We start from the raw sequence: 72,089 nt of genomic DNA on the forward strand, positions 1-72,089 counted from the left end.
TTCCCAGGGTTCTCTAAGATAAGGAAATGATGTTTAAATAAACCAGCATACGTCTATAATGTATGCCATTTATTGAAACCAAACTCACAAGCGCCTGTTTAGAAACTTGCCCTGACCACATTTACTCAGTGTCATTAGAATCTGGAAGTCATTCTGACTATCTGATTTCTCTTCGTTCAGTTACTTGTCTTAACTATATAAAGGGAACAGTGTGCTTCGGGTATCGAATTTGGGTAAAATACCCAAATCGGGCCCGATTCAGAAAGCTTCGGTAAATCCCAAATCAAAGCTTCCTGAAGCATTCGTAATGCTTTGGGAAGCTTCAGGGCCCCAGGGGTTAAGTTTAAAGAGCCCTTTTGCAAGTGGCAGGTCCCTTTAAACTCCCCCCCCTGCTTCCCAGCTGAAATTTAAAGGGCCCTGCCACTTGCAGGCAGCAGGAAAGGACCCTTTAAACTTTCCCATTCCCTACCCTTAACGCCCACCCCCACTTACCTGGCACTGTGCTGGAGGAGGCAGCCCTCTCGCCTCCCCACTGGCATCTGGTGGTGGTGGCAGCAGCGGCCCTCTCTGCCGGCCAGCTGGCCTCACTGGCCACAGCTGTGTGGCGGTGATGGGGGGAAGGCCCTCTCTGTCGGCCAGCTGGGGAAGGTCCACCTGGCCTTCCACCTGGCCAGGTAAGTGGGGTGGGGGTGGGGGTGGGGTTTAAGGGTGGGGGTGGGAGTTTAAGGATGAGGGTGGGCCTCCCCCTCCCCCGTCACTTCAGTATGCTCCAAATCTTTACGGAGCATATCGAAGTGACTTATAAACCCAAATCCAAAGTGTCATGCCACTTCAGATTTCAGGTTTTTCCAAAGCTTTTTCGGGTGCACATATTTCTGTACAACTGGATAGCATGGCAATGTGGTTTTCTAGTTCAACTCTTTGTGTATTTCTTGCTATTGTTTCACTCCTACTTGCTTCCATGTTGGGCTTCCCTTTATTTTCATTCCCACCATGATTTCTGCTTCAGCTAGTTTACCTGATTTCCAATTATGGTGCCTATTTTTATTTCTCATATTAACTTCCTGACATAGCACAATTTCACTGGGTCTTAATTGTTTCAGGAAGTTATACCAAGATGGTGTAGCTAGCTATGATTTCTTTGGAGAAGTGTTCTAACTGGATAGCTAAGAAGGTCATTAGGTTTGGGTAATTCACAGTTCTGGTAGTACTAAATTAATAATCATGAAGTACTGATCCACCTTCATGATTTTAATGTTTTTTCTTGACTTCTGACTTATTTTGTTTTGGACTGAACTATCTCCTTTCTATTGTGGCTCTGTTATTAGGTTCTGCTAGTTATTTAATGCATCTGGAATACAGGTAGGCTTTTTTTGGTAGATTTCAGGAGCTCATCTGTATGACAAGAATGTGACATTACTATGTGCAAGCAGGTTCATTTTTTTGTTTTGCTAATATTATTGTACTATCTAGCTTTTTTTTAAACTGCAGAGAGCTATTTAGATGTCATTTTATTATCTGACGGTATTTATATTTATATTTATATTTATGTTTATAATGCACTCTCCTCACAAATGGGCTCAGAGCGGAATACAACATATATAAAATACATAAACATATCACTTTAAAAACATCAATAAATATATAATACTAAAGCATATTGGCACAGTTAATTCCTTATATCAACACCTAGGCAGTTTCAGCATGAGAATGTTGCCTTTATTAGAAAAGGCCAAAAATGAAGACAAATACAAAATATTACTTCTAAACAAAGCGAGTATTTCTGTTAAGGCAAGATGTGTGAACTTCTTCAAGGACAGACTATAGAACTGCAATCTGAAAAGAACAAAATAGCTCGGTCTGTTCCTGTACTTGTAACAGCAATTATTAGGCAGAAGTCAGCAGGTAAAGCTCTTAGCCGGGTGACAATAGAGACTCTCTCTTTTTGGCTGACATTTTTTGGGTGAATGGATGTCTGAGGGGGGAAATGAGATTAAAATGGCCAGCTCCTCCTCAGACTTGTACACATTTGTTGGAAGGTTTGTACATAGAATGCACATAGGTTGGGAATTGATCTTGCATCCATTATATTGCTTCCTAATCTGCCCCTGCAGCATACATTCATTCTCATCCTTAAAAAGTCATCTGACGTGCATTATTCACATAGTAATATCTGGAGAACAGGGCAAAGAGGCCGATAATAATTAGCAAACCCAACAGAGACTCACATTAGAAGTCTGAAATCTTACTGGTTTTATTGTCCATGAATGAGAATCTGAATAACATCACTGGCACATCTACCATTCTCTCCATACTGTACCCCTATGGAGACACACACAAATGGATTCCAAATCTTTATTCCATATCTAAACTGTATCATAGCACAGCTGGTTTCTTTAGAGTTCTGAATCAAAAGGGGGATTTCCTGGACAAGACTGGCTACTGTGAACATCACTGCACTGTCCTTCAGAATTATTGCATTATATCCTCTGTCCATGTGTATGAAGAGTGTTCTCCTTTCTCTCATCTTCCTCCTGTTGTCCCTTTCTTGGTGATTAATAGGGTCATTTCTGCATGGTTGATCTTCCAGTTTTTGTCAGTTACATATCTCCACAATCCTTGCTTCATTGCCAGAATAATCTCTGCATCTCATGCCTGACCTTTTTCTTTGTTGCACTTAGGAAAAAGGGGGAGAAGGAATCAAAGGGTGACAAAAGGATATATATTTTTACTCTTATCTGACATTGAGTGCCTTCCTTTCTATTCATGCATCCTTTCTGCATTTGAAAATGCTTTATTGTTGCAACATGTAATGAAAAGATCCATTTTCTGACACTGTGATGTGGCCCTATTTCAATCCTTCTCAACTTTCAGCTGACACACTCCATCCCTTTTGCTATTCTTGCAACAAAAAGAGCCTTCTTGTATTATATCAAAGCAGAGTCTTCCTATGGTGCGATTCATTTGGCTTCTGTTAAACCTGTCACTGTGAATGTCACACATACAGGTTCATCCAAAATACACAGAAGCTCTGATCTTTCAAAGTGTTTCCCATTTACTTCTGCCAATGCTGATGTCTGCCAGTTAAACCCACCTACAAAAAGGATGCTAATTGCTTTCCCTGTTCTTATTACATGTGATATATCTACTATATAGATATGAAGGAATCAGTATAGTGTAATGGCTAGATTATTTGCATTCAGTACAAGAACCACAGGGTTCCAACTGCATCTTTAATAGGAGCAAGACAGACTAGGGACCTTACACCCACAGATATTGCCTGATAGAGCAAATAATAGCTCCCTGGAATATGGGAGGAGGTAGACTAGAAGCTCATCAGGAATATGGCATGGCAGTAGACTAAAAGCTCACCTTCCCATTTCACCACAATCCTGATCTGAGGTGAGCTCCCTGAAAATTAAATTGGTTGGAGATCTGAACACCCAGCTCCCAGTTTATGTTTGGTAAGGCCCTCATAATTAGAAAAGCAAACTTTTTACAGTTGGAAGACACAGTGATACGGAAAGCTTCAATTGGTGAGCTTTGCCATGCACTGTTAAACGCCAAACCCCTGCTGTTACTTTTTTCTTGCCAAGAACAAGATTATCACATCCAGAGGACAGTATCATTTTCCAAACTGAAATATAATCTAATGGGAATCCCACTAGATGTCCCAAAAGCTTCATCATGAGGACAAAGCTCTAAAATATCAATTTCTTCAAAACAGAAAATAAAATCCAATCCATCATATTTAACTCAACATTCCACCAGAAACTGTTTTGTTTTGTGTTTTGCATGCACAACCCAAAAATACCATCAAATATCCAACTGCTGAATAGGTCGGTTTCTGCTTTGCTTCTATCAAGAACAAGTGCTTAGTTGCTTAAGCCCCCTCAGTAAGTAACAGGAAGGTCTTCTATTTTTAAAGCAGATTAGTTCTGCTTTAATGAGCAACCAAATCTTCTGATATTTTATTTAATGCTCTGAAGTCTTTATTACTTTCCACTGTATTACTCTAACCAACTGGAGGTTTCAGGAAAATGAAGAGAAATAGCTGTTTATTCTAATAAATGCTTGACTTGGCAATCCAATAAACACTCTTAATAAGCTCAGCTTTAAGTCATCATTGGACTAAAACCAACAATATAATTAGCCAGTTGTACACCTCAGCTTTTAATCACAGCACCATCACTCAATGAAGTGCAAATGAATTCAGGCAATCATTAGAGTGCAATGACTTCAGAGGAAGGGTGGGTTTTTTTTAACAATTTGAGATTCAAACTAGTCTCCCATGTTGATGTCCATGCATTCAACTACTATCACAGTAACTAATCATTTGAATTTCAGGAAGAACTCCACTTTTATAGTATTTGATTATTATTTAAAGCTAGCAGCTACAGTTACTAACTGGAATGAGTATTTGTAACTTTTTTAGCAGAGCTCCTGTCTTTCATAATTTGGCAACTTGACAGCTATTTAGCAGGAAGTAACAGACACGCCACAACAGATAACATGTGAAGCAATTAAAATGGAGTTAGACATGAGTATTGGTGTCCTGGAGTCTATGGAGTCATTGGATTTGTGTTCTTCCTTAAACCTGCTGACAAGCATATGGCCCTGATTCTATTGTTGGCCAGGGCCATCAGCCGGTGCAGCAATGTTACCAGTTTCCCCATGAACTTGAAAAAGGCTGAGCTGGTCCCATGTCTTACAACAGGGTTTAGTTGTATGGTTGCCAATTCTGATTTGGGAAGTTCCTTTGGGGGTGAAGCTTTGGGGGGGCAGGCAGGAAGGGTCTTCAGTGGGGCATAATACCATTGAGTCCACCCTCTAAAGCACTTGTTTTCTCCAGGGGCACAGATCTCTGTATTCTGGAGGTTGGCAGCCCTAGTTTAATGGATGTTGCTGCTTCCACATTTAGTCAATAAAGATATAAGAATCTTTTGGGTTCAGTAACAGACCTCAACTTTCTTAAATTCATCAATGATCTGCGTTATTAACTTGCCACAAGTCCACAGTGCAAGCATGAGCTAACTTGGATCAAAGAAGATAAGATATCTCTCTTCCTTGTCTCATGTTTAGGTGAGCTCATGTTGCATCTCTTGCACTCTGTCTCTCTCTCTCTCTCTCTCTCTCTCTCTCTCTCTCTCTCTCTCTCTCTCTCTCACGTGCACTTGCACACACGCACACACACTAGTTCCCCGTAAGTGTGGCAATCAGGCACCGAAATCTTGCCTGTCCAAGCTCTTGCCACACTCAGTAGTCTCGCTCTAAAAGTGATGCTGCTTTGTTACCTCACATTTTACCCACACTGTCCTTGCCTGTTGTGCTTGTTTGAATTCATGATTTACTCTGGCTCAGTCTTTTAAACTGGTGAAAGGTAAAACAAATGGACACAACAACATTTGTTTAAAATATATGTGGGATATTAAGCACTCGTGAGCTCCTTGGATGAAAGGGAGGACAAAACTTTACTAGACAGATACATAGTTATCTCTGACCTACCCCATGTGGGTGTCGATATGGACTCTATTTCCCAATAGCATAAGTTATATTCTAACCTCCTAAGAGCCAGTATGATGCAAAGGTTAGTGTGCTCAACTAGGACAAGGAACAGCCAAGTTTAAATCTGTGTAGCCATAAAGCTTACTATGTTATATACGGACAATCACAATCTCACTGCCTAAACGACCTCACAAATTGGTGTTCTAATGATAAAATGGTGGAGGGGAGAACAATTTATACCACCATGAGCTCTATGGGTGAAGGAGAGGATAAAAATGTGCGAGGTGATTCCTAAGTCCTTACAAAGTACTCTGCTAGGCAGTCTCTCCCTTTGTGGGATGTGGAGTATCTTGTGTGAATCTTCTCTAGGGTTGATGTGTGTGCAGCATGACAGCATTCATTCCTCCATATTTGTAATTTAAAAGGGCAATATGGAATCATTTATATGGTAGTTTTAACTGACTAGTGGCCTGTAACTCAACCAACTCACAAAATGAACAGCTTGATGGTGTCCTTTTCTTTTATTTGAATATTACCTTTAAAGCAATAACCTCAATGTCCTTGATGAGCAAATAAATTCAATTCATGATGACAAGGATGCCTCGGGTAAAAGAAGCCAGTTTAGGTTAACCAATGTACAGTTTCAAAGACAAAAAGTCTATAAATCCTACTACAGGCTCACCAGCCTAGCAGCATCTGGGATCATGTATCTAGAATAGTTACAGAAGAACAGCTACAGTTCCAATTTCAGGTTTGGAAAATCCTGGAGTGAAGCCTGAGGAAAGCAAAGTTTGGGGAGGAGAGGAACCTCAGGAAAGTTTATAATGCCATGGAGTCCACCCTCCAAAGCTGCCAGTTTGTCCAGGGGATCTGATCTCTCTAGTATGGTGATTAGTTGTGCTTCTACGAGATCTTCAGGCCCCACTTGAAGGCTGGCAACCATGGGAAATAGCCATGTTAGTCTGTTGAAGCAAAAATAAACAGGAGTCTAGTGGCACCTTGCCCTAACCTGGGTAGCCCAGACAGAGCTAATATTGCCAGATGCTGGAAGTTACTCCAAAACAAATTACAAACCTCGAAGGTTGTATGTTAAATATATTAAATGAGGACTTGTTACAGGAAAGTGAGAATATGGAAACATTGAGAAGAGAGACTAAGTTTTTTATACAATACAACGTGAATAAAGAAGTACCAACCAATAAAGTTTGGGATGCGTACAAGGCGGTTGTAAGGGGCATACTAATGGACTTAAATGGCAGAGCAAGAAAAAAGAAAGAGGAGAAAAGACAAGAGATTGAGGAGAAAATAAAAGCCAAAGAAGTACAGTTAAAAAAGAGACCAGGGAAAAAGAAAATATACCAGGAAATCAAAATTCTTCAAGAACAGCTAACAGCAATGAGTAATAAAGAATTGGAGTGGAATCTTAAAAGACTGAATCAAAAAGCGTTTGAGGGTGCTAATAAACCTGGGAAATATTTGGCATGGCAATTGAAGAAGAAAAGGGAAAAGAAAATAATAAATAAAATCTGTGAAGAAGATAAAACGTACTTGGAGCAGACTACCATTAGTAGAGCCTTCTATAAATTCTATGCTAAGCTGTATAATAAAAAAGAAGTAAACAAAGAATCAATAGCATCATATCTGGAGAAGACCAAACTTCCAGAAATCTCGGAAGCTTGGAGAAGTAAGTTGAACAGTGAAGTAACTGACGAGGAAATAAGCAAGGCAATACAATCTGCAAATCTAGGAAAGGCGCCAGGGCCAGATGGACTTACGGCTAAATTTTATAAGACAATGGCCAATGAACTGGCACCATTCCTAAAAGAGGTGATGAATGGAGTTTTTAGGGATCAAAGGATTCCAGATACTTGGAGTGAAGCGAATATATCATTGATCCCAAAGGAGGGCCAAGACCTGACCAACGTGAAAAATTACAGACCTATATCACTACTTAATAATGACTATAAAATTTTTGCGAAGATATTGGCGGAGAGATTGAAGGGGTGGCTCTCGGAAGTCATAGAGGAGGAACAAGCAGGCTTTTTGCCAGACAGACAAATAAGAGACAACCTAAGGACAGTGATCAATGCTATTGAATACTACGACAAGCGTTGTGACAAAGAGGTTGGTTTCTTCTTTGTAGACGCTGAAAAAGCGTTTGACAATTTAAACTGGGACTTTATGTTTGCCACTATGGAAAAGCTACAACTGGGAGAAAGATTCGTCAGAGCAATCAAGGAAATCTATAGAGACCAGACTGCAGCAATTGTAGTGAATGATGAACTGACCAAGAAATTGACGATTAGTAAAGGAACAAGACAAGGTTGCCCGTTATCTCCATTGTTGTTCATTTTAGTATTGGAGATTCTGATGATACAAATCCGACAAGATGAGGAAATACGAGGAATAAAAATAAAGGACTATTCATATAAGGTCAGAGCATTTGCAGACGACATAATGTTAATTGTAGAAGACCCACTGGAGAACATGCCAAAAGTGATAGACAAGATCAAGGAGTTTGGAGACTTGGCAGGTTTCTTCATTAACAAAAAGAAGTCAAAGATATTATGCAAAAACATGACTAAGCAGAAACAACAATTGTTAATGGAAACAACGGATTGTGAAGTAACTAGTAAGGTGAAATACCTGGGAGTTGAGCTGACTGCAAAAAATATAGATTTGTTCAAGAATAATTATGAAAAATTATGGACTCAGATAGAGAGAGACTTGATCAAATGGAATAGATTGAACCTGTCATGGTTGGGCAGGATTGCAGCAGTTAAGATGAATGTGTTACCAAGAGTAATGTTTTTGTTACAGACAATACCAATCATCAGAGACTCTAAACAATTTGAAAAATGGCAGAGGAAAATATCAGATTTTGTTTGGGCAGGCAAGAAGCCTCGAGTGAAAGTAAAAGTTTTACAAGATGCAAAGGAGAGAGGCGGAATGCAACTGCCCAATCTGAGACTTTACCATGATGCAATCTGCCTAGTTTGGCTAAAAGAGTGGATGACATTAAAGAATAAGAAACTATTAGCCCTAGAGGGATATAAAAAATTTTTTGGATGGCACGCATACCTATGGCATGACAAAGTAAAGGTCAACTCGATGTTCCTGCATCATTTTGTAAGGAGAAGTCTATTTACAATCTGGAAGAAGTATAGAACCTACCTACAAGAAGGAACCCCCTTGTGGGTGGTTCCATATGAGGTGATAGATCCGAGAGCTGTGGATAATGAACAACAATGTTTAACGTACAAAGAAATAACTAAGATTGAAGTATCTAAACTTAGAATAAAGACGCAAGAGGAACTATCACCTAACTATGATTGGTTCCAGTATAGACAGATTAGAGACTTATACAACTCAGACTTTGCAAAAGGGGGCATACGAACAGAGAACTCGGAACTAGAGCAGACCCTTCTTAAAGAAGACAAGAAAAGAATATCCAAGGTATACCAAGTATTGCTGAAATGGTATACTGAGGATGAGATAGTTAAAACACAGATGGTGAAATGGGCTATAAATTTCAATAAAGAAATAACAATGGAGGCATGGGAATACTTGTGGAAAACTACAATGAAGACAACGACATGTATCAATATTAAAGAGAACATTTTCAAAATGATCTATCGTTGGTACATGACACCAAAGAAGATTGCGCTAGGGAACTTGAATACTTCTAATAAATGCTGGAAATGTAAGAAACATGAGGGCTCCCTCTATCATATGTGGTGGTCGTGTGAGGTAGCTAGGCAGTTCTGGGGGGAAATAATAAGAGAAATGAGTGAAATTTTACAGTTTCAAATAAATAAGAACCCAGAACTCCTGCTGCTAAACTTGGGAATGGAGGGAATTCCAGCCCATCATAGGACGTTGATTTTTTATATGACTGCAGCAGCTAGACTTTTGTATGCGCAGAAATGGAAAGTACAAGAAGTACCAACTATTGAAGATTGGATCTACAAATTGCTGTATATGGCTGAAATGGACAAGATGACAAGAAAACTGAGAGATCTGGACTCAGGGCAGTTCAACACAGACTGGGAGAAGCTGAAACAATACCTGGAGAAGAAATGGGAGGTGGGAGGAAAACTGTGGCAGTTTGAGAACTACTGAAATATAATAAAAGTATAAAAGAGAGGGGTGACTTTACCGGGGGAGGAAGAGAAATGTGAATTTATAAGCAGTTAGATTAATTGATTGAGATATATATAGATATGTATAGGTCAACTGATAGAGAATAATTAATGATAAGGTTTAAACATGAGGATTGACTAACTAACAATATTTTCTTTCTTTGACAAGATTTATATGCACCAAACTGAATGTATAGAAGAGTTAAATTGATTGAGTATCTGAGGAGTTATATAGAATTACCATAAAAAGTTGAAATGAGTAATATATAGAGAACAAATCAAATTGTTTGATTTAAATGTGGGAAATTTTTATGGTTTATGATATATAGGTTTATATAGAATTACTCAAAACTGGAAAATGGGATAAATTGTTTGTCTAAAGACGTATAGTTTGGGTGTATAATAAGTAAAGGAGTTAAAGATGTACTGCTTAATATATTGGAGAATGTATATCTGTTTTAGACAGAGGAACTTAATAGAAGTAAGGGAAAAGGGACAGAGGGTGGGAAAGCTGTTGGAAGTCAACAAAAGGGGGGGAAAGGGAGGGGGTTAGAAAAGAAAAATTAGGGGAAAATTGACTGTAATGTAAAAATAAAAATGTTCTAACCCAATAAAAATTTTTCAAAAAAAAAAAAATATATATTTTTGTAAATTTTTATATTTTTAATTCTTACAAAAGTGCAAGTGCTCAAATGTGATAAATATTCTACAATAAATATACTACAATAAAATATACAGCTAATAAATAATCATAAATATTCATCAAGCATCCAATCCTTCAAGTCCACTTTGAATTCCAAATGCCAGAGTTGTAAACTGTATATTCTTAGTTCTTGTTCTATTTCAAAGCTGTTAATATCTGTGTGGGGCTTGAAAACTATAAATATCTGTGTGGAGTATCCTCAGATGACAGCATAGCCTAGTGGTTACAGCTGAAAACCTCCAAGATTGGGCTATGAAAACCTATATGATCTTGTTCTTTGTTCTGTTTCAAAGCTGTTGATATTTGTTAGAAGTTTCAGAACTGTTCATATCCGTATGGAATATCTTCACACAACAACATTTCCCAGTGGTTAAAGCTGAGACCATCCAAAAATGGGCTGTAAGAGTCCGACGGGTGTCGCCAGCCTGCTATCCTGTTTCGACAATGTCTTTTTTAAAGGCTCAAATTAACATACACTGTAATCAAACCATATGATGCTGGTATTACAAACTCCCTTAATCAAACCATATGTATGCCTGTCACTTACAATCGCTCCAACACCACCACACTCATTTCCTGGAAGATGAAAGAGCCAACGGACCATTGCCATAGGGTTCTAATGCTCATGATGTCATACAAATACATTTCTGCAGCCATAAATTACAGATTTAAAGGTACAGTGTTGTATTAAACAGATGCATAATTATATCACAAATAGCAAGAGAGTTCCATCTCATTATTTAGCCCATATGGAAACAGTGTTTTTAATTTGAATATCTATTCTGACTCCCTTTGCAATAACTTTTGGTGGACGTCATAATTCAAGGAGGGCTTCATTACTGTTAAAACTGAAACCTTAACGTCTTTCTCCCCATAGTTGTTTTCAATGAAATGGGACACTAAAGGGGCATCTGTGACTTTATTCTTTATTCTGGATATGTGTTCTTGAATCCTCTCAAGGGTCGAGTGGTACTCCCAATGTATAATTTTTTACAGACACATTGTAACACATAAACTACATAAGGTGTTTTGCAGTTAGAAAAGTCTCTATTACTGAGTTGTTTCATACCTACAGGATTCTCTAGGTTTATTAGCTGTATACTTATTGAAGTATATTTATTGTAGAATATTTATCACATTTGAGCACTTGCACTTTTGTAAGAATTAAAAATATAAAAATTTACAAAATATATTTAACATATAACCTTTGAGGTTTGTAATTTGTTTTGGGATGTTCTACACTTGGAGGACCCCTCTTATCTGGCTAGATGCTGGAAGTTAAGCAGGCCCAGCCTGCCTACTTGGCTAGTAATTGGATGGAGACCTCCAAAGAAGACCAGGGTTGCTATACAGAGACTAACCACATATTAGTCTCTTGCCTGAAAACTCCAGGAGGGGTCACCATAAGTCTGCTATGACTTGACAGCACTTTTCATTACAGTGGCACCTTAAAGATTTACAAACTTTTATTCTGGTATAAACATGCATGGATTTCAGCCCACTTTTTCCGACGCAGTAAGTGGCCCCTCACTGGGCAGATCTTTTGTGTAGAAGGTAAGGTGAAAATAAACAGTGCAGTTGATGTGGCCATAGATTGAAAGGAAATAATCTTGTGCTGATCTGTGCTCTTCCTCCACTGTAATATATGCCATGATGTATCAATAATTCCCCTCTGCTCTCCACATCAGACAAACAAGTCAATCTCTACCAAAAAAGGAATGACATGGTAACATTGAGACTTAACTACTGTAATGCAGTGTACATAAATTAACTTGGAAACTCCAGTGCAGCTCAATGCAGTGCATTGGTTCATTGGTGCAGAATGCTGCAGCTCAGCTGTTATCAGGAGCTAGGAGAAGCATGCATATCATTCCCATTCTGCAGTCATTTCATTGGCTATTGATCAGTTACTAGGTACAGCAAGTTCTCTGTGGTGGCCCCCACTTTATGGAATGTCCTACCTGAAGAGGTCAGGAAAGCTCACACTCTCCTGGCTTTCTATAAGTGATGCAAAACTGAATTATTCAAGAGGGCTTTTTTACTCAGATAGAAGGGATGCAAAATAAGGAAGCAGTCTCAAAGAGGTGCATCACGAAAGGAGCAGGGAGTGCTGTATGATAGAGTGTAAACATTGCTATGTATGATCCTACAAGGTAGTTCCTATGTTGTTTAATGTGTTAGTCTGGAAATTGCTTATGCTCTGTTCTAGTATTTCTTGAATTCTGTATTGGATTTCTACTGGTTTAAATCTTTGGAAATTTGTGAGTATATACTCTATTACATTTTTATTGAAGTGTCTTTGAAATTGACTGCACTGACTCACACTGTGTAATCACCCTTGGGTCTCAGTAAGAAAGATGAACTATAAATAATGTAAATAAATAAAATAAATGTATAAATTTGGCAATATTTGTAGGGACCCTACTAGCAATGATTACACTGGAGACTGAATCCAAAAAAAGTTTACTGGAAGGAATTAGATACTGGCCAGAGGAAGACTTGTCTCGAAACAAGCCGAAATAGACTGGGTCAGCAAAGCTCATAGCCTATTGTCAACTTCTTTGAAGTGCCGCCTCCGTTTCACCCTTTCGGAGAAAAAGAAAAGGCCGCTTCAGACTTCATGCCGAAGAACTCTGTTTGTTCTGCAAAGGTCCTACAAAATAAGAAAGGATAAATATATATAAATAAGTATTGGGACTGTAACTGTATTTACATGTAAACCATAATGATATGTTGGTTGTGATGCATGACTAATGTTATAAGTCATATACACGGCATAGGATGTTTGATTATAACCTCATTTTCTGCCTCCTCGAGCTTAGGCTCTTTGTTTCCTGGTTTCAATATTTGTAATGATACAGACTTTTGAAAAATTGTATCTTTCAAAACTCAATTTTCAATACAGCTGTTAAGTTTTTGAACCCTAATGTTAGAAATTTGGCCATACCTGTTTTAGTGATTTAGTAGTGTCTCTGTCTTCACATATTTTAATTGGTTGTGAAAATAACCACTATTCCTACTGATGATGGGAAAGATGGTGACTCAAAGGAACTGTCATATATTTCTTATGTTAAATAACCTATACTTATCAATAATTATTTTTAATAAATTAGCTCTAGAGTCTACTTATAGGCAGCCTTGCAGCTACAAGGTATGTTTCTGGAGAGGCTGGCTGGATTGGGAGTCGGGGGCACCACACTTTGGAGGTTCCACTCAGACTTGACTGCTGGATTCCAAAAGGTCGAGGGGGCATTGCTGCTTGACCCCATGGCATTATGCTATGAGCTCTTGCAGGGATCCATCTTGTCTCATATGCTATTTAAGACCTATATGAAGAGAGATCATCAGGGGATTTGGAGTAAAGTGCCACCAATATGTGGAAGATATCCAGGTCTACTTTTCAAAAGCTGAGTCAGGTGGGCCTTGGAAGTCCTGAGCAGGTGTCTGAAGAAGGTAATGGGATGGGTGAGGAAATTAAATGGAAGCTCAGATCACAGAAGACTGAGTGCTGTTGTTCATGACAAACTGTGGGTAAGGTCACTGTGAAAACCAAGGCATAAAAAAATGAATGAATAGGTTCTGGATAAATTGCCTGTGATTCTCCTTTTGGAAGAGCCTGTTAACAAAATCCTGTTTTCTGTCACCACATATGTCTCCACTGAAAATATTTTGGAAATTAGTAGTAGTAGCCTGATGGGAAGGTTTGCAAAAGAAATCTCAGGTATCATAGGAAGGTTTGCAAAAGAAATCTGAAAAGCTGAGATCTTGTGGTGCTATCTCACTTCTCACAATATCTCAGCAATATTTTGAGGAATGAAGAGATGATGGGAAAAGCCAAGAGATGCTAGGCAGCATTAGGGAGATGGGCAAGAAAGCAAGTGGGACCTGCAAGCAGGCAGTACAAATGAGTGAACAAGTAGGGAACCACAGCCAGGGACGTGAGCAATGGGGCAGGATGGCAGCAGTGTGAGTGAGGAAGGTAGGGAAGCTGAGAGACTTGCTGTTCATATAAGCCAAGCCAAGCCAAGCAGGCAGAAAAGGGGGAGGGATAGCACAGAAAACAAGCAGAGCCACAGTGGGGAGAACAAGAGGTATCTCTGCCAGGAGAGAACGACAAGCAGAGGCAGTGAATAGGGTGGGACTTTCCCTCTCGGAAGTTCCTTGCAGGGCCCTGCTTTTTAAGTTCTAAATATGTGTTTATCTGAAAAGAAACAAAGACATAACTGCTTTTCATTACTGCTTGCTCCCAGATCTTTTTCAATTGAGATTTCATCTCATGGACCTTACCAACTGTATCCTTGCTGTTGCCAATCAATTGGCTAAATTCTTTAGCCCTGTTCACCTATTATAGTGAATTCACATATATCCTGCATGTATGGGTCTGGTTCTATCTGCATTAAACTCATGTGTGATTGGGGGGAAACCCAACTCAACTCAGGTTTAACTTGTGATCACACTCATCTTCAAAACGATTTGGGGAAAGATAAAAAGGCTCTCGTGTGTGCGCAAGGAGGCAGGAGAGCTTTGTCTACCCCTGCTTTCCACCCAGTGTGCTTTTGCAGATACAAAAGAGGTGTGGGGGTGGGCTTTTTCTCTTATTGCCTGTTCCGCCCATCTCCTGGGCAAACATGAGTAAAAGAGAGAGAAAACCTGCCCCTCATTGCTCTTTTCTATCTATAAAAGCATGCTGGGTAGAAAGCAAGAACAAAGCTGCTACTGCTTTCACACACACACACGTACAAACACACACAGAGGACCTCTTTTCTCATCCCCCAAACCATTTTTAAGGTGAATGAAGTCACACATGTCAAACTCAAGTTGAATTGAGTTTCCCCAATCAGACATAAGTTTAATATACATGTAACCGGACCCTGAGTGTGTACATCAGTTTGTAAGAAAGAGCCAACATATGTTCATTTTGCAAATGAAACCAGGGATCAGGAGTCCAGGATAAATGTGGGGGTTGTATCACCATTCAGCTGTGCATGTGTTGAATGTAATTTGAGAATTATTCAATGTGTGTATATTTTTAAAAAATCAAATATACATTTGCTGTGCCATCCCAAAGGGGCAGGGATTCTTAAGGCAGGAAAAAACCATGCTGAAGCTTGTTTTGGATAAATATTGGCCACAACTTTATTGGTTACAGGATCAAAGAGCTATGGCTGCGTAAGGGCACGGATCCCAGCATTGGCAGGCCTGCCTGCCAACCAATGACTCCTCACCCCTGCAGCACACGTGCTGCAGGGGGAAACCGCGGGATGACAGTTAAGGGAGTCACACTGGGCGGTTGCCTCTGCGTGGCTCCCCCGTCACCTGGACACAGGCCTGTTCTGTCAGCCCCCAGAGCTGGGCTTCCCACTGCAAAGCCTGGTCCAAGATCCCTTATGGGGATCCCCCTCTATGGGGAAACAGTGCCAGCAGGCCCTGTTTTTACCCCACGGGATCGGTGCCCTACGCACAAACCACCCACCTAAAGTTGTGACAAAGTAACACTGATAATTTCACACAACGCAACCGTTACCGAAACCAAAGTTAACAAATGAATTTGCTCAATTGAACATACTTTAACATCATTGTAACCGACTTAACTAGCATGAACGCATAGTCCCCAAACCGTGAATGAAGCGGAGGGTGGGTGGGGATTGCTATTCTGAACCGACTGCTTGCCAAGAGGGCCGGCCCAGCAACGTCTTCCCAGGGAGGACCTGAGTGAAGCCCTCCCATCTCTGTTTGGGCCTCACCAGCCTCTCTGATTGGTCCACAGCCGACCAGCCGGCCACCCCGATTAGCCAGCAGGGCTGCTGGACTACATTGCCCAGCCTGCATCAGGGCAGGGTGTCCAATGCTGGACCAGCACAAAATGCCGTCCTGCCTTCCTTCCAGCCCCGGGAGGCCCAGCAAACAACGGCATGGGTAAGTCCCCACCGTGTGCTTGCTGTGCCATCCCAAAGGGGCAGGGATTCTTAAGGCAGGAAAAAACCACGCTGAAGCTTGTTTTGGATAAATATTGGCCACAACTTTATTGGTTACAGGATCAAAGAGCTATGGCTGCGTAAGGGCACGGATCCCAGCATCGGCAGGCCTGCCTGCCCACCGATGACTCCTCACCCCTGCAGCACACGTGCTGCAGGGGGAAACCGCGGGATGACAGTTAAGGGAGTCACACTGGGCGGTTGCCTCTGCGTGGCTCCCCCGTCACCTGGACACAGGCCTGTTCTATCAGCCCCCCGAGCTGGGCTTCCCACTGCAAAGCCTGGTCCAAGATCCCTTAAGGGGATCCCCCTCTATGGGGAAACAGTGCCAGCAGGCCCTGTTTTTACCCCACAGGATCGGTGCCCTACGCACAAACTGCCACTGGAGGCATGAAATGCCTCCCCGCCAAAGCTCCTAACTCCGCAACCAACAAAGCAGGGCATCTCGGATGTCGTGTAACCATATGTCCTGGCCCCAGCTGGACAGATGCACTCCATCTGGTCGATACAAAGCCTCCCTCCTAAACGATATTTCTGGGTGATCAATCACTACTCCACCCACTGCCACAACAAATCGCCCTACCGTCTTGGATAGCCGCCGTCTCGCTAAATCCACCCGCTCATTAACCCGGGCCCCCCTCCATACTATCCGCTGTAGTAAAGCTGACCAGAACACAAACATATTGGGATAACTCTCATGCAACACCTCCAAGTCTGTCAAGATGTCCAATTGTAGTTCCAATTTCATCCGCCTCGGAAGGTCATTTTCCCCCAGCTGCAAAACTACCGCATTTGTTGGTCCCACTCGGCGAACAAGCTGCAAGAAGAGAGGCAGCAGCTCCTTCCAGGTCATTCCCCGTGAGCCAAACCACGACACTGCAACTGATTCCCCGAGGCCCAGGTCACGTCCCCAACCAGACATCTTCGCATAAGCCACCTCCCAGTGTACAATACTGTGACCCACGATCCAAACTTGCGTCCTGCGATCTGAAAAAACTATAAAGAAGAAGGATTAATGACCCGTTCCGGATGTACATATACTCTAAAGCTGCTCGATCTCCAGCGGCCAATCGCTTTTACACGATCATGTGAAAGGCCCAGTTGCGAAGCTGTTGTGGCTGCCCCAATCCGGAAAGAATGAGCCCCGAAATCCTGCGCTGGGAGCCCTCCATTTACTAATGCGGTCCTAAGTACCCCAACAAATTGATACCGGGAAAGGGGGGTCCCATCCCAGTGGATAAATAACAAACCCTCCGAAGCTGGCCGAGCCAACAAATAAAGAGACAAGGCTTGAACAGGGCATGGTCTGGAATCCGAAGCCCCCAAAGAAATCTGGGGCCCCTGCCCACGCTGATCGGTTTTAGACCGCCGAAGGCGGATAACCACACTGGAGCTGCCCAGGGTAATGTCTCCCACCCCCAACGCTGTGCTGTTGATCTCTCATTTAGAATTGGCCACCAACTCTCCAACCCGAAAGGCCCCAAAAAAGGCCAAGGTGAATGCCGCTTTAAATAACAGTGCTTCATAATTTGAGTAACACACTGTGCCCAGTTGCTCAAGAAGCACTACTAAAATTTGATGAGTTATCGGACGTCGCCAATCTGGAGACGGCGGCGACAATCGTTTCCACCCCTCTATGGCCCTTCTGGCTGCAAACAAGGCGCAGGGATCGGGAAAACCCCGTGCCTTGCTGAAGAAGAAAATGGCCGCCAAGTGGCACTTCATGGTCCTGGGAGCCAGACCCAAGTCTCGGAGGTGTGCTAAATAATGGAGAACCATTCCTCCAGAGGTAGGCAGGCAACCAGAACCACCCCAGCGCCTGGAAACCAACAGGAAATTACCCAAAGCTCTGTGATATGCCTGCAAGGAAGAAGGAGCAACTGAAGACAATACTCCCTGAACTATGGAGCATTCCCAAGGCTCCAGAGATCTTCCGGAAAAGGGTCAGGATCCCGGCGTGCATCCGGTGCCAAGGCCAAGAACCGCTCTGTCTGGAAGCGAGATAATGCGTCGGCGATACTGTTATCTGTGCCTGCTACATGCCTCACAGAAAAGGAAATGTTATTGACTAGACATTCCAAATCAAACCGGCGAACCAAACGCATTACCCGCTCAGAGCGCGATGACTACCTGTTCAGGACCTTGACGACCGCCATGTTGTCGCACCAGAAAACCACCCTTCTGTTCCTAAATTGGTCCACCCATATGATGACTGCTACCAGTATCGGGAACAGTTCCAGAAAAGTGAGATCCCTCACTAAACCGGAATTGCTCCAGCTGCTGGGCCAAGGTTGAGCGCACCACCGGCCTCGAAGATAAACTCCGAAGCCAGCACTGCCCGCTGAATCCAAATGCACCTGTAGTTCAGAGGAGACATCCCAGCTGTCTTGCCAAAATGATACCCCATTATAGCGGGTCAGGAAGGTCAGCCAAACCCTGAGATCTTCCATTATTCCCTTGCTGAGCCTAATGTGATGACGTGGTGAAGAAACCCCAGACATGGCTCGGGCCACCCGAGCACAGAAAGGGCGACTGGGAGAGACGACCCTGCAAGCAAAATTAAGCATGGTCTGGATCAGTGCTTGCAAGGCTTGGAGCTTACTCCGAGGAAGCCTGGAACACCCTTCAATGGAATCAAGTTCTATCCCTAAATAGGTAAGGTGAGATGTGGGACCCTCTGTTTTTTCAACCGCCAGGGGGACTCCCAGCTCGCATGCTACCTGAAAACCGGACAATCTCTGAGCACAAGTGGCCCCCCCAGGTGGCCCAATGAGAAGGAAGTCGTCCAGGTAGAGCGTGACCTGGGGGCATCCCAATCGTCTCTTGGCCGCCCATTCCAGAAATGTGCTGAATGCTTCGAACGCTGCGCATGCCACAGAACACCCCATCGGCATAGCCTTGTCCACGTACCAGGTGCCCCTAAACTTGAAACCCAGTAGGCAGAAGTCATTGGGGCGCACCGGTAGCAGCCTGAATGCTGCCTGTACATCGCACTTAGCCATGAGGGCCCCTGTGCCGCAAGAACACACCAAGCGGACGGCGTGGTCAAAGGAGGCATACCTGACTGAGCAAAATTCCGGCGGGATGAAATCATTTACAGAGGAACCATTCGGGTAAGACAGATGGTGAATAAGGCGGTATTCACCAGCTGTCTTCTTAGGGACCACCCCCAGAGGAGAAACACGGAGGTTGGGGAGTGGAGGAGAAGCAAAAGGCCCCGCCACCCACCCGGCCACAATCTCCTTGTCCAACTTCTTTGCCACCACCTCAGGCATGTCCATAGTGGACTTAAGATTGCCCGAAGTTGTAGGGATCCTGGGGCCAGTGAAAGGGATCCTAAAACCCGAAGTGAACCCCGCCCACAAGTATTCCGCAGCAGCCTTATCGGGATACTCATCCAAAAGTTACCGGAGAGCTCCCGTACAAATGGGGGAGGGGGCAAGAGCAAGGACTCGTGTCCCATCACTGCTTTCCTCTGGAAGCAGGCTGGCCTGAGCCGACGGTGCCTCCATCCTTGCGGACGCCTGCATTGGTGGGCCGGCCCCTACGAAAGGGCTGCTGTGATGAGCCCTGCCAAAGGCAAGATACCCGGGGGTGCGGGCCAAAACAATATTCACAAAAAATGCTCGAACTTACAGCGAGTCCGCTGGCACCTGCCTTGGTTATATTCCCAGCACACCATTTTCCTGTCCTTCCTGGCCCCCCATCTCCCCTGTCGTGTGGCATCACTCTTTCCCCGCATATAAGGACCGACTAGCCACAGCCATAGTTTTTGGCTTATCAGGTCCTACCTCCTCCTGGCACTATGTGAAGCCCTCTTCCGAAAAGCCTCGTCATAGTCAATGGCTGCTGTGTCCCCCGCCAGGGATCGAGCCTTTATAACATTGGCCAAATGATTAGAAAGGTGCCAACCTCTATCAGGGTATGCTAGCTGAACCACCCCCATAAAAACCGTATAACCTTCCAGCCAGTTAGCAAAGGTCCTTTCAGCCTCGACTTTTCTGTCTTTCTCCTTCCGCCTGCAAGACGGCGGACAAGAAAGACCATCCTCAGCTTCGGGACGGAGCAGTGCAAAGACATCAACATAGACTTCCTGTTTGGGATCCATGGAGGTCTAACACAGCTCTGGGAGCAGAGCTGACCGGGCTGCCGTTTTTAGTGACCGGCGGGGGCAAACAAGCTCGCGGTCCCCTGTTCTCAGGCGGAGAACAGGCTTTGAATGCTCAAGTACCTCAGGGCGCGTTGATCTCGGGCGAGGAGGGGTTCTGCACAACGGACTCTCCCCCGTCCCTTGAGGTCCCACCCTAAGACAGGTCGGCCTATATCTCTGCGGCAGTTCTGGGGCCAGTGACGGCTGGCATAAGATCTACATGCCCAAGCATCAACAGGAGGAAAGAAGGTGAAAGAGAACCTGAGTTTGAAGCAGTGATTACAACCCAGAAAGACGTTTGAAAAGGTAAAGATCACTATCTCTTGAAACGGGACGAATTACTTAAAGTAAAGAAGCATTAAAGGGGACTTTTAAACTGCAACAGTTTGATTAAAAGTAGAGGAAGACTCGGCAAGAAACAGATTAGTAAAAGGACTAAGCTAAAAGAAGTAATTAGAGAAATTGGAGGATTGTTGTTCATACCTGTGGTTGTGAGGAGATAATAGACTGTGAGAAAGTTTCTACCGTCGCGAGAGCTGCTGTGAGGAGACGGGAAACAGGAAGTACGTAATTGTGATAGAGCTGCTGGAGAGAGACGGCCCTAAGGCAGACAGGAAGAGGGCAATCGCCATCTTTGAAGAGGGAAGGGCACGGGCTTCAGCAGAAGAGGAAGTATGCCATATTGGATTACAAAAATATAGAAAAACCATAGAGAAAAGACGCCCGGCATTTTGGATTTTGTAAGTGCTTTTTTTTTCCTTTTGAAACCGGGACATTTGAATTAAATTAAATTAAAGGGACACTTAGCCAAGCGCCACGGAGTTAAGGAAACGAGCAGATTCGTGGGAGCAAGGCAAGCCAAGCCCCACGATGTCGAAAAAAGAGTGGCAGACGGCTATGGAAAATTTAGACAAAAGATTTTCGGAAATGTTAAAGGTCCAGCAGGAGCTGGTGAAAGAGATCAAAGAAGTTAAAGAGACAGTTAAAAGTGAATTGGCAGAAATGAAAAAGGGAATGGAAGCAACACAGCAAAAAGTTAACGTGGTGGAGAAGGCAATGGAGAATCTCTCAGACACGCAACAGACAGATATGAGGACGATGAGGGGCAGAATGGCTATTGCGGAGAGCAAGTATATGGAAAAGCAGCTAAGGTTTCGCGGTTTGCCGGAAATGGAGGGAAAGACAGCTCAAGAGCAAGTTGCTGAAGTGTTAGCTGGATACCTGGGTAAGGAAGAAGAAGAAATCGTGGCTATCCTAGATGTGGTGTATCGTATAAACTCAAGATTTGCGACCCAGAGGAAGTTACCAAGAGACGTGATTGTGCAATTTACAACCAGAAATATGAAAGAAATGATTGTGAGCAAGCAATTCCAAGACCCATTGGAGGTTGATGGCAAGACGGTGATTATTATGAAGGAGTTACCTAGATCGGTGTTGCTTGATCGGAAAAAATATAAAGCCTTAGTCCAAATTTTGAAGGACATGAAAATAAGGTATACATGGGAATTACCGGAAGGACTGGCATTTGAGTTTGGAGGAGTGAAAAAGCGCATCAGATCTGAATTTGAAATGGAAAAGTTTATGAGGGACAATGAAAAGGACTTACCAGCAACAAGGCTATGAATATGGAATGTAAGGTTATATCTTGGAATGTAAATGGACTTAATTCACCCAATAAGAGAAAAAGTACTTTTCACTGGCTATTAAAACAGAAATGTGATATTGTTTGTTTACAAGAGACTCATATTAGAAAACAGGATGTAAAATATCTAAAACTGAGCAAATTGGGCACTCATTTTGCAGCGGCCACAAAAAAGAAAAAAAGGGGAGTGGTCTTGTATATTAGAGAGGAGCTGCAGCCAAAGTTAGTGTTTAAGGATCCAGAAGCCAGATTTTTAGTGGTGGAATGTACATGGAATTTAAAGAAAGTGCTGGTGATTGGAATCTATGCACCTAATGGAGCAAAAGAAAGCTTCTTTGAGGATTTGAGGAAGCAATTAGATGAACTTTCTTACGACCAGATAATTCTTGCAGGAGACTTCAATGGAGTTACAAATTTGGAGCAGGACAAGAAATCAGCAACTGCACAAAAGAAAAGAGGACTATTACCAAAAACTTTTTTTGCATTAATGCAGCAGGAAACTTTGGAAGATGTGTGGAGAATACAGAATCCCAAGGGCAGACAATTCACATTTTTCTCCGCAAGACACTCTACTTTATCACGAATCGACATGATCTGGGCCTCAAAGGACTTAGTGTTATGGACTAAAGAGGTGGAAATAATGCCTATGGTAGGCTCAGATCACAATCCAATTATGTGGAAGTTTGGGAAAAGAACTAAGAGGAAAGGATGGAGAATAAATGAGGACTTGTTGCAAGAGGGAGAAAATTTGGAGATGTTGAGAAGGGAAACTAAGTTCTTCATACAATACAACATGAATCGAGAAGTACCAACCAACAAGGTATGGGATACCTATAAGGCAGTAATTAGAGGCATACTAATGGACTTAAATGGAAGAGCCAGGAAAAAACAAGAGGAGAAGAGACAGGAGATTACAGAGAAAATAAAAGCCAAAGAAATACTACTAAAGAAAAGACCAGGGAAGAAGAAAGTTTACCAAGACATTAAAATTTTACAAGAACAGTTGACAGCAATGAATAATAAAGAACTGGAATGGAATCTGAAGAGAATGAATCAAAAGTCGTTTGAAGGAGCAAATAAACCTGGGAAATATTTGGCATGGCAATTGAAGAAGAGAAAGGAGAAGAAGACAATAAATAAAATATGTGAGGATAATAAAGTATATCTGGAACAGACTGCTATTAGTAGAGCCTTCTACAAATTTTACGCTAAATTGTATAATAAAAAAGAGGTGAATAAAGATTCAATAGCGACATATCTGGGGAAAATGAGGCTCCCAGTGATCTCGGAAGATTGGAGAAATAAATTGAATAGTGAAGTGACAGAGGAAGAGATAAGGAAGGCAATACAGTCAACAAATCTGGGTAAGGCGCCAGGGCCTGATGGACTCACAGCTAAATTTTATAAGGTAATGGTCAATGAACTGGTGTCATTCCTAAAAGAAGTGATCAATGGTGTTATGAGAGACCAAAGAATTCCAGATACTTGGAGTGAAGCTAATATATCATTGATCCCTAAAGAAGAACAGGACTTGACTAACGTCAAAAATTACAGACCTATTTCCTTACTTAACAATGACTATAAGATCTTTGCGAAGATCTTAGCGGAAAGAGTAAAGGGATGGCTATCCGAAGTTATTGGGGAAGAACAAGCTGGTTTTTTACCGAATAGACAAATCAGAGACAATTTAAGGACAGTTATAAATGCTATTGAATATTATGATAGGCGTTGTGATAAGGAGGTTGGGTTCTTCTTTGTGGACGCTGAAAAAGCATTTGACAATTTGAACTGGGATTTTATGTTCGCCACTATGGAACAGCTACAGTTGGGAGAAAGATTTATCAGAGCAGTAAAAGAAATCTACAGAGACCAGAGTGCAGCAATTGTGGTGAATGACGAGGTGACTAAGAAATTGACTATAGGCAAAGGTACAAGACAAGGTTGCCCGTTGTCTCCAGTGTTGTTTATAATGGTTTTGGAAATTTTGATGATACAGATCCGAGAAGATAATGCAATCCGTGGAATAAAGATAAAAGACTTTTCCTATAAGGTCAGAGCATTTGCAGATGATATAATGTTAATTGTGGAAGATCCAATTGAAAACATGCCAAGGGTAATAGAAAAAATCACAGAATTTGGAGATTTGGCAGGTTTTTTTGTAAACAAAAAGAAGTCAAAGATACTGTGTAAAAATATGACTAAACCAAAACAACAGCAACTTATGGAAATAACAGACTGTGAAGTAACAAATAAGGTGAAATATTTGGGAATTGAACTGACTGCAAAGAATATAGATCTAGGGATGTGCGTTTCGGCTTTCCGAATGCCGAAAGAAAGCCGAAACAAAAGTGTTTCGGCTTTTTTCGGATAAGCCGAAACGTTTCGGAGGAAGCCGAAACGTTTCGGCTTAGCCGAAAGAAAAAAAGCCGAAACGTTTCGGCTTCTTTCAGCTTTCTTTCGGCATTCGAGAATCGCCATTTTGTTTTTGCTAGCCGTTTGCCTTAGCAAGCGGCTAGCAAAATCCTGCTGGGAGCAAAGGCTTCCTGCAGGCTCTTAGAAGAGGGGAGGGGGGGAGAAGGAGTGAATCACTCACTCCTTCTGTCACCCCCCCACCCCTCTTGCAAAGGAGGATAGGGAATCCTGCTTTGCCTTGCAAATGCAAGGTGCAAGCATTGCATTGCACTTTGCATTTGCAAAGCAGCAGAGATTCCCGCCAAAACTAACAGGTAGGGGAGGGGGAGCAGGAGGAGGGTGACTCTTGGAGTGTGGGTGGGGAAAGGCAGGGAAGGGGGGACTTTAGGAGTCACCAATCCCTCTGCTGTATTTTCATGCCAGCCAATAGATTTAAATCTTTGGCTGAGGCTGAAGCAGGGGGTTTAAATTTGGAGCTAGACTGTCTGGAGCACCTCTGTTGCTGCTGCTGCTGACCGAGAGAGAAGAAGAAGAGAGACTGCACTGCACCTGGAGCCTGGAGGACATCTGCCTGGAGGATCAACTGTGCTGCTGGACATCCTGAGAGGACACCTGGTAGGCCTTTTTAAAATTTTTGAAAATTTTTTTGATGCTGGGCAATGTGCTGCTGTGGCCTGCCTCTGCAAAAAGGTGTTGCAGTTTATTCTTGGCATGGCCTGGGGGACAGGTTGGGCAGACAATGTTTGATGGTGGGGGGGGTTCAGCATTGGTTGTTGAGCTTGCCTTCTTTAAGCTTGATCTACTGTTTTAAGATTAAAACAAGAGTGTGCCAGCTTTGGGCCTACACAGGCCAGAAGCTCTGCTGGGTGTATTTGGTGCCTTTCTTCTGGCTGGCTCTCACAGTTATGCTTCACAATCTGGAATGGTGTGGCTTGTTTTTCTGTGTCTGGTCCCCTGCTTGCAAGGCTTCCCAACAGGCTCTGTCCTGATCAACTGTGCCAGCCTGTGGCCCACACACAGGTATGCTGCTTTGGCTAAGGTAACCCTTTTTGGTTGCTGGCCTGGCACTCACAGTTTTGCTTCACAAACTGGAATGGGGTGGGCTTTTTTCCTGTGTCTGGCCCCCTGCTTGCAAGGATTCCCAACAGGCTCCGTCCTGAACAACTGTGCCAGCCTGCGGCCCACACACAGGTCTGTTGCTCTGGCTTTGGTAACCCTTTTTGGTTGCTGGCCTGGCACTCACAGTTTTGCTTCACAAACTGGAATGGTGTGGGCTTTTTTCCTGTGTCTGGTCCCCTGCTTCCAAGACTTCCCAACAGGCTCCGTCCTGATCAACTGTGCCAGCCTGCGGCCCACACACAGGTATGCTGCTTTGGCTAAGGTAACCCTTTTTGGTTGCTGGCCTGGCACTCACAGTTTTGCTTCACAAACTGGAATGGTGCGGGCTTTTTTCCTGTGTCTGGCCCCGTGCTTGCAAGGATTCCCAACAGGCTCCGTCCTGAACAACTGTGCCAGCCTGCGGCCCACACACAGGTCTGTTGCTCTGGCTTTGGTAACCCTTCCCGTTTGCTGGCCTGGCACTCACAGTTTTACTTCACAAACTGGAATGGGGTGGGCTTTTTTCCTGTGTCTGGTCCCCTGCTTGCAAGGATTCCCAACAGGCTCCGTCCTGAACAACTGTGCCAGCCTGCGGCCCACACACAGGTCTGTTGCTCTGGCTTTGGTAACCCTTTTTGGTTGCTGGCCTGGCACTCACAGTTTTGCTTCACAAACTGGAATGGTGTGGGCTTTTTTCCTGTGTCTGGTCCCCTGCTTGCAAGGATTCCCAACAGGCTCCGTCCTGATCAACTGTGCCAGCCTGAGGCCCACACACAGGTCTGTTGCTCTGGCTTTGGTAACCCTTCCCGTTTGCTGGCCTGGCACTCACAGTTTTGCTTCACAAACTGGAATGGGGTGGGCTTTTTTCCTGTGTCTGGCCCCCTGCTTGCAAGGATTCCCAACAGGCTCCGTCCTGAACAACTGTGCCAGCCTGTGGCCCACACACAGGTCTGTTGCTCTGGCTTTGGTAACCCTTTTTGGTTGCTGGCCTGGCACTCACAGTTTTGCTTCACAAACTGGAATGGTGTGGGCTTTTTTCCTGTGTCTGGTCCCCTGCTTCCAAGGCTTCCCAACAGGCTCCGTCCTGATCAACTGTGCCAGCCTGCGGCCCACACACAGGTCTGTTGCTCTGGCTTTGGTAACCCTTCCCGTTTGCTGGCCTGGCACTCACAGTTTTGCTTCACAAACTGGAATGGTGTGGGCTTTTTTCCTGTGTCTGGTCCCCTGCTTGCAAGGCTTTCCAACAGGCTCCGTCCTGAACAACTGTGCCAGCCTGCGGCCCACTTACAGGCCTGCTGCTCCGGCTTTGGTAACCCTTCCCGTTTGCTGGCCTGGCACTCACTGTTTTGCTTCACAATCAGGTTGTTTATCGTTGGTGGACCTCTTCTGGACTGGACTGCACTTGGTGGACATCGGCCTGCAGATCTCTGCGTGGAGGATCAACATTGCTGGACATCTGTAGTGGTGGACTGGTAGGGTTGTTGTAAAATTTGTTTTTTGAGCTTATGTCTGCTGCTGTGCCTACCTGCGAGCATATGCTTTGGCTCGGTCTTTATGGCTTGGGCTAGGGGGGGCATTTTCTGGTTGGGCAAGAGGACATTGTTTGGGGGTTAGGGGGGGCAGCATTGATTGCAGTGCCTGCTTTCTTTCATGTTTCATTTGTCAAGTTTGAGTGTGGGGTGGGCTTGAACTACTGTTTCACAGGACTTAAAAATGAGTGTGCCAGCTTTTGGCCTGCACAGGCCAGAAGCTCTGCTGGGTGGATGTGTTTTGTTTTGCTGCTGGTTGGCCCTAGCCTTTCAGGGGGGGGGGCTGACTTGGCTTGTGCAACGGGGCCTTGAATTTTGGGGGTTGCGTGTGCGGCGTGTGGTGTTGACTCTGTTAACATTTCCAATTTTCTTGACAGCATCGCGGAGGAGAGGAGGACCAGCTGCAAGACCGCCTGAACATCGCTGGACTGCAGGACTGGTGTTAGTGAGCGAGTCCGGGTTCATATTTGGGTGGGCTTGGGGGTGGGTTCTTGCTAGCTTGGGAGGGGGGAGGCTCATCTTCAAAACACCACATCCACACCCCACACCGACATACCACAGATACATTGGTCCCGCTAAATAGTGTCTCTTAGGTAGGTAGGCCAGTTGGTATGTGATCAGTGGATAATTGCCCTCAACATAATTATTAGGGAAACCAAGCCTAGTTTTTTAAAAAAAACTAAATAGGGACTCAGCAGGGAAAGCATTAGTGAGTGAGTGTTAGGTTTGAATTCTATATATATATATATAAAAATTTGTAATAGCTGTCAATAGGCTTCCCATTAGTGCCCCCATAACTAGGGTTCCACTGCCCATCTCTGGCACCCGTGGTGGTGCCAGGCCGGCCCGGGCATACTAGTGTGTGAGTGTTTAAGGCTTAGTCACCTCTGTTATTGGGGTTTAGGGCCAGCTCAATTCCAGAGGAATTCAGCTGATTGGCAGGCTCAGGTTCCCTGACATAAATAGGGTTGCTTAAAAAGGCACTTGATTGTTCATCTCCAAGTCACAGAGCCACTAGAAGCACAGATTTAGAGCAGGTTAGTTAGGTCTTGAAAACAAAGTTGACCTTTGTTTTCCAAATCTGTTCTGATTAGTTAAGGTAGATTTCGGGAGGGGAAAGTATGTCAGAGAGGAAAGCAGAGAGGGGCCCCGGGGGAAAGGCTAGGGAGAAATCTAGACGGGAGGAGGGGAGGGGGAGGGGGACTGCTGCGGCAGCCCCCCCATCTGAGCAGAGGAGGCCCTCCCCTGCGCTGCTGCCGTTCACCAGCCTGGCTTCTGGTGACAGGAAGAGGGTTCGCAAGACTCTTTTTCCTGAGGCAGCTGCTGGAGGGCCACCCCCAACCCGGGTGCGTGAGGCAGGGGCTGGCACTGGGAGGGGGCCTGCTGCTGAGGCTCCTCCTCCTCCAGTGGTTGCGAGCCAGCTGCTGGAGGAGGGGCAGCATGTGGTGTCCCCTGGGATGGACGTGGGGCATGTGACTTTTCCATCCCTCACGATCACCCCAGGAACCCGGAGGATGTTGGAGGAACTGCCCGTGAGACCCCCCCTGGGGCGGTCCACCCCAGTTTCCTCTGAGGCCAGCAGCAGGCCTCTCGCGGCTGTGCAGGAGGAGAGGATGCAGGAGGAAGAGGCAGAGACTGTGGTGGAAGAGCCCACATCTCTGCCCCTTTAGCCTCGTCCATCCCCACCTGCCCGGCCGAGAGTGGGACACAGTGTGTCCGGCCAGAGCACCTCACAGGAGGTGCCTCAGGGTGATCCAGAAAGCGCTTCTCCTTGGAAGCGTGGGATGCCCTTTTCCTCCGACATCTGGAAGCACTTCCAGACAGCGGAGGATCCCCGAGCAGCCCTGTGCCTGCATTGTAGGCAGTGCGTCAGCCGTGGCAAAGATGTGCGGCATCTCTCCACGTCTGGGATGAGGTACCATATGAAGAGGCACCACCAGGTGGTGCTTCTTCGGGAGGAGGGTTCGAGTGGTGCCGCACGGCCGCCAGCTAGCCAGAAGGAGGCAGGCTCCTCTGGTGCTCTCCCCCTAAGGGTACCTGCAGGAAAGGGACGCCAAGCCTCTCTCCCGGAGATGCTTGGTATGCAGGGCGCTAGTGTGCCCAGAGAGGGGATCCGGAGGGCGAGCAGGCGCATCACGCGCCACATCGTCAATATGTTAGCAGTGGATGGACAACCGTATTCCGTAGTTGAAGACTTCGGCTTCTCAGGGCTGCTCCGAGATTGCTTTCCCTGGTACGCCGTCCCTGCTCGCACGTCGTTGAGCAGATCGGTGGTGCCCTCGTTTTACAGGGCTGCCAGGGATCATGTGAAGGCACAGCTGTCCCGGGTTGCCGGGAGAACTGTGCACTTCACATCGGACATCTGAACCTGCCCAAGTGTGCAGCAAGCGTACCTCTCACTTACTGCTCACTGGTGGGAACCCGAGTCGGTTCTGGGTGGGGGCCGGGGGGAGGTGCCTAGCACAGCTAGACAGGGAAGGATGGGAGACCGCCAGGCCGGCTACTGCAAGGCCTTGCTTCACGCCGAGGTGCTCGACGTGTCCCACACGGCGGAGAACATCGCTGCCACCTTGCGAAGACAGTTGGACGAGTGGATAGGCCAGGGACCCGCCACTGTGGGATGCATGGTGACGGACGGTGGCAAGAACCTGAGGGCAGCGGCGCATCTAGTGAGCCGAGAGAGCGTCTACTGTGCCGCTCACAAGCTTCACCTAGTGGTAAGAGATGCGCTGGGGTTGGGCTCCTCGAAGGAACCCGTGGATACCCGGACCCGTGAACTCCAGTTACTTATCCAGAAATGTCGGAGGCTCACGGGTCACTTCTCGCGCAGCGTGAAGGCCACGCACGAACTGCGCCAGACACAGGTCAGGACAGGTGTGCCAGAGCACGCTCTGATCACTGACATTAGCACTCGCTGGAACTCCACCTGCGCCATGCTTGAGCGCTTGGTGGAGCAGCAGGCCGCACTCCACGCGTGGCTCTCCGAGAACCGCGGTGCGAGTCAGGTGGGTGAGTTCAGCCGGGAGGATTGGCTCACCATCACCCAGACAGTGGAGGTCCTGAAGCCCTTCAAGGACTTCACTGTGGCGGTCTCGTCAGACACGGCAACACTCGGTCTGGTCATTCCCCTGGTGCACACGCTCCAGTGGAATCTGGCCACCTTTGCAGACCGGGTCGCGCCCCGTGCTGACCTTGTTCCAGCGGTGCGCGCATTAGTGAGAAGGCTGCAGCAGGGCATAGCTGCCAGGCTAACTCCTCTCACTAAGGAAGAGTCATACATGTTGGCGACCGTGTGTGACCCGCGCATAAAGGGCACTTTCGCCGAGCGGGACAGGAACCTCACCCAAGCCAGAGACGGGCTCTGCTCTTGGGTGAGGCGCAGGCAGGCCAAGAGGGGACGCCTGTCGACAGGGGGGACGCAAGAGGGGCCCTGCCATGCGGGTCCCTCTGACGCCCCCTCTGCGCAGGCCCCCCCCGCGGCCACCACCGGAGTGCCGATGGAGATGGAGATGCTCCGGTGGGCCCTCGTCCCCTCTGGGGTCGTGAGGACCGTGAGAGAGGATCCGGCGGAGGCGATGGTCAGGGACTACCTCGCGGAGCCCTGCGAGTCGCTCTCCACTGATCCGCTCAGCTACTGGGCCAGGAAGGAGTCGGTCTGGCCGGACCTCTCCCTCGAGGCGCAGCGGCTGCTCTCATGCCCTCCGACGAGCGTGGAGAGCGAGCGCGTCTTTTCACATGCGGGCGACATTGTCGGCCCACATCGCACTCGCCTTCTCCCATGGAGAGTCGAACAGTTGACCTTCCTGAAGGTCAACTCTCGCCTCTTCGATTTCTCAGGACTGGACTTCCAGAGTGACTGAGGTGAGCCCAACTTGTGGCCTGCATCCTCTGTGAGTCCAATCCTTTGGAATCGCGCTCTCCCCTGTATAAAACCCTGTATATACAGTTAAAACCGGCCAGTAGAGGGAGGGTGGTTAGGAACCAGTGGCAAAGGGAAAACACCCAGCAATTTGAAAGCCCCCCCCCAGGGTATTCAAAACATCTCCCATCACTGAGACAGACCCTGTGGGACCAAATGTATTATGAAAAATAATGCCCCAGAAACATGGATTTCTACTGGAGGGAGAAACAGGTTAGATGGGGATTGCTTAGGTGTTTTTATCAGCTGAAATCTTTGTAAAAAAAAATTGAAGAAGAATTGTTGTACTGTTTTTTAAAAGTTGATGTACTGTTCATGTAAAAAAAAGAAAAAAAAAACCCAAAAATGTTGTGATTATGTTTTTTAAAAGTTGATGGAATGTTCATGTTTAAAAAAAAAACCAAAAAAAATATTATTCTGTGTTTTCTGAGTTGATGGACTGTTCACGTTTAAAAAAAAAAAACCAAAAAAAAATTATTGATGTTAATGTTGGGTTTGCATGGTTGGGGGATGCGGGAAGAGTGGTGGATGGGCACCGGCCAATGATGATCTCTCGCAGATGTTCCCAGGTAAATTCTGAGGCTGGTGTGGGGGTGGGGGGAGACCTCTGCAGAACTGCTCCAGAAATACCATTGTCCAGTGCCTTGGAAGTGCCCAGTTCAGCTTTTTGTGTCTGAACTGAAAGCACAGCCACAGGAAATGACATAGGTTCTGCTGGACCCTGTTGCAGTGGTTGCCCCCCATTAAGTTGTTTTATGGAGGGAGAGTTGTATTAGGCTGGTAGTTATGATCATCTTGTCTAGTGTGGGCTTCTGTTTCCATGCCCTGTTGTGCCCGCTTACTATGTAACCTGTGGAAATGTTCAAAACTTTACAGTTTGTCCATTTCAAAAGAAAAATTGTTTTTAAGATTCTCTGATGTGTAGTTAATTGTGTTGTGTTGTGCTGTGAGGGACAATAAGTGTAATATGTTGTGTGATTTGTTGACCACTTGTAATTTGAAAATGATAAAATAAAGTTTTTTTTAAACTTAATGATTGTGTGTCTGTGTTCCCTTCTTTGATGGGAGGTTGGTTCCCAGCATAGGGAACAATGGGGCAGGCTGGCCAGCCTGTTCCTGGGGTACTGGGTGTGGGGCAGCTGAGGGTGGTTTTGGTTCTGAGAGGGGCTGAGTGGAGGATTTGGGTCTGTGTGTGGCAGCTGGGGTGGGGGAACTGGGTTTGTGTGGGGCTGTAAGGAGTGGACTATGGGGGATGAGAGCACTGGTCGTCCTTTGTGCCCAAGTAGGCCCCTGCTACTGTCCTGGTGTGGGCTTCCATGCCTCTATCAGTTGCTGGCCCTCCTTTGCCATCTTTTTCTGAAATTTTCCTAGGGCTGCCAAACTCCTGGTTGGGCTTGGAGTTCAGGTTAGAGAGAGTAGTTCCCTAGAGAAACTGGCTGCTTCCAAGGGCAATCTCTTTAGAGGGCAAATGTGGACCATGGATTCTGGGGGAGATCCCTACTCAGATTTCCCTTTCCACAAGTCCCACCCCCAAATTGCCAGTCACTTCCAAGGCCAGAGTTTGCCACCCCAGAGAGATCCCGTTCCCACCCTCTTAGCCTTGGCATGAAAGTTGTAGCCCCCATGGAACACTTCCAGGTTCCTGATTCCAAGCTCAATGACACCAATGTAAGACAATCCAGACCTCCATCAAAAATGGATTTTAAGTAGCAGTGGGATTGGGATGCATTTCAGTCATTCACATATCTGGTTGTGTACCCAAACATTTAGCTTATGTTTTTTAAATCAGCATATGGCACTTAAAGACACTTTTAAATGGTTTTCAAAACATATTTTTATTATGAGGTATTTAATGTGGCATTGCTCAAGGGCAGGCCTTTTGGCCAAATGAGCAGTATCAGTACAGTAAAATTTAGACAAAGCTCATAGGAAGAAAACGCATTCATACTGTTAAGTGGGAAGAAAGTTTTAATTTACATGTACCATGGACTCCGAAAAAGACATGTAAGTGGCATCCAGACCAAATCAGGCCTGCTTTCTCCCTTGAAGATATCAATTGATGATAGTGCTTATGTCACATCATGAGAAGACAAGGTTCACTAGAAAAGACAATAATGCTAGGAAAAATTGAAGGCAGTAGGGAAAAGAATACCCTAGATGTGGTAGATTGACTTCGGTTTGCAATACATGGACAAGGTTTTTGGGATATTTTGGAGCTCAATAATTCTAAAGTACACCATAAGTGATTTGAATGCATAAAACATACAGACACATACACATAAAATGTATATACCCCCTCCCCACCAAATTAAAGGTTTATCTTATGCCCCGGTTTTCTCCCCCATGGGAACCTAGTGGTTTACACATTGCTGTTCTCCCTTGATTTGTTTCACCCTCATCACAACCAGGCTAACAATAGACAGCTGCTCCATGCCCCACATTGGGAGTGACTTCATCCACCGATGGCCTTCTTAGTAGTTGGAGGGGGTGGAGGGGGGGAGGAAGGAAACAACGCACTCCAGCCCACTCTATCTGGGGCCTAGGTGACCAAATTGCTTGGCCTTGGCAAGGAGCCAGTGGTGGGGCGGCACTGGTTAAGCATAAGAACATAAGAACACATAAGCAAAGCCATGTTGGATCAGGCCAGTGGCCCATCCAGTCCAACATTCTGTCACACACAGTGGCTAGAAATCCAGTGCCATCTAAAGGACTGTCAGTGAGGCCAGGACACCAGAAGCCCTCCCACTGCCTTCCTTCCAGCATCAAGACAACAGAGCACCACCTCCCCACAAAGAGAATACCATCTATCTCCTGTGGCTAATAGCCACTGATGGACCTCTGCTCCATATATTTGTCCAGTTCTGGGGCCCCGTCCAGAACATTTGTCCAGGGCCCCAAAATCACCTAGACTGCCTCTGGAAAACACAACACAATTGTTTACTTAGGCTGAGCCAAGAACATCCATCAAGCCTACAAGGCACAGAATCAGAGTCTGCCAGATTCTAGACCAACACTCTAGCCATTGCACTACAGTGGATATCTAAAAATTGTTCATACCCCCACCAGCAACTTGAACATTTTTCTCCAAAAGGCACACAACTTGGCTGGGTCTCAAAAAGGACTATGATGCATGGGCCTGTCAATGCATACTGTTACTAAGGCTCTGGCCGGGGGGAGGGGGGCATTGTGCCAATGCCACCCTGGCTTTGGAAGGGGACAGTAAAATAGACGAAATAATCTAGGTTCAGTGCCTCCCCCCTTCTCTGTCTCTCTCTCTCTCTATAATGTGTGTGAAAACATTACTGACATACTATACCATCACTGAAGCCTAGAGGATACTTAGGGTCTGTTCACACACGCATGATCATTTCATGGCAATGCTCTGGCATGATGATGTCTGTTCTAGGAAGTGATGTGATCATCACACAAGGCTGGGGAGCACGCACAATTCACAGCAGGCTGATTTGGGCCACAAGTGATCCTGCTTTGGCCTGTAGGGCCCAAATCAGCCCACTGCAAAGCACAGGAATACTCTCAGGGCAGCCAGATGACATCAGTGACATCACGGCAGCAGCCCCAGGAGCGTACCTTGAAGGCTCATTCCCTGACTTTCCCCCTTCCAGCCAGGTAAGCAGTGACAGGGGGTGATAGGTGAGAGTGGGGGATCCCCCACCAAGGGGAAACGGATCCCTAATTGTGTCTGAGGTTGTGGAAATCAAATGGGTCATCATTACCTCCATATTGCTTCTGTCTTTGAGGGACTGACATGCACATTATATTTAACTCCAGATTTCTTGATTGTCAAGGAATGCATGTGGTGGGGGGTGGTAGGAAGGGTGGGAGAAGGGCCCCTGAGGGTAAGGGTGGCATTTGGCATGCAAAATGCCACCCCTGGCAAGACAAGCCTCCCCCAGCTGTCAGAGGTAGAGATGGGAGCAACTACTTGGGGAGGCCATGAAATTGCCCCCCCCAAGTGGGAGCAGGCTGAGCCTTGGTGGGGGGTGGGAGGAAGGGTGGGAGAAGGGCCCCAGAGGGTTGGGGGGGGGATTTTGTTGCAGTGGTTCCCCCCCATTAAGTCATGTTATGGAGGGAGAGTTGTTTTAGGCTGGTAGTTATTATGATCATCTTGTCTAGTGTGGGCTTCTGTTTCCATGCCCTGTTGTGCCCGCTTACTATGTAACCTGTGGAAATGTTCAAAACTTTACAGTTTGTCCATTTCAAAAGAAAAATTGTTTTTAAGATTCTCTGATGTGTAGTTAATTGTGTTGTGTTGTGCTGTGAGGGACAATAAGTGTAATATGTTGTGATTTGTTGACCACTTGTAATTTGAAAATTATAAAATAAAGGTTTTTTAAACTTAATCATTGTGTGTGTGTTCCCTTCTTTGATGGGAGGTTGGTTCCCAGCATAGGGAACAATGGGGCAGGCTGGCCAGCCTTCTCTGCAGGTGGTGGGGGGGTCAGGGGGGTGGTTGTCTGTGTGCCAAGGCAGGTGCTCTTTCCCAGGGACGATTTGGCACTGCCACCATTGTGGCACCCCTTGTCTGTGCGGAATTGCCCTGGGAAAGAGAGTTTAGGGGTTCCCAAAAGGGGAGGGCAGGCCAGCCTGTTCCTGGGGTTATGGTGGGTGTGGGGCAGGTGGGGGTTGATTTGGGTCTGTGAGGGGCTACTGGGGGCATTTGGGTCTGTGTGTGGCAGCTGGGGGGGAATTGGGTTTGTGTGGGGCTGTGAGGGGTGGACTTTGGGGGCTGAGGGGACCTACTTGGGGAGGCCATGAAATGGCCCCCCCAAGTGGGAGCAGGCTGAGCCTTGGTGGGGGGTGGGAGGAGGGGTGGGAGAAGGGCCCCTGAGGGCTGGGGGGCATTTTGCATGCAAAATGCCACCCCTGGCAAGACAAGCCTCCCCCAGGTGGAATTGGTGGAGAACAGAGCACCTACTTGGGGAGGCCATGAAATGGCCCCCCAAGTGGGAGCAGGCTGAGCCTTGGCGGGGGGTGGGAGGAGGGGTGGGAGAAGGGCCCCTGAGGGCTGGGGGGCATTTTGCATGCAAAATGCCACCCCTGGCAAAGGAAGCCTGCCTCTTCATTTTTTCCCCATAGGAAATAATGAAGAAAGATTAGCAGCAGCATGCTAACAATATGCTGCTCCTTCGCTTTCTTATGGGAGGATGGGGGACCTGCTTTGGGGGGCCATAACATGGCCCCCCAAAGTCCAATCTGTACGAAACTTGGGTGGTTGTTAGAGAAGGGTTAGAGGAAGGTCCCCACCAATTTTGGGCTTATTCGGTGGGAAAATGCCTCCTCCAGGCGTCCTGGAAGACGGAGGCATTTTCCCATAGAAAAAGCCGAAAGAAAGCCGAAAGAAAGCCGAAAGAAAGCCGAAAGCCGAAAGAGATTCTTGTTTCGGCTTTCGGCTTTAACGATAGAGATTCTTGTTTCGGCTAATGCCGAAACAAGAAAGCCGAAAGTTTTTTCCTTGCACACCCCTATATAGATCTATTTAAGAACAATTATGAGAAATTGTGGACTCAAATAGAGCGAGACTTGATTAAATGGAATAGATTGAATTTGTCATGGTTGGGAAGAATTGCAGCAGTCAAGATGAATGTGCTGCCAAGAGTGATGTTTTTGTTACAGACAATACCAGTTATTCGGGATTCCAAGCAGTTTGAGAAATGGCAGAGAAAGATATCGGACTTTTTTTGGGCAGGCAAAAAGCCTCGAGTGAAAATGAAAGTGTTACAGGACGCGAAAGAGAGAGGCGGAATGCAACTGCCCAACCTAAGACTTTACTATGAGGCAATCTGCTTGGTTTGGCTGAAGGACTGGATGATGCTTAAAAATCGCAAATTGCTGGCCTTAGAGGGATACAAAAAAATATTTGGATGGCATGCATACTTATGGTATGATAAAGTAAAAGCGGACTCTATGTTTTTACACCATTACATTCGGAGAAGCCTCTTCACAATATGGAAAAAGTACAGAGATTACCTACAAGAAGGAATTCCCTCCTGGGTGGTTCCTTATGAAGCGATAGATCCGAGAACTGTTGATAATGAACAACAGTGTTTAATGTATAAGGAGATAACACGAATAGAATTTTCTAAATTAAGAATAAAGACGCAAGAAGAGTTGTCTCCAAATAATGACTGGTTTCAATATAGACAGCTCAGAGACCTTTATAAATCGGATTGTGCCAAGGGAGGGATAAGAATGGAGAACTCGGACTTGGAGGAAGTAATTTTACAAGAAGACAAAAAGGAAATTTCAAAGGTCTATAAAGTGTTGTTAAAATGGTATACTGAAGAAGAGGTAGTTAAGGTGCAAATGGTGAAGTGGGCTATGAATTTTAATAAAGAAATAACAATGGAGGCGTGGGAATATTTGTGGAAAAATACTTTGAAGATTACGACATGCACTAACATTAAAGAGAATGTCTATAAAATGGTCTATCGTTGGTACTTGACACCAAAGAAAATTGCGCTAGGGAATGTGAACACGTCTAATAAATGCTGGAAATGTAAAAAGCATGAAGGATCTTTGTACCATATGTGGTGGACTTGTGAGGTAGTCAGGCAGTACTGGGGGGAAATAATAAGAGTAATAAGTGAGATTTTACAGTTTCAAGTTAATAAGAACCCAGAACTCCTGCTACTGAACTTGGGAATGGAAGATATTCCAGCACAACATAGGACATTGCTTTTTTACATGACAGCAGCGGCTAGACTTTTGTATGCGCAAAAGTGGAAAGTACAAGAAGTGCCAACTATCGAGGACTGGATTCACAAATTGCTGTACATGGCGGAGATGGATAAACTGACAAGAAAACTAAGAGACCTTGATCCAGGACAGTTTAACACAGATTGGGAGAAGCTGAAACAATATTTGGTGAAAAAATGGGAGGTGGGAGGAGAACTGTGGCAGTTTGAAAATTATTGAAGAAAAACAAAAGAAGAGAGAAGTGACTATACCGGGGGGAGGAGAGTTAAAGAAGAATTACTAAGCAATTATTCTATTTGATTATTCTATACAGTATTAAGTAATAGTTATTATGTGATATATAAGAATAGTGAAGGGAAATTGACTTAGCACTGTGTTATAATACACTAGCTTAGAAGAGTGTGAAAGTATATGTTTAATTGACAAAATAAGTTGAAATGAGTAGGGGAAGAATAGACAAAGGGTTGGAAAACTGTTGGAAGTCAACAAACGGGGGGGAAAGGGAGGGGGTTAGAACTGGAATATTAAAGTAATTTGATTGTTATAAATGACAAAATATTTCTAATTCCAATAAAAAATTTAAAAAAAAAACACAAAGACATCAACATAATACCCATCCAATATTCGCCTCCTCATTTTGCGTGACAAGTGAGCCCCTGGGGTGTCCTCGTCATCCCCATAACTAACTGCAGGGCAGTTACTGTCCTCTCTGGCGTCCTGACCCCAGACCGCCCCCGGCCCAGAAACGCCCGTGCCCCTCTTAGAGCGCCTCCGGGCAGCCCAGGCCGGAATAGGAGGTACTTGTGCAGCTGCATCCCAATAGTCACCATCTGACCCCCTCCCTTCTTCCCCAGAAGAAGACTCACTCGATGTACTGGACTCGGAGTCAGTTCTACGCCTCGATCTGCGTCGCGCTCGGCATTTCCTGTGTTTTTTCCTTGCGACGGAACGTCGCCCAACCTCTGGGCTGGAGGAGGCGCCACTGGATGGAGACGGGGGCCGTCTCCGCTTCTTGTCAGCACCCGTCCACCCTGTCACAACTTCTAAGAAGTCACAACTTCTTAGAGCTCTCTCAGCCCACCCACTTCACAGGGTAATTGTTGTGAGGATAATAATAACACACTTTGTAAACCACTCTGAGTGAGTGTTAAGTTGTCCTGAAGGGCGGTATATAAATCAAACATTATTATGTTATAATCTTGGATCCTAAGGCTTTGCTAAAGATAAACATTTTATATACATTATTTAAACCCATTATTTGGCATTCGAGATTACTTCAGTAGTCTTTGGATCATCCTTTCCTGAGTTATAAAAACTAAAGTAACAAAGGACTCAAAGTTTGCAAACCACAATCCAAATACCACACTTTTTGCAAGCATGTCGAAAAGTGTACAGCTTCCTTTTAATGGGGATAACGGTGTCCTATGTTCTTTGCTGGCTGGCACACAGTTCCGTATTCCTTGCTATGATGTACAGTGACACAGGTGCTCAGAAGTAATGGAGAATGTCTTTCTTTACGTCAAGGAAAGCGGTGAGCAATTTATCTGCTGAGAATCATACATTTACCTTAATAGTCCTGCCATGCCCCTCACTGCTTCTGACATCCCAGCCACAGTATGACTTTATAGTGTAACAGGCCTTTCTAACTGTCTGCATCATGAATAACCTCACAGAGTTTAGTACAGGTACAAGGTTAAAAATAAAATAGAGATGACACTCATTCAGTTCTTGTCATACAAACTTCCTCCTCCTCCCAAACAAATCCGCAAATATTCCAGCTCTTCCATTCCAAAATGTTTATAGACCTGGAAGACAGAGATATCTTTCAATTTGACAAAAAACACACTTTTGCTATTGGAAATATTTCAGAGAGTTAGAAACTCTGATAGCCAGATACTGCTATTTTGTCACAAGTACGGTAATCTTAGAGGCATCAAAAATCTCATATGATGAAATAAACTACTGGCAATTTCAGGTTTCTCTTCCCATTTTTAATGTTAATTTCTTGATTCTGGAGATAACTGTGGGGACAGGGCTACACTATATCAGAAGACAAAATATATCACAGCCTTCCTGTAAAAACTGCACCATTTGGAATTTAGAACAGATGGAGCACTTTATCCCATTGTCTGCGTCACTCCACTGGCTACTCATTTCATTACTGGGCTCAGTTCAAGGTTTTGGCTATTATATACAAAGACTTCCATGGCCTTGGTTCTTCGTATCTATGAGACAGCCTTTCTCCCTATGCTCCTCCATGGTAGCTTATCTCATCTTAACAAGGTGTTGTGCAAGTGCCATGCTGCAGTTAGGAAAAACCAACAGCTGCCCATAACACAGGCATTCTCTGTAGTGGCCCCCACCATATGGTGGTATCATTATCATCGTCGTCGTCATCGTCATCATTATTATTACTTTCTCACTGAGATCCGAGGCTGATTATACAGTGCAAGTGAAAATATAGTATAATGAACAACGGCTAGGACATTCACTGAGCAAAGTACAACAATGAACAACAGTTAGGATATTTAGGGAAACATACAATAGGGAATGGTTGTAGAAAAATTTTAAACAAGCATAAAGCTGAGCACAGACATGAAGTCCATCTGAAACAAAGCATAACTAATTTCCATGGCATTGTTAGCAGCGTGGAAACTCCCTAGTAGGCACATATCTATGGTCAGGAAAGCTCTCATTCTCCTGGCTTCCTGCTGTAGGATATTAAAGTAGTTTAAGTAGGTTGGCTGTGAATCAGCAGTCTCCTGGTTTGACTCACACTACTGCCATGGACTCTGAAGGTGGCCTTGAGTAAGCCTCTCAGTCCCAGCTACCCATCTGAAGATAATGATAACAATAACTTTGTTCACTGCTCTAAGTGAAGCACTCATCTGTCCAGAAGGGCAGTATATAAGCACACTGATGCTGCTGCTGTTATTGTTATTGGTAGTAGTAGTAGTAGTATTCTGTGCAAAAGCTAAGGAAGGCCTTGTTACGCAGATAACAGGGTTGTGCTGTAAGGAAATGGTTAAGAAAGATGCATTGGTAAAGGGATAAGTGTATGATTGTACACTGTCTGTATACTAGTGTGTATTGCCTGTTGCTGCAAGTATGATCCTACCGGATAGTTCCATGTTGTTTAATATGTCATATCAATCTGCTTATGCTTTGTTTCAGGATTCCCTCCCAGCTCTCTGTCAGATTTCTCCTTGTTTTCATGTTTCTGCTATCCTCCTTACCCTATTGTATTGTTTATTGAATGTTTTAGAAGTTGATATATTGATTTACACTGCGTAATCTGCTTTGAATCATGGTGAGAAAGGTGAGCTATAAATAATGTGGTGGCAGAAGGTGCCATCAAGTCATAGCTAGCGTATGGCAATGCCTGCTGTGGTTTTCAAGACAAGAGACTAACAGTAAATACATTTTTAAACAATAAAAATGTATTTCTGGATTATGGAATACTAGAATAACAAATCTGAAAAGCTGTTGTTATAAAAATAAGAAATTTAAGAAGCAGATGACAACTGTGAGAGCTACTGTATTGTTAAGGATATTCCTGCTTTTCCTGTTGACATCAATCCAGTCACCCACCAGACCTGAAGCCTCTGGATCTGGATGGAATGCCTGAACCAAGCGTTAAAGATTTTAAAATATGACCAACAGGTCTTAATCTTTGAATTCAGATTAGTTACACTGCTACTGCTTTTAATGAGATTATGCTACCTACCATCAATGGTGAGCACTGAACAGCTTTCACTGAAAGCTTGGGAGTCTTGCTGGAATCTTGCTGGAATGTTGAAGAAACAGGTGAAAAATACTTTTCAAGCTACATTCTGTTCCTTATTTTCTATTGCAGATGGCTGATCTGGCCAATCTGATCCATGCTTAAATAACCTCAAGGCTAGATTACTATTAACGAGTTCTACATGGGGTTACCCTTGAAAATAATTAGGAAACTGAAGTTTGTACCAAACTCAGCAGCCCATTTGTTATCTAGAGCTGGCCAGTGGGACAATGTCACTCTTATTTTAGCAAGCAAGCCTTTATTGGCATATATAAAATATAAAATTTTAAATACAGAAACTCCATACAAAATGAGATTAAAATTACAGACAGGAACAGGGCAACAGTGCAGTAAAACCAGTACGGAATATTACTTGTCAGAGCATATAGCCATGGCACTGTAGAGAAACTTTGCTACTATTTCAGTTATTTCCCCATCTGGGTTGTCAAACAGAAACTGAATGCCTGAGGGGTGGGCCCCAGCAACCCTTGGACTGGCCGGTTGCCCCCTCCAGGAGTCACGGCCTGACGGCACTCACCCTGCCAGGACTCCAGGCAACAAGGGACGAGCGGGGCCTGCCGCAGCGCTCGGCGGCCCGGCTCCCAGCTCACCAACGCAGCCAGAGTTTGCCACTGCAGCCGCCGAGGCCTCGCGGCCAGCCGCCAGCGCAGGGAAGAGTGGTGGCGCGGCCAGGCGGAGGCCATACCGGCACCGTGGAGGCTGGTCCCGCCAGCAATGCAGCCCCGCGCCGGAGGGCAGGGGCTGGAGTGGAGCCCAGTGGGGGCCGCAGGAGGCGCCGAGATGGGGCCAGACGCCGGTGCAGGCGTTCCACAACCCGGCAGGCACTGCTGGAGGGAGCGCCGGAGGGAGCACCGGAGAAGCAGGGCAGCCCAGCCCAGCCTCACGAAGGAGAGGCAGGCCTACCTACCCATCAAGCCAGGAGAGGGCAACAGGGGGAAGAGAGGGGAGGAGTGCAGGCAGGACAGCCAACCACCCGGGGGCAGGTGGGGCAAACAGGTGTGGCCGCACCTGGCCCAGGTGGTGGGAATGGCCTTCAGGGTGGGGTCATGGGAGAAGGGGTGGAGTTGGCCCTAAGGGAGGGGGCTATTTAAGGAGGACTCCAGACCCCGGCCAGGGAGGAGAAGGTCAGTCTGTCCCTGACGCTCAAAGGGGCAGCTGGCAGGGTGAGAACCAGTGCAGAGGAGCCAAGCCAGCTCAGACACCGGTGCACCCATTCTGAGGCCTAAAGGGGGAGCCCTCCCAGGCCCGGGACCGTCCCTCTCGGCCCAGGCCGACCAGGCGGCCTGCCTAGGCTACCCAGAATGGACCCGCCCCATGCATCCCCCTCGCACCCGGACCCGCCATCACAGCTAGGGGGCATGACACTGAACCTTAAAATCATCAGAAAACTCTGAAAGTTGGGCTAATATAGGATGTAGAAGATCCCGGCGTGGCGCCAGATAAAAAGACCACTGGAGAAGAACATGGGAAACAGTTTCAACACAGTCCATCAAACAAGGACAACACCTACTATAATAAGGAATCCCATGAAATCTGCCAGATAAAATGGCTGAAGGAAGAACATTAAATCTGGCCAGAGAAAAGGCTCTACGTAAATTGGGAGCCAGGAGTTGGTAAAGGTATACTGCTGGGAAGCTTACATTAGGGACAATCCCCAAATTTAGGGGAGAACAAGTTCTATCAGCAGAACTATAGAGAGTTTGTAACTCTAATCCCAAAAGACTGGATTTTATTTTTGAGAAGGCCTCAGACTCAGATAGCAGGGATAAAGATTCTATAGATAAGTTCAAGTAACTTATTTTAGCTTCAATACAGGCTGACCAACTAGAGTTGGCAAATTCAGAAAATAAATGGTACGTATAACTGGGGAGATCAGAATTAAAATGGAGTTTCAACCAATATGTAATAGTGTGAAGTAGGGGTGTGCAAGGAAAAAACTTTCGGCTTTCTTGTTTCGGGATTACCCGAAACAAGATTCTCTACCGTCATTAGCCGAAAGCCGAAACAAGAATCTCTTTCGGGATTCGGGATTCGGCATTATTTCGGCATTCTTTCGGGATTCTTTCGGGTTTTTTTGCTGGGAAAATGCCTCCGTCTTTCAGGACGCCTGGAGGAGGCATTTTCCCACCAAATAAGCCCAAGATTGGTGGGGACCTTCCTCTAACCCTTCTCTAACAACTACCCAAGTTTCAGACAGATTGGACTTTGGGGGGCCATGTTATGGCCCCCCAAAGCAGGTCCCCCCATCCTCCCCATAAGAAAGCAAAGGAGCAGCATATTGTTAGCATGCTGCTGCTGATCTCTCTTCATTATTTCCTATGGGGAAAAAATGAAGAGGCAGGCTTCCTTTGCCAGGGGTGGCATTTTGCATGCAAAATGCCCCCTCACCCTCAGGGGCCCTTCTCCCACCCCTCCTCCCACCCCCCACCAAGGCTCAGCCTGCTCCCACTTGGGGGGGCCATTTCATGGCCTCCCCAAGTAGGTGCTCTTTTCTCTACCACTGACAGCTGGGGGAGGCTTGTGTTGCCAGGGGTGGCATTTTGCATGCAAAATGCCCCCCAACCCTCTGGGGCCCTTCTCCCACCCCTCCTCCCACCCCCCACCAAGGCTCAGCCTGCTCCCACTTGGGGGGGCCATTTCATGGCCTCCCCAAGTAGGTGCTCTCAGCCCCTAAAGTCCACCCCTCACAGCCCCACACAAACCCAGTTCCCCCACCCCAGCTGCCACACACAGACCCAAATCCCCCCAGTAGCCCCTCACAGACCCAAATCCACCCCCACCTGCCCCACACCCACCATAACCCCAGGAACAGGCTGGCCTGCCCTCCCCTTTTGGGAACCCCTAAACTCTCTTTCCCAGGGCAGTTCTGCACAGACAAGGGGTGCCACAATGGTGGCAGTGCCAAATCGTCCCTGGGAAAGAGCACCTGCCCTGGCACACAGACAACCACCCCCCTGACCCCCCCACCACCCGCAGAGAAGGCTGGCCAGCCTGCCCCATTGTTCCCTATGCTGGGAACCAACCTCCCATCAAAGAAGGGAACACAGACACACAATCATTAAGTTTAAAAAACCTTTATTTTCTCATTTTCAAATTACAAGTGGTCAACAAATCACAACATATTACACTTATTGTCCCTCATAGCACAACACAACACAATTAACTACACATCAGAGAATCTTAAACACAATTTTTTTTTTGAAATGGACAAACAGTAAAGTTTTGAACATTACAACAGGTCACATAGTGAGCGGGCACAACAGGGCATGGAAACAGAAGATGATCATAATAACTACCAGCCTAATACAACTCTCCCTCCATAACATGACTTAATGGGGGGGAACCACTGCAACAAAATCCCCCCCCAACCCTCTGGGGCCCTTCTCCCACCCTTCCTCCCATCCCCCCACCAAGGCTCAGCCTGCTCCCACTTGGGGGGGCCATTTCATGGCCTCCCCAAGTGGGTGCTCTGCTCTCATCTCTACCACTGACAGCTGGGAGAGGCTTGTCTTGCCAGGGGTGGCATTTTGCATGCCAAATGCCACCCTCACCCTCAGGTGCCCTTCTCCCACCCTTCCCCCCACCCCCCACCACATGCATTCCTTGACAATCAAGAAATCTGGAGTTAAATATAATGTGCATGTAAGTCCCTCAAAGACAGAAGCAATATGGAGGTAATGACCCATTTGATTTCCACAACCTCAGACACAATTAGGGATCCGTTTCCCCTTGGTGGGGGATCCCCCACTCTCACCTATCACCCCGAAGGGGGAAAGTCAGTGAATGAGCCTTCAAGGTACGCTCCAGGGGCTGCTGCCGTGATGTCACTGATGTCATCTGCCATTAAATGATCATGCGTGTGTGAACAGACCCTAAGTATCCTGTAGGCTTCAGTGATGGTATAGTAATGTTTTCACTCACATTATAGAGAGAGAGAGAGACAGAGAAGGGGGGGAGGCACTGAAGCTACATTATTTCTTCTATTTTACTGTCCCCTTCCAAAGCCAGGGTGGCATTGGCACAATGCCCCCCTCCCCCCGGCCAGAGCCTTAGTACCAGTATGCATTGACAGGCCCATGCATCATAGTCCTTTTTGAGACCCAGCCAAGTTGTGCCTTTTGGAGAAAAATGTTCAAGTTGCTGGTGGGGGTATGAACAATTTTTAGATATCCACTGTAGTGCAATGGCTAGAGAGTTGGTCTAGAATCTGGCAGACTCTGATTCTGTGCCTTGTAGGCTTGATGGATGTTCTTGGCTCAGCCTAAGTAAACAATTGTGTTGTGTTTTCCAGAGGCAGTCTACGTGATTTTGGGGCCCTGGACAAATGTTCTGGACGGGGCCCCAGAACCAGTGCCGCCCCACCACTGGCTCCTTGCCAAGGCCAAGCAATTTGGTCACCTAGGCCCCAGATAGAGTGGGCAGGAGTGCGTTGTTTCCTTCCTCCCCCCCCTCCACCCCCTCCAACAACTAAGAAGGCCATCGGTGGAGTCACTCCAATGCGAGGCATGGAGCAGCTGTCTATTGTTAGCCTGGTTGTGATGAGGGTGAAACAAATCAAGGGAGAACAGCAATGTGTAAACCACTCTAGGTTCCCATGGGGGAGAAAACCGGGGCATAAGATAAACCTTTAATTTGGTGGGGAGGGGGTATATACATTTTATGTGTATGTGTCTGTATGTTTTATGCATTCAAATCACTTGTGGTGTACTTTAGAATTATATTGAGCTCCACAGTATCCCAAAAACCTTGTCCATGTATTGCAAACCGAAGTCAATCTACCACATCTAGGGTATTCATCTTTTCCCTACTGCCTTCAATTTTTCTTAGCATTATTGTCTTTTCTAGTGAACCTTGTCTTCTCATGATGTGACATAAGCACTATCATCAATTGATATCTTCAAGGGAGAAAGCAGGCCTGATTTGGTCTGGATCCCACTTACATGTCTTTTTCGGAGTCCATGGTACATGTAAATTAAAACTTTCTTCCCACTTCACAGTGTGAATGCTTTTTCCTCCTATGAGCTTTGTCTAAATTTTACTGTACTGATACTGCTCATTTGGCCAAAAGGCCTGCCCTTGATCAATGCCACATTAAATACTTCATAATAAAAAAATGTTTTTAGAACCATTTAAAAGTGTCCTTAAGTGCCATACGCTGATTTAAAAAAACATAAGCTAAATGTTTGGGAACACAACCAGATATGTGAATGACTGAAATGCAGCCCAATCCCACTGCTACTTAAAATCCATTTTTGATGGAGGTCTGGATTGTCTTACATTGGTGTCATTGGGCTTGGAATCAGGAACCTGGAAGCGTTCCATGGGGGCTACAACTTTCATGCCAAGGCTAAGAGGGTGGGAACGGGATCTCTCTGGGGTGGCAAACTCTGGCCTTGGAAGTTACTGGCAATTTGGGGGTGGGACTTGTGGAAAGGAAAATCTGAGTAGGGATCTCCCCCAGAATCCATGGTCCGCATTTGCCCTCTAAAGAGATTGCCCTTGGAAGCAGCCAGTTTCTCTGTAGGGAACTACTCTCTCTAACCTGAACTCAAGCCCAACCAGGAGTTTGGCAGCCCTAGGAAAATTTCAGAAAAAGATGGCAAAGGAGGGCCAGCAACTGATAGAGGCATGGAAGCCCACACCAGGACAGTAGCAGGGGCCTACTTGGGCACAAGGGACAACCAGTGCTCTCATCCCCCATAGTCCACTCCTTACAGCCCCACACAAACCCAGTTCCCCCACCCCAGCTGCCACACACAGACCCAAATCCTCCACTCAGCCCCTCTCAGAACCAAAACCACCCTCAGCTGCCCCACACCCAGTACCCCAGGAACAGGCTGGCCAGCCTGCCCCATTGTTCCCTATGCTGGGAACCAACCTCCCATCAAAGAAGGGAACACAGACACACAATCATTAAGTTTAAAAAACCTTTATTTTCTCATTTTCAAATTACAAGTGGTCAACAAATCACAACATATTACACTTATTGTCCCTCATAGCACAACACAACACAATTAACTACACATCAGAGAATCTTAAACACAATTTTTCTTTTGAAATGGACAAACAGTACAGTTTTGAACATTACAGCAGGTTACATAGTGAGCGGGCACAACAGGGCATGGAAACAGAAGATGATCATAACTACCAGCCTAATACAACTCTCCCTCCATAACATGACTAAATGGGGGGGGGAACCACTGCAACAGGGTCCAGCAGAACCTATGTCATTTCCTGTGGCTGTGCTTTCAGTTCAGACACACAAAGCTGAACTGGGCACTTCCAAGGCACTGGACAATGGTATTTCTGGAGCAGTTCTGCAGAGGTCTCCCCCCACCCCCACACCAGCCTCAGAATTTACCTGGGAACATCTGTGAGAGATCATCATTGGCCGGTGCCCATCCACCACTCTACCCGCATCCCCCAACCATGCAAACCCAACATTAACATCAAATTTTTTTTTTTTAAACATGAACATTCAATCAACTTTTAAAAAACATAATCACAACATTTTTTTTTGGTTTTTTTTCCTTTTTTTTACATGAACGGAACATCAACTTTTAAAAAACATAATCACAACTTTTTTTGGGTTTTTTTTTCATGAACATTCAATCAACTTTTAAAAAACATAATCACAACATTTTTTTTGGTTTTTTTTCCTTTTTTTAAAATGAACGGAACATCAACTTTCAAAAAACAGTACAACAATTCTTCTACAATTTTTTTTTACAAGGAGTTCATCTGATAAAAACACCTAAGCAATCCCTATCTAACCTGTTTCTCCCTCCAGTAGCAATCCATGTTTCTGGGGCATTATTTCTCATAATAAATTTGGTCCCACAGGGTATGTCTCAGTGATGGGAGATGTTTTGAATACCCTGGGGGGGGGCTTTCAAATTGCTGGGTGTTTTCCCTTTGCCACTGGTTCCTAACCACCCTCCCTCTACTGGCCGGTTTTAACTGTATATACAGGGTTTTATACAGGGGAGAGCGCGATTCCAAAGGATTGGACTCATAGAGGATGCAGGCCACAAGTTGGGCTCACCTCAGTCACTCTGGAAGTCCAGTCCTGAGAAATCGAAGAGGCGAGAGTTGACCTTCAGGAAGGTCAACTGCTCGACTCTCCATGGGAGAAGGCGAGTGCGATGTGGGCCGACAATGTCGCCCGCATGTGAAAAGACGCGCTCGCTCTCCACGCTCGTCGGAGGGCATGAGAGCAGCCGCTGCGCCTCGAGGGAGAGGTCCGGCCAGACCGACTCCTTCCTGGCCCAGTAGCTGAGCGGATCGGTGGAGAGCGACTCGCAGGGCTCCGCGAGGTAGTCCCTGACCATCGCCTCCGCCGGATCCTCTCTCACGGTCCTCACGACCCCAGAGGGGACGAGGGCCCACCGGAGCATCTCCATCTCCATCGGCACTCCGGTGGTGGCCTCGGGGGGGGGCCTGCGCAGAGGGGGCGTCAGAGGGACCCGCACGGCAGGGCCCCTCTTGCGTCCCCCCTGTCGACAGGCGTCCCCTCTTGGCCTGCCTGCGCCTCACCCAAGAGCAGAGCCCGTCTCTGGCTTGGGTGAGGTTCCCGTCCCGCTCGGCGAAAGTGCCCTTTATGCGCGGGTCACACATGGTCGCCAACATGTATGACTCTTCCTTAGTGAGAGGAGTTAGCCTGGCAGCTATGCCCTGCTGCAGCCTTCTCACTAATGCGCGCACCGCTGGAACAAGGTCAGCACGGGGCGCGACCCGGTCTGCAAGGGTGGCCAGATTCCTCTGGAGCGTGTGCACCAGGGGAATGACCAGACCGAGGGTCGCCGTGTCTGACGAGACCGCCACAGTGAAGTCCTTGAAGGGCTTCAGGACCTCCACTGTCTGGGTGATGGTGAGCCAATCCTCCCGGTTGAACTCACCCACCTGACTCGCACCGCGGTGCTCGGAGAGCCACGCGTGGAGTGCGGCCTGCTGCTCCACCAAGCGCTCAAGCATGGCGCAGGTGGAGTTCCAGCGAGTGCTGACGTCAGTGATCAGAGCGTGCTCTGGCACACCTGTCCTGACCTGTGTCTGGCGCAGTTCGTGCGTGGCCTTCACGCTGCGCGAGAAGTGACCCGTGAGCCTCCGACATTTCTGGACAAGTAACTGGAGTTCACGGGTCCGGGTATCCACGGGTTCCTTCGAGGAGCCCAACCCCAGCGCATCTCTCACCACTAGGTGAAGCTTGTGAGCGGCACAGTAGACGCTCTCTCGGCTCACTAGATGCGCCGCTGCCCTCATGTTCTTGCCACCGTCCGTCACCATGCATCCCACGGTGGCGGGTCCCTGGCCTATCCACTCGTCCAACTGTCTCCTTAAGGTGGCAGCGATGTTCTCCGCCGTGTGGGACACGTCGAGCACCTCGGCGTGAAGCAAGGCCTTGCAGTAGCCGGCCTGGCGGTCTCGCATCCTTCCCTGTCTAGCTGTGCTAGGCACCTCCCCCCGGCCCCCACCCAGAACCGACTCGGGTTCCCACCAGTGAGCAGTAAGCGAGAGGTACGCTTGCTGCACACTTGGGCAGGTCCAGATGTCCGATGTGAAGTGCACAGTTCTCCCGGCAACCCGGGACAGCTGTGCCTTCACATGATCCCTGGCAGCCCTGTAAAACGAGGGCACCACCGATCTGCTCAACGACGTGCGAGCAGGGACGGCGTACCAGGGAAAGCAATCTTGGAGCAGCCCTGAGAAGCCGAAGTCTTCAACTACGGAATACGGTTGCCCATCCACTGCTATCATGTTGACGATGTGGCGCGTGATGCGCCTGCTCGCCCTCCGGATCCCCTCTCTGGGCACACTAGCGCCCTGCATACCAAGCATCTCCGGGAGAGAGGCTTGGCGTCCCTTTCCTGCAGGTACCCTTGGGGGGAGAGCACCAGAGGAGCCTGCCTCCTTCTGGCTAGCTGGCGGCCGTGCGGCGCCACTCGAACCCTCCTCCCGAAGAAGCACCGCCTGGTGGTGCCTCTTCATATGGTACCTCATCCCAGACGTGGAGAGATGCCACACATCTTTGCCACGGCTGACGCGCTGCCTACAATGCAGGCACAGGGCTGCTCGGGGATCCTCCGTTGTCTGGAAGTGCTTCCAGATTTCGGAGGAAAAGGGCATCCCACGCTTCCCAGGAGAAGCGCGTTCGGGACCACCCTGCGGCACCTCCTGTGAGGTGCTCTGGCCGGACACACCGTGTCCCACTCTCGGCCGGGCAGGTGGGGATGGACGAGGCTGAAGGGGCAGAGATGTGGGCTCTTCCACCACAGTCTCTGCCTCTTCCTCCCGCGTCCTCTCCTCCTGCACAGCCGCGAGAGGCCTGCTGCTGGCCTCAGAGGAAACTGGGGTGGACCGCCCCAGGGGGGGTCTCACGGGCAGTTCCTCCAACATCCTCCGGGTTCCTGGGGTGAGCGGGAGCGCAGGGAAAGTCATGTGCTCCGCGCCCATCCCAGGAGACACCACATGCTGCCCCTCCTCCAGCAGCTGGCTCGCAACCACTGGAGGAGGAGGAGCCTCAGCAGCAGGCCCCTGCCCAGTGCCAGCCCCTGCCTCACGCACCCGGGTTGGGGGTGGCCCTCCAGCAGCTGCCTCAGGAAAGAGAGTCTTGCGAACCCTCTTCCTGTCACCAGAAGCCAGGCTGGTGAACGGCAGCAGCGCAGGGGAGGGCCTCCTCCGCTCAGATGGAGGGGCTGCCGCAGCAGTCCCCCTCCCCCTCCCCTCCTCCCCTCTAGATTTCTCCCTAGCCTTTCCCCCGGGTCCCCTCTCTGCTTTCCTCTCTGACATACTTTCCCCTCCCAAATTCAACCCTAACTAATCAGAAAAGATTTAGAAAACAAAGGTCAACTTTGTTTTCAAGACCTAACTAACCTGCTATAAATCTGTGTTTCTAGTGGCTCTGTGACTTGGAGATGAACAATCAAGTGCCTTTTTAAGCAACCCTATTTATGTCAGGGAACCTGAGCCTGCCAATCAGCTGAATTCCTCTGGAATTGAGCTGGCCCTAAACCCCAATAACAGGTGACAAAGCCTTAAACACTCACACACTAGTATGCCCGGGCCGGCCTGGCACCACCACGGGTGCCAGAGATGGGCAGTGGAACCCTAGTTATGGGGGCACTAATGGGAAGCCTATTGACAGCTATTACAAATTTTTATATATATATATATATATATATATAGAATTCAAACCTAACACTCACTCACTAATGCTTTCCCTGCTGAGTCCCTATTTAGTTTTTTAAAAAAAACTAGGCTCGGTTTCCCTAATAATTATGTTGAGGGCAATTATCCACTGATCACCTACCAACTGGCCTACCTACCTAAGAGACACTATTTAGCGGGACCGATGTATCTGTGGTATGTCGGTGTGGGGTGTGGATGTGGTGTTTTGAAGATGAGCCTCCCCCCTCCCAAGCTAGCAAGAACCCACCCCCAAGGCCACCCAAATGTGAACCCGGACTCGCTCACAGTAACACCAGTCCTGCAGTCCAGCGATGTTCAGGCGGTCTTGCAGCTGGTCCTCCTCTCCTCCACGATGCTGTCAAGAAAATTGGAAATGTTAGCAGAGTCAACACCACACGCCGCACACGCAACCCCAAAATTCAAGGCCCCGTTGCACAAGCCAAGTCAGCCCCCCCCCTTAAAGGCTAGGGCCAACAAGCAGCAAAACAAAACACATCCACCCAGCAGAGCTTCTGGCCTGTGCAGGCCAGAAGCTGGCACACTCATTTTTTAGTCCTGTGAAACAGCAGTTCATGCCCACCCCACACTCAAACTTGAAAAATGAAACATGAAAGAAAGCAGGCACTGCGATCAATGCTGGCCCCCCTAACCCCCAAACAATATCCTCTTGCCCAACCAGAAAATGCCCCCCCCCGGCCCAAGCCATAAAGACAGAGCCAAAGCATATGCTCGCAGGTAGGCACAGCACGCAGCAGACATAAGCTCAAAAACCAAATTTAACAACAACCCTACCAGTCCACCAGTGCAGATGTCCAGCAATGTTGATCCTCCACGCAGAGATCTGCAGGCCGATGTCCACCAAGTGCAGTCCAGTCCAGAAGAGGTCCACCAACGATAAACAACCTGAATGTGAAGCAAAACAGTGAGTGCCAGGCCAGCAAACGGGAAGGGTTACCAAAGCCGGAGCAGCAGGCCTGTGTGTGGGCCGAAGGCTGGCACAGTTGATCAGGACGGAGCCTGTTGGGAATCCTTGCAAGCAGGGGACCAGACACAGAAACGCAAGCCACACCATTCCAGATTGTGGAGCACAACTGTGAGTGCCAGGCCAGCAACCAAAAAGGGTTACCTTGGCCAAAGCAGCATACCTGTGTGTGGCCCACAGGCTGGCATAGTTGATCAGGACGGAGCCTGTTGGGAATCCTTGCAAGCAGGGGACCAGACACAGAAACGCAAGCCACACCATTCCAGATTGTGGAGCACAACTGTGAGTGCCAGGCCAGCAACCAAAAAGGGTTACCTTGGCCAAAGCAGCATACCTGTGTGTGGCCCACAGGCTGGCACAGTTGATCAGGACGGAGCCTGTTGGGAATCCTTGCTAGCAGGGGACCAGACACAGAAAAGCAAGCCACACCATTCCAGATTGTGAAGCACAACTGTGAGAGCCAGCCAGAAGAAAGGCTTCTGGCCTGTGTAGGCCCGAAGCTGGCACACTCTGGTTTTAATCTTAAAACAGTGGATCAAGCTTAAAGAAGGCAAGCACAACAACCAATGCTGAACCCCCCCCCCCCCCCCACCATCAAACATTGTCTGCCCAACCTGTCCCCCAGGCCATACCTGTGTGTGGCCCACAGGCTGGCACAGTTGATCAGGACGGAGCCTGTTGGGAATCCTTGCAAGCAGGGGACCAGACACAGAAAAGCAAGCCACACCATTCCAGATTGTGAAGCACAACTGTGAGAGCCAGCCAGAAGAAAGGCTTCTGGCCTGTGTAGGCCCGAAGCTGGCACACTCTGGTTTTAATCTTAAAACAGTGGATCAAGCTTAAAGAAGGCAAGCACAACAACCAATGCTGAACCCCCCCCCCCCCACCATCAAACATTGTCTGCCCAACCTGTCCCCCAGGCCATACCTGTGTGTGGCCCACAGGCTGGCACAGTTGATCAGGACGGAGCCTGTTGGGAATCCTTGCAAGCAGGGGACCAGACACAGAAAGGCAAGCCACACCATTCCAGATTGTGAAGCACAACTGTGAGAGCCAGCCAGAAGAAAGGCTTCTGGCCTGTGTAGGCCCAAAGCTGGCACACTCTTGTTTTAATCTTAAAACAGTGGATCAAGCTTAAAGAAGGCAAGCACAACAACCAATGCTGAACCCCCCCCCCCACCATCAAAGATTGTCTGCCCAACCTGTCCCCCAGGCCATACCTGTGTGTGGCCCACGGGCTGGCACAGTTGATCAGGACGGAGCCTGTTGGGAATCCTTGCAAGCAGGGGACCAGACACAGAAAGGCAAGCCACACCATTCCAGATTGTGAAGCACAACTGTGAGAGCCAGCCAGAAGAAAGGCTTCTGGCCTGTGTAGGCCCAAAGCTGGCACACTCTTGTTTTAATCTTAAAACAGTGGATCAAGCTTAAAGAAGGCAAGCACAACAACCAATGCTGAACCCCCCCCCCCCACCATCAAACATTGTCTGCCCAACCTGTCCCCCAGGCCATACCTGTGTGTGGCCCACAGGCTGGCACAGTTGATCAGGACGGAGCCTGTTGGGAATCCTTGCAAGCAGGGGACCAGACACAGAAAAGCAAGCCACACCATTCCAGATTGTGAAGCACAACTGTGAGAGCCAGCCAGAAGAAAGGCTTCTGGCCTGTGTAGGCCCGAAGCTGGCACACTCTGGTTTTAATCTTAAAACAGTGGATCAAGCTTAAAGAAGGCAAGCACAACAACCAATGCTGAACCCCCCCCACCACCATCAAACATTGTCTGCCCAACCTGTCCCCCAGGCCATACCTGTGTGTGGCCCACAGGCTGGCACAGTTGATCAGGACGGAGCCTGTTGGGAATCCTTGCAAGCAGGGGACCAGACACAGAAAGGCAAGCCACACCATTCCAGATTGTGAAGCACAACTGTGAGAGCCAGCCAGAAGAAAGGCTTCTGGCCTGTGTAGGCCCAAAGCTGGCACACTCTTGTTTTAATCTTAAAACAGTGGATCAAGCTTAAAGAAGGCAAGCACAACAACCAATGCTGAACCCCCCCCCCCCCACCATCAAAGATTGTCTGCCCAACCTGTCCCCCAGGCCATACCTGTGTGTGGCCCACGGGCTGGCACAGTTGATCAGGACGGAGCCTGTTGGGAATCCTTGCAAGCAGGGGACCAGACACAGAAAGGCAAGCCACACCATTCCAGATTGTGAAGCACAACTGTGAGAGCCAGCCAGAAGAAAGGCTTCTGGCCTGTGTAGGCCCAAAGCTGGCACACTCTTGTTTTAATCTTAAAACAGTGGATCAAGCTTAAAGAAGGCAAGCACAACAACCAATGCTGAACCCCCCCCCCCACCATCAAACATTGTCTGCCCAACCTGTCCCCCAGGCCATACCTGTGTGTGGCCCACAGGCTGGCACAGTTGATCAGGACGGAGCCTGTTGGGAATCCTTGCAAGCAGGGGACCAGACACAGAAAAGCAAGCCACACCATTCCAGATTGTGAAGCACAACTGTGAGAGCCAGCCAGAAGAAAGGCTTCTGGCCTGTGTAGGCCCGAAGCTGGCACACTCTGGTTTTAATCTTAAAACAGTGGATCAAGCTTAAAGAAGGCAAGCACAACAACCAATGCTGAACCCCCCCCCACCATCAAACATTGTCTGCCCAACCTGTCCCCCAGGCCATACCTGTGTGTGGCCCACAGGCTGGCACAGTTGATCAGGACGGAGCCTGTTGGGAATCCTTGCAAGCAGGGGACCAGACACAGAAAAGCAAGCCACACCATTCCAGATTGTGAAGCACAACTGTGAGAGCCAGCCAGAAGAAAGGCTTCTGGCCTGTGTAGGCCCGAAGCTGGCACACTCTTGTTTTAATCTTAAAACAGTGGATCAAGCTTAAAGAAGGCAAGCACAACAACCAATGCTGAAACCCCCCCCCCCACCATCAAACATTGTCTGCCCAACCTGTCCCCCAGGCCATATCTGTGTGTGGCCCACAGGCTGGCACAGTTGATCAGGACGGAGCCTGTTGGGAATCCTTGCTAGCAGGGGACCAGACACAGAAAGGCAAGCCACACCATTCCAGATTGTGAAGCACAACTGTGAGAGCCAGCCAGAAGAAAGGCTTCTGGCCTGTGTAGGCCCAAAGCTGGCACACTCTTGTTTTAATCTTAAAACAGTGGATCAAGCTTAAAGAAGGCAAGCACAACAACCAATGCTGAACCCCCCCCCCCCCACCATCAAACATTGTCTGCCCAACCTGTCCCCCAGGCCATACCTGTGTGTGGCCCACAGGCTGGCACAGTTGATCAGGACGGAGCCTGTTGGGAATCCTTGCAAGCAGGGGACCAGACACAGAAAGGCAAGCCACACCATTCCAGATTGTGAAGCACAACTGTGAGAGCCAGCCAGAAGAAAGGCTTCTGGCCTGTGTAGGCCCAAAGCTGGCACACTCTTGTTTTAATCTTAAAACAGTGGATCAAGCTTAAAGAAGGCAAGCACAACAACCAATGCTGAACCCCCCCCCCCACCATCAAACATTGTCTGCCCAACCTGTCCCCCAGGCCATGCCAAGAATAAACTGCAACACCTTTTTGCAGAGGCAGGCCACAGCAGCACATTGCCCAGCATCAAAAAAATTTACAAAAATTTTAAAAAGGCCTACCAGGTGTCCTCTCAGGATGTCCAGCACAGTTGATCCTCCAGGCAGATGTCCTCCAGGCTCCAGGTGCAGTCTCTCTTCTTCTCCTCTCTCGGTCACAGCTCAGCAGCAGCAGCAACAGAAGTGTTCCAGACAGTCTTGCTCCAAATTTAAATCCCCTGCTGCAGCCTCAGCCAAAGATTTAAATCTATTGGCTGGCATGAGAATGCAGCAGTGGGATTGGTGACTCCTAAAGTCCCCAGTCCCCTGCCTTTCCCCACCCACACTCCAAGAGCCACCCTCCTCCTGCTCCCCCTCCCCTACCTGTTAGTTTTGGCGGGAATCTCTGCTGCTTTGCAAATGCAAAGTGCAATGCAATGCTTGCACCTTGCATTTGCAAGGCAAAGCAGGATTCCCTATCCTCCTTTGCAAGAGGGGTGGGGGGTGACAGAAGGAGTGAGTGATTCACTCCTTCTCCCCCCCCTCCCCTCTTCTAAGAGCCTGCAGGAAGCCTTTGCTTCCAGCAGGATTTTGCTAGCCGCTTGCTAAGGCAAACGGCTAGCAAAATCAAAATGGCGATTCTCGAATGCCGAAAGAATGCCGAAAGAATCCCGAAACGTTTCGGGTTTTTCTTTCGGCAATCCCGAAACGTTTCGGCATTCCCCGAAACGTTTCGGGATTCTTGAAGAATGCCGAAACACTTTTGTTTCGGCATTCTTTCGGCATTCTGAATGCCGAAACGCACATCCCTAGTGTGAAGCCATGCCTTGGTGGCCAACAAATTCTGACCGCACTCTAAGCATAAGGCAGCATATGGAACACACATGGGAACCCCCATGATCTTACACAGAAAGTTAGATTGAACACGTTCAACTGAATTGTCAATAGCATCAATCCAGAGCGGGGCCCCGTACAATAACTGAGCTCCAATTTTAGCACTGAAGGCTTTAAGAGCAGCAGGCCCATCAATCAGAAAAATAAAAGTGAGATATTGCAGCAGCGTTAACTTTGGCTGTATTAATAGCCATCCTACGCTGGAAGGTTCAAGTAGAATTAGATTGGAAATAGACACCCAGGTATTTAAAGTGCTTAATTTGTTCAAGTCTATTACCATTGACAATCCAGTTATACAGTTTCTGGGAATTGGGAAGAACCAATACCTTAGATTTTTCATAGTTCAACTCCAGTCTGTTGGTCCACTCTTATTTTAAAGTTTTCTTCACTGGTTGCTGACTAGGTTCTGCTTCCAGTTCAAGGTGCTTCTGATCACCTTCAAAGCCCTTCATGCTTGAAGGACTTTCTCTCCCTGCATATTCCCTTGAGGCAGCTTCCAGGTCTACAATCAGTACCTCACTTGTCCAACATGCATTCCATATAGTCAGAGTTCAAGCCTTTTTTATGGCCAACCCATGCCTCTGGAACAGCCTCGTAGAAGAGATGCGGTGGGGGGCGGGGTTCATACCAACCTGGCTTTTTGCTGAAACTGAAAAACAAACTTTGGGACAGTCTGAGCATGGCAGAAAAGGGAATACCCACAGCTGAGAGGCATGAGGTGATTTTATAGTGCTTTTTTAATGTTTTTATATTTGTTGAGTTTAATTATTGTTTTATAAAACTGTTTCTACATTGTTGCCACCTGTGATAGCCTTTGGCTGTAATAAATAATTCAGTTCAATTCAGTTGTTGCTACCTGCCTTGGGTCCTGAGATGCTCAGGAGAAAAGTGAGCATATGTAAATAAAACTATATTAATAAATGGCACATTTTTAGCCTTCAATAGCCAGTGTGAATCACTATCAGGTATAATAATTTTTCCATAATAGAGGCACCCACTGCTGAATACCTTATCCTATATTCTGCAAACCTTTGGCCTAAAATTGCAAATATGAAATAGTAATTAAGAAAGGATACTCTGTACAGGTTCAGAGTACATTGAGTGTTTCATACTATTGCTTCATATCTTCTGAATCTGGAAACAGCTTGACCTTGGAAAGCCTTGGCTCAAAATGAGCCGCTGGAAGTCTCCAAATTCACTGCCTTGGCTCCTGAATATTTGTCGCTTTTTAATTTTGTTTTGTTTTGTTTTCTTGTGCAGAAATCCATTACAGGAAAAGAAATAGTGTTATTTACAAGGAGTACTGGCAAGGAGTACAGGGAAAGCTGTTAACCAAAAACAATACTTAACAGCAGGATGCATAGACCTGCCACAAATGCCTTTGTCAAAACTGCAACATAGAGCATCAGCCACAGACACATTGCTCTTTCCACCTCCTGTAAGATTTATAGGCAAAAGTGTCAATTTGGAACTCTCATTCTTTATGCCAAGAATATCAATGTCTTCTTATTCTTGAAGTTTCTAATCATCCCTATTAGAAAAGAAATTTATTGCTAACCTATTAGAGCAGTTTTAATATCCCATAAGCATATTATTTGTGCATTTGAGTATTGGCCATCAATAAACCATTTTTCTAAAGACCATTACAAAAGAAGATTAAAATTTTAAAAGCTTCTATTAGAAATAACTAGATGGATTATATTTAATCCCCTTTAAGGAAAATTCACATGACCACTAATGTAGATTGTTTATAGTTCACATTCTGTATTTTGTCTTAAATGTACTTTCACGCCATTTTAAAAAGATCTACTACCAAGTCTCATCTGTTTACAGTTGTAAGAACATTAAAATTTATCTCACTGATAAGACAATATATGATCCAACACAGGATTGTGAAAGATCGCTTACATCTGTAATGAAAGGGTGCAGAAAATGTTACCCTTTACAAAACTTTACTCTTCAAGAAAAGGTTGGAGTTTTAACGTGTTAATGAGAGGTGGGCATGGTCCAGAAAATGGACCAAAATTTTGCACAGACCAGCTCAGTTTATGGTTTGTGAACACACAGTTCTCAGGACTCACCTTTTTCTTGAATTTTGGTCCATTTGGGCCAGTCTGTTGACCCATGGTCCATGAGTCCAGACATTCTGGCACCAATCTATCAATTCCCTAGGCAATGGAGAGGACATCCACAGACCTTTAGGTTACACAGCAGGGGGGCACACCAAAGGGCATTCCAGCATTCCACCTCACAAAAATAACACAACTCACTTAACATCAGAGAATCACAAAAGCACAATTCCTGTCAAAAACACTTTATTTCTTTTTTTTTTATAAATTTTTTATTTTTCAGTATACTACACAACACTACAATAACACTACACAAGACTATCACAAGGAAAGGGAAAGGATGAAGAGAAAGGGAAGGGGCGGGGAAAAGGGGACATAAAGGGAAGGATAAACTACATTCAACACTACACTTCAATGTTTTCCCTTCATACTGCCATAATAGAAAAAAATAGCTCAATAAAATGATGATGGGGTGGTTAATCATACAGATTACACATTTCAAATTCTAATTAAACTTTCCTCCCCCTTCTGGGTCCCGGACGCAATTCTCTCTGTGCAACCGCAGCTGCGGTGCTCTCCTCCTCCCCCCCCCCTCAGGCTTCTCCTTTTCTTCGTTCTTGGTACACTGGAATTCCGGGTTTGTATCCTCAAAATCCTTTAGTTGATCTTCTGATAGTATCTTATAGGCTTGATCTTTATATCTAAACCATATTCCTTCCGGAAGTAACCATTTATACTTTATTCCATGGTCCCTCAGAAGAGCTGCGAACTTTTTGTACTTAAAACATCTTTTCCGGACTAGAAATGGAACGTCCTTTAAAATCTTGACTTTAAGACCCATAAAGTCCAAATCCGCATTGTATGAGTTATATAGGATAGTGTCCCGAATCTTTTTAAATGAAAAGTCAATAATGATCTCGCGAGGCAACTGTCGCAAAAACACTTTATTTCTTGAACAGCTTTAGGTTACACAGCAGGGGGGAACACCAAAGGGCATGGCAGCAGTATCTTACACAAAAATAACACAACTCACTTAACATCAGAGAATTACAAAAGCACAATTCCTGTCAAAAACACTTTTATTTCTTGAACAGCTTTAGGTTACACAGTAGGAGGGCAAAACAGGGCATGATAGCAATGTACTACACAAAATAATACAACCCACTTCACCGTTTTTGACAGCAATTGTGTTTGGGTGATTCTCTGATGTGAAGTGAGTTGTGTTATTTTTGTGTAGTACACTGCTTTCATGCCCTGTTGTGCCTTCCTACTGTGTAACCTAAAGCAGTTAAAGAAATAAAGTGCTTTTGACAGCAATTTTTTGTGGTGATTCTTTAACGTGAACTGAGTTGTGTTATTTTTGTGTAAGATACTGCTGCCATGCCCTTTGGTGTTCCCCCCTGCTGTGTAACCTAAAGCTGTTCAAGAAATAAAGTGTTTTTGACAGGAATTGTGTTTTTGTGATTCTCTGATGTTAAGTGAGTTGTGTTATTTTTCTGTGTGGGGGACTGCTGGTGTAATGTGTCATAATGCTTTGCCTACTTGTACTTTGAAAGGGAGAAAATAATTTTTAAAAAACTTTATTTTGTGTTGTTCGTGTTTTATTCTTTGTTGTGCAGTTGGTTCCCATCATAGGGAACAATGGGGCTGGCTGGCCAGCCATCTCTGTAGGTGGTGGGGGAATTTGAGGGAGGGTGTCTGTGGTTCAGGTGCTCTTTCACAGGGACCAGCTGGCACTCAGAAGTGTGCCCACCATTGTGGCACCCCTGGGCTGTGCAGAATTGCCCAGGGAAAGAGAGTTTAGAAGTTCCCAGCATAGGGAACAAAGGGAGAGGGCTGGCCTTTCCTGGGGTTATGGGTGTGGGGCTGCTGGGGGTGGATTTGGGTCTGTGAGGGGCTAATGTTGGGATTTGGGCCTGTGTGTGGCAGCTGGGGGGGGGAATTGGGTTTGTGTGGGGCTGTAAGGGGTGGACTTTGGGGGCTGAGAGCACCTACTTGGGGAGGCCATGAAATGGCCCCCCAAGTGGGAGCAGGCTGAGCCTTGGTGGGGGGTAGGAGGAAGGGTGGGAGAAGGGCCCCAGAGGGTTGGGGAGCATTTTGCATGCAAAATGCCACCCCTGGCAAGACAAGCCTCCCCCAGGTGGAATTGGTGGAGAAAAGAGCACCTACTTGGGGAGGCCATGAAATGCCCCCCCCAAGTGGGAGCAGGCTGAGCCTTGGTGGGGGGTGGGAGTAGAGGTGGGAGAAGGGCCCCAGAAGGTTGCATGCAAAATGCCACCCCTGGCAAAGGAAGCCTGCCTCTTCATTTTTTCCCATAGGAAATAATGAAGAAGATTAGCAGCAGCAAGCTAAAAAGACGCTCACTTTTCCCTTACTTAGGCGAGGATAGGGGACCTGGTTTGGGGGGCCATAACATGGCCCCCAAAGTCCAATCGGTCTGAAACTTGGGGGGTTGTTAGAGAGGGGTTGGAGGAAGGTCCCCACCAATTTTGGGATGATTCGGTGGGAAAATGCCTCCCCCAGGCGTCCGGGAAGACGGAGGCATTTTCCCATTGAAAAAAGCCGGAACAACCCGAAAAACCCGAAATGTTTCGGGTTATTTTGTTTCGGATAACCCGAAATGTTTCGGCTTTCCCTGAAACCTTTCGGATAACCTGAAAAAAGCCGAAAGACATTTCTTTCGGCTTTCTTTCGGCATTCGGAAAGCTGAAATGCACATCCCTAGGTAAGATTGGTGTGTTTCAAGGGCAGCAGAAGGTCTTCAGGTGGCTCCTACGTTGCCTAGGGAATTGATTGCTCGGCACCAGGATGTCTGGTTTCACAGGCCAACAGACTGATGGACCAGCCAAAGTGCATTGCATTCGTGAAAAAAGGCACATTCCATGACCTGCCGGCTCGTGAATGCCGAACTGGCCTGGTCTGTGTAAAATTTTAGTCCATTTTTCGGTCCATGCCCACCTCTAATGCTTACTGATACTGGCTAATTGACATGACTCAGTATGGCTCCTCAAAATTGTGAGTGAAAGACCAGGATTCATCTGAGCTGTCTTCATATAACACTTCCTTCATAAACATCAATCAATAAAACATCTCAAGATATCCCATTGGTGTTATCCAGTTGCCTCCATCAAATAAACACAGTCACTTGGCAATGGTGTAATAAAACAGTTTATGTCACTGATAAGATATTTCCAGGTCAGCTGTTGCGGTACTTCAGTGCTTCTGGGATCTAATTATATACCTGAATGCATTTATCTGATATATACACAAGTCCAGTTGTCACTTCATGTTGGTTTAAGATGTTTGGTGACACCTAGGTAACCCATTTTTTCCTAGTTGCAGTGACAAAATTCAGGGCTACCAGACTGAATAGTGACGGCTGAGTGGAAGCTCTTTTCAGGTTCTGATGAGTTAAGAGCAATGTTTTGCATTTAATTCATCAAACCTGAAAAAAATGTGACCTAGTGGAATGTTATTTCAAACAAGAGTCTTTTCCACACTCCCATCAGTTACCTACTGTACAAAGGGTTCATTCTCCTCTTCCTAGCCTCACATATACATAGACTCCTTCATATCCTCTTGTCTACAATGTACATGCCTTTAGCAGGCACTTTTTCCTCGAGCAAGTTCTCCTAAGTCAGCATGCTGTATGGGTGCACTCACAGGAATTTTCCTTGTCTCTGATTAGTGCTTTCCAATTTCATGTGCCTTCAACCATTACAGATACATATTGTACTGTTCTGCAGTTCAAATCGCCAGGGCTTTTTGTAATTGAATGTCTCTCCTATTTCTCTTTTGATTATCTCTCAGAAAACAAAACTCTGTAGCTAAGCACTACCTTTGTTTTATGCCACGGCTGCTGTGTCAGGCTGGTAGTATTAAGTCTGGAGGCATATTACACACACTTTTTAACCTCTGCAAGCTTGGTAACAAAAAACTAGGAGCTGAGAGGGATAGTAGATTACCAGTACAAACTGAATTTTGATCCAACTCAACCACATCTTTACTAATAATATTTTTTATCTTTATATTAATTCCATAGGGTGGGGAACACTCTCATGGGTTCTATTATACACAGAGATCTCTATGTGAGCTTCATACTCTTCACTGAAGACTTTCATTCTAGAATGTATGTATGTGAAATAATTCCTAAGACTGTAAAGAACAGGACACCTCTTTGGAGAACCCGGCGCGCACATTATTGTTCCACAGTTGCCAATAACACATTAACTTTTTGATGTGAATGGTTCTTATTTATTTGAGCCAAAGAGATTGAGCATTTCTTGATTTTAGCCAAAGTTGTTTTGACATTATGTTTGCAAGCACAATATATGTGGAAGAAGCAGAAGACATAAATATTTGACTGTAAAATGCATATTGCAATCATTCATCTAAAAATTACACATTTGCTTTAATTTGTGCTTTATGGAAACAATAAAATGTGACTTTATAGAAAATTGCAGTGGCACCATTTAGGAAGAGAAGTTCACACCATAGTACAGATTCATGGCATATGTTCATTTTTCCATGATTTTTCAGAAGGATCTATATCTCTAACTAATTTATTTGTTCTGTACACTGACCATTATGAAAAATTAGCTAGATTTAAATATGGTAGATTGGTATGTCAATGGTACAAATCTCTTTGCAGCAAAAGAGACAGAGAAGACTTTGCCTTGGGGAGGTTATATTACCATAATTATTGCGAGGTATCAGAATAAGAAAATAACTGCATTAAATGCTTTAAAATATATTGGTTGGTTTGTCTTGAAAATTTATATTCCACCTCACTAGAAAAATGTATATTCTGCATCTCTAGAGACTTGCTTAAGATGATCCATAAAATTAAAACAATACAGTTAAATAATTAAAACATATGAATTATCCATATTAAATTAAGAAAAACAAACCAGGGCATGAAAACCACATACAAAAACATTCAGAAAACTATATTGGTATTCATGAAAAAATCTCCACGCTAAAATCTGACTATAAATTTTTTTTTGATGTGAATGGTTCCATTTTATGTGAACCATTCACATAAAAAAGCACTGGTTACCTGTGGAGTACTGAATCAGATTCAAGGTTTTGGTACTAACCTATAAAGCTCTATGCGGAGTGGGACCTGTGTATCTTCAGGACCACCTCTTCCCATATGTGCTCCAGAGGATGCTTCAATCTGGAGAAAAACAGCTATTAATGGTCCCTGGGCCCAGGGAGGCCTGCCTAGCATCGACTAGAGCCAGGGCCTTCTTGGTATAATGCTCTGTCTGATAAGACCAGGGCCCGGCAGGATCTGTTATCCTTCTGCCGGGCCTGTAAGACAGAGGTGTTTTGCCAGGCGTATGGTTGATGCTGGGCAAGCCTCCCAATGGCCAAATTGAATATGATGGGGCCCTCCCTATCGCAGCATCCACCCCAAACAATCTTCTTCTTAATGTATTTTCAGCAACAGTTTGGGTGTTGGCCTAAGTCAAACTATTGTTATGCTGCTTATATTTTAAATATTTATACTGTATTCATTTTAAATTGTGATTTTAAAATGTGAAATGTACAATTTTAAAGTCTATGAATGTAATCCGCTCTGAGCCTGCTGGTGCGAGCAAGGCAGAATAGAAATTGAAGATAAATAAATAAAATAAAAACAAATTTTAGGAGATGGAACCCTCAGTTAAAAGAGATGTTTTGGTCTGCCATCTAAAGAGCAATAAAGTAGGTGGAGGGATGCATTCCAAAGCTGAGGTGCCAGCAATGAAAAATCCCTTCCTTTAGATGCCACCCACCTCACTCTGCAACCGGAGGGAAATGCTTGGGAAGACTATCTTGACTGTTGGGCTGGACAGTGCAGGATGTGGCAGTCCTTCAGCTACCCCAGCCCCAAACCATTTAGGTCCTTAAAAGCAGGATTTTGTCCATAAAGAGATAAGAGCTGGTGCAGATCTTCAGTACTGCATTTTTAAACAATTTAATTTAGAATACATAAGTGTGTACTATACTGTTAATTTTCTTTCATCCCAATGCAATCTTTTTTCCCTTTCTACTGAACTGTAAACTGTGACCCTGGATTTTGGTAAAACAATATTAAAATGAAATCTCACAGACTTCACAGATGAGGAAAAAATCCAATATAAAATCAGGATGGCTTTTCATTCCGCAGAGATTTCAAGGGAGGCTAGATTTCCTAGCAAAAAGGTCTATTGATTCTTCTTTCCTTTTGTGAACAAGTAAATGCCCATTCAGTTCTACAGAAATGATTTTTCCCCTCTTGCTTCTGCTCATGTTCCATTTTAGTGGGGTATAATTTGAATTTAAAACAGGACAGGAAGCTGCTGTACAGAAGCCATTTTTTCACGAACCTGAAGTTGGTTCCCAGTTCCTTATTCGCAGTTCCTTATTCGTTATTCGCAAAAACAAAGAAAAATATGGTGGGAAAACTAAAAAGCTGTAACTCCAAAATGAAGTTTGCAGGGGCACAAATTATACACCACCATATTCAGAAGACTCAGCACTCTAAGTGGATCTATACTGGGTCATCCTACAAAACCCAGATCTTGAGTAAACAGCTTCAAAAAAGGATGCCCACAGAACATTTCAATAAGAAGAAAGGGGCGGCAGCTGCAGCAGAAAAATACTTTGGATCACCCCAAATCACACACCCCTAAACTCCAGAGACTGTCCCCTACAAGAGGACATGTGCTGGTGCTGATCCAATCTGGTTCTGGACCTAAGCCTTTCTATGTGGCCTGCCTGGAAAAAAATTGTATTAGGCATTGCTGTGAATAAGGAAGTGGGGAACTATAAGCCCTCTGAAACCCAAAACAATTTCTGGATCACCCCAAATCACACATCGCTGAACTCCAGAGACTGTCCGCTACAAGAGGACAGGTGCTCGTGCTGATCCAGCTCTGCTTCTGGACCTAACGCCTCGAATGTGGCCTTTCTCCAAACACCCTGTATTAGACATGGCTTTGAATAAGGAAGTGGTGAAAATATAAGCCCTCTGAAACACAAAACAATCTTTGGATCACCCCAAATCACACACCCCCTGAACTCCAGAGACTGTCCCCTACAAGAGGACATGTGCTGCTGCTGATCCAGTCTCTGCTTCTGGACCTAAGGCCTGGAATGTGGCCTCCCTCCAAGCACCCTGTATTAGATATGGCTTTGAATACGGAAGTGGTGAAAGTATAAGCCCCCTGCAACCCAAAACAATATTTGAATCACCCCAAATCACATACCCCTGAACTCCAGAGACAGTCCCCTACAAGAAGACATGTGCTCGTGCTGATCCAGCTCTGGTTCTGGACCTAACGCCTCGAATGTTGCCTGCTTCCAAGCACCCTGTATTAGACATGGCTTTGAATAAGGAAGTGGTGAAAATATAAGCCCTCTGAAACACAAAACAAACTTTGGATCACCCCAAATCACACACCGCTGAACTCCAGAGACTGTCCCCTACAAGAGGACATGTGCTGCTGCTGATCCAGTCTCTGGTTCTGGACCTAAGGCCTGGAATGTGGCCTCCCTCCAAGCACCCTGTATTAAACATGGCTTTGAATAAGGAAGTGGTGTAAATATAAACCCTCTGAAACCCAAAACAATCTTTGGATCTCTACAAATCACACACCGCTGAACTCTAGAGACTGTCCCCTACAAGAGGATATGTGCTGGTGCTGATCCAGTCTCTAGTTCTGGACCTAAGGCCTGGAATGCGGCCTCCCTCCAAACACCCTGTATTAGACATGGCTTAGAATACGGAAGTGGTGAAGGTTTAAGCCCCCTGCAACCCAAAACAATATTTGGATTACCCCAAATCACACACCCCTGAACTCTAGAGATGGTCCCCTACAAGAGGACATGTGCTGGTGCTGATCCAGTCTCTGGTTCTGGACTGAAGGCCTGGAATGTGGCCTCCCTCCAAGCACCCTGTATTAGACATGGCTTTGAATAAGGAAGTGGTGAAAATATAAGCCCTCTGAAACCCAAAACAATCTTTGGATTACACAAATCACACACGCCTGAACTCCAGAGACTATCCCTTACAACAGGACATGTGCTGGTGCTGATCCAGTCTCTGGTTCTGGACCTAAGGCCTAGAATTTGGCCTTCTTCCAAGCACACTGTTTTAGACATGGCTTTGAATAAGGAAGTGGTGAAAATATAAGCCCTCTGAAACCCCAAATAATCTTTGGATCACCCCAAATCACACACCCCTGAACTCCAGAGACTGTCCCCTACAAGAGGACATGTGCTGGTGCTGATCCAGGCTCTGGTTCTGGACCTAAGGCCTCCTATGTGGCCTGCCTGGAAAAAAATTGTATTAGGCATTGCTGTGAATAAGGAAGTGGGGAATTATATGCCCTCTGAAACCCAAAACAATCTTTGGATCACCCCAAATCACACACCCCTGCACACAAGAGACTGTCCCCTACAAAAGGACATGTGCTGGTGCTGATCCAGTCTCTGGTTCTGGACCTAAGGCCTGGAATGTGGCCTCCTATGTGGCCTGCCTGGAAAAAAATTGTATTAGGCATTGCTGTGAAAAAGGAAGTGGGGAATTATAAGCCCTCTGAAACCCAAAACAATATTTGGATCACCCCAAATCACACACCCCTGAACTCCAGAGACTGTCCCCTACAAGAGGACATGTGCTGGTGCTGATCCAGTCTCTGGTTCTGGACCTAAGGCCTGGAATGTGGCCTTCCTCCAAACACCCTGTATTAAACATGGCTTAGAATAAGGAAGTGGTGAAAATATAAGCCCTCTGAAATCCAAAACAATCTTTGGATCACCCCAAATCACACACCGCTGAACTCCAGAGACTGTCCCCTACAAGAGGACATGTGCTGGTGCTGATCCAGTCTCTGGTTCTGGACCTAAGGCCTCGAATGTGGACTCCCTCCTAGCACCCTGTATTAGACATGGCTTTGAATAAGGAAGTGGTGAAAATATAAGCCCTCTGAAACCCAAAACAATCTTTGGATCACTCCAAATCACACACCCCTGAACTCCAGAGACTGTCCCATACAAGAGGATATGTGCTGGTGCTGATCCAGTGTCTAGTTCTGGACCTAAGGCCTGGAATGTGGCCTCCCTCCAAGCACCCTGTATTAGACATGGCTTTGAATAAGGAAGTGGTGGAAATATAAGCCCTCTGAAACCCAAAACAATCTTTGGATCACTCCAAATCACACACCCCTGAACTCCAGAGACTGTCCCATACAAGAGGATATGTGCTGGTGCTGATCCAGTGTCTAGTTCTGGACCTAAGGCCTGGAATGTGGCCTCCCTCCAAGCACCCTGTATTAGACATGGCTTTGAATAAGGAAGTGGTGGAAATATAAGCCCTCTTGTTACCAGAACTTCTCTTATTATAAGGGGAAATTAGCTTTAGCAGTCTGTAACTTAAAATTAGCGCGGATCTTAACCTATGTCTACGGAGGTCCCGATTCCAGACACTCTAGTGAAAAAGAGGCAGACTACAGATAAGTTCCAAACACGTGTATTTAGTGTGGCGTAAGCCTAAACTTGCACAAGCTTACAAGAGAACACACAAGATCTAAGAAATACAGAGTAGGAAATACAGAGACTTTCGCATTAGCTGGTTCCCAACGATGGTGGGGAATACTCACAATCCTGGAGCGAAGCAAAGACACAACAGCGAGGTGGCCCACTGCCAGCACTGGGACCACAGACGGACAGCAAGGGGTTCTGGATAGGATGGCATGAGCACCGAGTGGTCTGGAAGACCAGCTTAAATACCCCAAAACGTACCCCGGGGCTGGTGCTGTACTTGGTGGTTCTCACAGTTTAAAACAAAGGTTCTAATGGGCTACTGAATGGCTTGGATGGGCCACTTTGGTAATCTGATTGCGATAAGTGACACCTCAGGAAGAGGGGACAAAAGAGGGAGGGGGAAATCCAAGTGGGCTGAATGGATGTTCCAGCGGACAGGGCTTGTCCTGATGTCATCAGCTCTGGAATGCGGAGGTTTCTTTGAGATGCATTCTTTAAGTGCTTGGGATGGTCGGCACTTAGTTCCTTCTCCAGGGCGGCTCCTAAGATATGCAGAGAGGGGCGAGGTACTCTCGCTGCGGACGTGGTGTGCCCGCTTCGCCGAAATGGCTTCTCAAAGCAGTCTTCTTCCCTGGGTCTTCTGGCTGCCTAAGGACATGGATGCCGGCTGGGCATAGCTGGGGCTGGATAGCAGGCTGCCCGGTAGCGAGGGCAAGCTCGGCGACCGGCTCGCAGGAGGCTCCAGGCGGGAACTGACCAGGGAGCGCCTAGCCAGGCTCGCTGGAGGTTTCCCCGGCAGGCGCCCGGCTGCTAGCAGCGGCTTGGGCCCATATGAGGCAGGCTTCCATGGAGGCAGGGGGAACAGCACGTAAAACACAGTCCAAAGCAGGGAACAGGCACAGTCCGTGGCAGATGGCAATGCAGGCACGGGGCACACTTGTAACACAGTCCAAAGCACACACTGGGAAGTCCAGGTACAGGTCTGGGCAGGGCTGCCCAGGAAGAGAGTCCTTTGTGCAGTTAACCGAACATGGAGTCAGGGAACTGCACAGTCTATTGCAGCAGCAAGGTAATAAAACAGCAGACAGGAAACTGACACGTGTACCAGAACACACACGTGCAGGGCAGTCTTTGATAGCAGCAGTGAAACAGCAATGCAGGAAACTTTAACACAGTTCATGGCAGGCCTTAAAGCAGGAGAGGGGGCCTACTTGGCAACAATTCCCCCCCTCGGAGACCACGTGGCGTCAGGCGCGTGGGTCTCCGAACTTGACTTCAAAGGCGAGGTGGTCGGCAATGTCCGGTGGTCGAGGTTCGAGCGGAAAAGGAGTGGGAAGGGAAGGGGGAGGAGGCGTCACTCAAAAATTTAGTTTGGAGAACCACCTAACCGAATAAGTGCAATTTAGATCAGCCAATGGGCTGCAGGTCTCTGGGTTCACACCAGGAGGTGTGCTAAGTGCAACCGTCAGAATAAATAGCAATAATTCATAAGCAATAGCAATTCATAGTTACATAAGCAGTAATGAGCAATTCATAGCAATGAGTAATTCATATGCAGCGGTAAATTCATGGGTATAAGGTTAAAAGCAAAGGCAATTCATGAGCCAATTCATGAATACAGGATTAAAAGGCGAAGGTAATTCATATACAGGTGAAAGCACAAGCAATTCATAGATGGGTGATAATTCATACAGGATAAAAGTGAAAAGTGCAAGCCAGGTATAGACCAATTCATCAAGGGTGGAACAATTCATAGGTGATTAAAACCATAAATACATATATATATAGGATTAAAAAACAATAATTCAGGGAGTTAAAACCAATTCATAGATAAAAGCAGCAGTAGTAAAAGCAAGTGCGAGGAAATAATTCATGAGGGTAAGCGGCGGAAGGGCTCATAGGGGGTCAGAAAAATAAACTTCGCAATTAAAAGGCTAACTCATGCAGCCAGATTAAAACCAAATTCATAGAGTTTAAAATCAGGAATAAAATAACCTTTAAAAGAGACCATTCAGGAGGGGCCTCGGTTAAAACCAAATTCATAGGACGATAAATAGGCTAAAATCACTTCAGCGGAGGGAGTCAGGTTAAAAGGCAATTCATAAGGTTAAAAGCAAATTCATACGAAAGAAAAATTGATAGGGGATGATTAAAAGATCCCAGTTCATGGGAAGATCATGGGCGCACTTGCAATAGATAGAGTGAGGGGTTAATTCGGGGCTAAATTCATAGGGGTGAAATTCATGGAAGGCAATGGAAAGAATTTCATAGAAAGCTTAAAACAATGGAGCAGCAAAGATCACAGACGGCTCAGTCCGCAGTACAGCTGCTAGACTGGGTTGCATATTTACAAGAACAAGCAAGCTTCGTCCATGTGTTCCAAAACACACTTCCACCCCCCCTTGCTGTCTGCGTTAATCCTCAGAGCAGGGTCGGCTGGCGGCAAGAAGGGCTTCAGGCACACAGTTCTAGTCCTCATGGAGGTAGTGCCGCTGGCAGTCGTTCGTAGGTGGGCCGTGGACTGGGAGGCAGAGAAACATGTCCCCCCCTAGTCCACAAGAGGGCCTCGGAGCGGTGTCCGGCAGCAAAGCGTCCATGGGGCTGGTTCAGGATCCGTACGCATAATAAAATACAAGTATAGTTCATACCAGCACAAGCAATAAAATAAACAAGGGCTAAAACGGGGCGCCAAGAACAACCCTTAAGGCAGAAGAAGGTCGGGGTTATAGTGACCCAAGTGGTAAGACAGCTGGAGTTGCTGGAGCTGTCGGTGGCTCCAACAGCCCAGGTAAAGCAGTGAGACACATAACAAAACTTGAAAGGCCAAAATAACGATGATTGGGTGAAAAGCCAAATTGTAAATTCCAGTGGCAGTGGGGCTCCAACCAAAGAGGGTTTCCCACCACGAGTGCTCACCGGTGGTCTTGATCCGCTGGGCAAGATCCAAAATTTCCTTGCTGTTGTGGGACACAACCAAAGCAGTAGTGTCCCAGTCCCTCTGGATACTCTGGAGGGTGTGATGGAGCTGGGGGTGGGTCAGGAGCTCGTGGATTAGCTCCAGACAGATACCAAGGGAGATGGGCTTCACATATCGATAGATGGAGGGTGCCACCAGGATCTCTTCTTGGGTCCAGACTGGTACCGTGTAGGTGAAGTCGCAGGCTGCCACCGAAGACAGGTTGCAGAAGCAGCGGTTGACTCCCGGGATCATGGGCTTAAGCTGGAACGAGTTCAGGATCATGAAGTCGCAGGCCGTTCGCACGCAGGC

Source organism: Eublepharis macularius, chromosome 6, assembly GCF_028583425.1.
Source record: "Eublepharis macularius isolate TG4126 chromosome 6, MPM_Emac_v1.0, whole genome shotgun sequence".
In the NCBI taxonomy this organism is placed as follows: domain Eukaryota; kingdom Metazoa; phylum Chordata; class Lepidosauria; order Squamata; family Eublepharidae; genus Eublepharis; species Eublepharis macularius.